We start from the raw sequence: 72,089 nt of genomic DNA, 5'->3' as shown, positions 1-72,089 counted from the left end.
GTCCTTCCCGTCTAAAAAAGTGATACGAGTGTTAAGTACAAGAGATAATTTAATCTTACTCATCACAAACAAGAGCCACAAAGCTCACTTGCTTAGTTGTGCATAGATACTCATCTAAGCTACAAAAGATACAAAGTTTAGAAAACTTTGTTTCAATAGCCATCCAAGGTACACAAGTACCAATGTACACAAAACATACACTGTATTTTTCTGATTTTTCAATTTTTTTTATTTTTTATTTTTATATCAAAAACAAAATAAACAAAACTGAAAATAAACAAAAAACATGTTAAACAAAGCAAAGCATAAAACTAGATGCAAATGCATGAAAGCATGATTCCAAAAACAAATAAGAAATCAAGAAAGAAAGTCCAACATTAGATAGAAAGAATTAAAGCAAAGGACAAATAGATAGACAATTAAGTCTTAGAATCCTTTATCACCCACACAACACGAGTCCTTCGCCATGAAGATGAAAAGGCACATGTCCTAGTATGACTACTAAAAGACAGAGGAATTAAAATTCCCCTAAAATTGAGTCAAAAAGCTCAAAACTTTTAATAACTCACCAAGAATAGGTACAAACCCTTTAGACAAAGGATGAGACCTATTGGACACTTGCTTATGAGGAAACAACTTGAAACAATTAGGACGAGTGTGACCAAATACACCACAATGGTGACAAACATGAGTAGTTTTCGAACTACTATGCTTCCTAGAAGGAGGTCTAACCTTAGAGGTTGACAAAGACCTTAATTTAGGACAATTTGGCCTAATATGACCAACAATATGACAATGATGACAAGTGGGGACAAATTCAAAATTTTTATTCTTCCTAGGAGGAGTTTTACACATAAGTTTAGAAACTTTAGCGTTAACATTAGAATTTTTTCTTTTGTCTATCCTAGCAATATTAGCCTTCAACTCTTCATTATTCCTTTTAAATGGGGGAATATAAAAATCTTTTTCTTTTGAGTTAGGCTCAACAACAAGTTTGGCACTAGTTAATTTTTCAACTTCAATTCTAAATTCAGCTAGTTGCTCTTCCAAACACTTAATTTTATCCACCTAAGATGAAATTTGATTTTTAAAATTCTCATTCAAATTATTGGTTTCATCCAATTTTGCAATCAAATCATCTTTTTCAAGTTTGACCTTTTTAAATTTAGCTTTTAATTTTGTAAAACATTCAAGAGATTTCATACAAAAATTATAAAGCTTGCAATAGGCATCTTGAATATCATCATCATCATTCAACATAAAATCATGCAAATCAAAACAATCAAGAGTTTCCATGACAACAGGGGTTAATGGATCACACAGTAAAAATTAAAACCTAATCAGAGTATGCCTGCTCTGATACCACTTGTTGGGAAATTTAGACCCCGGTTGATAGAATTAACAAGTTTTAAACCCAAATTGTTAATTAGATTTATTATGAATAAAACTTGTTAAAACAAACATCAAATCATGTCACAATCTTGCAGCGGAAAAATAAATAAGATAAGATATGATGACCCAAGAAAACTAATGAAACAAACTAGTTTCATAGTAAAAAACCTGGGGGGAAACCTTCCCGAAAAGCAATTCACTATAGTAAAGAGAAGTTTTAGATCTAGTACAAAACCTTTATCCCTAGACTCTATAATTCCCGTAGATGAACTCACAGCAGAAACCTTCTACCGCTTTAGAACCTCTGAACTCTTCAATATATGAACGCCACCCTTTTTGTTGCACGGATCCCAGTACATAACTCACTCACCAACTTGAGGAAGAAGAATGTTGGCTGCAATGTTCTTCACTTTATCAACAATAAAGATCAGGAAGCACTTGGTTACAAAACTCTAAGATGCAAAGATGCAGTAGCTTCTTTTAGAGATAATAAGGCATCGGTCACCTTTTGCATATGTTCTCCTTGTATTCTCTTATGTGACGGCCTCTGAAATAAGCCTTATATATGTCTAGGGTTATGAGAAAAGAAACCCTACACATTCATGTCAGCACGGGCCGAAAATCAAATCTGAAAATCTGAATTTCGTAATTCTTGATCAATCGAGGAGGTGTCGAGGGGACAGAAATTTGCTCGATCGATCAACCTAGCTATCAAGAGGTGTCGAGATTGCGATAAGAAGCAACTGAAGAGCTCAACAGATAAGCCAGGTGTCGAGCAGCTATCGAGCTTTAAAATTCAGCACTTTCTCACTTGATTCTTGGACAGACTTGCATGGATTTAACGCTTGAACTTGAAATAAGGTTTCTTAAAGTATTAAACACATCCTAAATCTTCCCAAATACAAGTAAAGTATGTTTTGTCAAAGGATTAGCCAATTATATAAAATAGTGACTTATGTTCCTAACAAGTGAATCACATATGTCCTAACAGTCACCAATATACGAATCTTCAAAGGAAATGGCTTGGACATGCTAAAAAGGGAGGAGAAGAAGCAAAAGTCAGTTTTCACAATTATTTCTATAAAAATAAAAATAAAAACCAAAAAAAAAAAAAAATTACACACTTGAGAGAGATGGATGGATAAACCAAGTCCCACTTCTCAAGTGAGTACTTTCAAATCTTAATACTTGAGAGAGATGGATAAAGCAAGTCCCACATCTCAAGTACTTTCTTCCAAAAAAAATTTACACATTTGAGAAAGATGGATAAACCAAGTCCCGCATCTCAAGTGAGTACTTTCAAATCTTAATACTTGAGAGAGATGGATAAACTAAGTCCCGCATCTCAAGTATGTATGTCAAAAGAAAGTCACAACATGCAGAAGAAAATATTGCATATAAAAAAAAATAAATAAATAAAAACTGAGTACAAGAATGTACCTCTCGGAGAGAAAGTTCCATAACCGAGCTTGTGCAAAATTTGACACAGTTGCGATGTTCTTTAGAAACAATGAAAATTTTGAGGCTACAAGAAGAAAAAAGAGTCATGAGCACGGTTTACAAAAAAATATACATGAGGTTATAATAAATAAATAAATAAATAAAGAAGAGATCATGCCTTGCTACCTGACTAAGAAAGAAGGGGAAAAAAAAAAATCTTATGCCTTCTTCAAGAAGTTTTCTTGAGATTCCCGAACTTATGCGCTATGCGAGGAAAATTGTGAATTATGTGCGGCTGGAGCTCCCCTTTTATAGTGCTGGTCAAAGAGAATTTAATTGCTACTAAACTCATCCAGTCAAGACCACTTTGGCTAGGAAACCGATTCCTTCTTGAGGTTATCTTCTCATGGGAAGGGAATTCTTCTTCAGCTTGGACTAGGAAAAATAAACGTGGCTTCTTGCATGTATTATATGGGTGGATTCTTGCATGCATTAGAGCTCTTTTAAGTCTTGATATACCTCGGCCAATGGATTTGAACGTGGCTACTAGTACAGTAGACAACCTCTACTTGGGCCGTGAACCAACAGTGGGATCATTGTGAAAGTATGAAAGGTGCTAAAATTAATTGCATCAAAGCATGAAATTTGTCGAGACTTGGTCACTTTCCACATTTAAAATTGTGGACATAATCAACTCTCGAGGGGGCATTTGTAGGAGGCAAAATTTTAAGCCAATCATAAAATGCCACATCAAAATTTAGTGACAAAATTTAAATTAATATGTTATTAAATTAGATAAATCAAGTGTTGACATGTGTCATTTAAGATGATAGTTATCCTAATTAAATAGAGATAAATATCTTGATGATAATTATTCTAATTAAATAGAGATAAATATCTCAATTAAATTGGAATGATAATAGTTAGTCATTATCTCTATTAAAATAAATAAATAATAATAGAGATAATTATCTACAAGGAAGTCAATCCCAAGTGGGACTTATCCTTTGAAACCACTATAAATAGAGGGCATACCTTCTCTCATTTACGGAAGTTTTTTAGACGTCGAAGCTCTGGAGAAATTCTACCTCAAGAGCACACGAAGAACATTCAAATAAGTTCTTTGAAGTTCTATTGGAATTGAGCTGAAGAAGCCTCCATAAACTTCAACAAACCTCAAATCCTTGAAGCTCAACGGATCAAGCCTCTAAAGCCCCGAAGAACTTCAACCTAAAAGTCTTCACATTCAAAGACTTGAAGAACAATAAATCTCTAATAAACTCAAAGCTAGAGATTTGTTGTGAAAACCGTTCAATCCATCTTCCAACTAAAGTCAAGGAGATTCCTTGTTCGAGTCAAGTTTAATGAAAATAAAATCAAAGAGTATTCTTCTGTAAAATAATTGAAATAGAAATTGTACTCATTATTCATCAATACAAATTATTATTTGCAAACCATATTTCTTTTCAATTGTTTAATTTTCTACAATTGGAAAATTTGTGTTTACACATGGATACCGTTTTATACAACAAACCATCTTTAAACATCATGCCACCAATGTTTTGAAAATAATCTCCGGTCATTGGATCTCTTCCTGCGCTCTACACGAATATGGAGTTCCCTGAGAATATAGAGCACAAGTTATTATGAGGCTGCAACAGAAACATATATTTAACCAAGTATCACTGGATGCATGGTATGAATGATGATGCTATGCAGTATTTCTGATTTAACCAGTTAATATCATACTTTTTGCCCCCACCCCAAGAGCAGGGAGGGTGGGCAGCAGGGAAGGGGAACTTAGGAGAGGAAAAGATCGCCGCAACTCTCCATGACTCAAAAGTTGCCAGACAAGGACCACGTCAGTGTTATGCTAATTTGAAGGCTACATATTTCTGACAATTCGTACAATGTCATTTCCCTTCCATCAATTCAACCCACATTCTTCCCTTTGCCTGTGCTTCCAATGCCTTCAATTTAAAGTTCTAAACAATATGACCATTTTTCCATGTCTTCACGGGTTTCCATGAACCTGATCAAACACTACCCTGGACCCTTGACCATTCCTTTCTTTCATTAGGGGAACTAATTATGTGTTTTAAGTTTCAAAATGTATGCTAGTTGAATCCATTTTTAAGACCATTCTAAGAGTAGAAAGGCTTACAAAAGAAATTTTTATCTTCCATTAGAAATAGTAAACAATCTATTTAATGCAACAAAATTGTAAAAAAGTCTAAACCAAATTGAATGAAAGGACAGCAGACAATGTCAGGTAATATACAAAAAAATATATCATATTCTACAACTGCACCAAATAGTAGAGATAAGATGCCATTTCATTGTATTAAAAGCAATTTACATGGACGGTAATCAGTAGACATGACAGCCAAAAAAAAAAACTGACAATAGTTTATTAACCTGAAATGTGATACCAAAACCTTATTGAAATCCTCCATGCAATGGTTTAAGTATATCAAACAGCCATTAGCATCCCAGCAAGTTCATGTGTCTTCATACCTTTAAAATGAACAGTTCATACAAGTTTCAGGCCATCATTAATTACCAGCTGTTTCTCCTCCCCATGGCAGTTTCGGTTGGACTAGATAAAATTGACCATGATTAATATAGTAGACAAAAGTTTTGCTGAAAAAATAAAGGAGAGTGTAATATAGTTGTGCAACTTAAAAATAACTTACATAAGTTATTCTATACCTTCTGCAGCACTTAGGTCACTTTGACCAGTAGCCTCTTTCATAAAAGAATTTACTGAATTATTTACTGTGCAGCAAGACGCTTAACACGATTTAAGCATAAACTTTGCAGTGACCTACCAGAATCAGAATCGCCAAGCGTAAACTCTTGGATTTGTTCAAAAGTAGCAAGCAGTAAACATGAGGCCACGACTTATAAGAAAATGGCCTTTCCTTAACAAATAAGTAACATAAAACTTGACCCCCCCCCTAAGAACAAAAATCATTATTGTAGCCCAATAGCACATCTCACCATCATATAGCCCCATTTGGTCTATAGCCGCATTTACACATGCAGCCTATTCACCGCGACTATAGGTCCAACAAGTCTATAGCCGCGTTTTTTCCAACACGACTACAGGCTGAGACCCATAGCTGTGTTTTTGAAAACATGCCTATAGACTGAGGCCTATAGTCGCGTTTTTAAAAACACAGCTATAGACCATGTTTTGGGTGCGTTTTAAAAACACCACTGTAGGGTATCTATAGGTCTGAAATGGAAAATTATGAAGTTCATTGCGAAAATTTTGCAAGTTATCAACATGAAATATATCAGTTTGTAAGCCCAAATCTTCAAGTTCATTGCCAAAATATAGGTGATACCAAAAATATATCAGCAAAGGACAAAAAGATCCTATACATCACAAAAAGATCCTATACTATTGCAAGCCGAAAGCAGCACTAATTCTTGAACTTGTTGAGCTACAACAAAAGACCAACCACAAGAATTGGTATTAGTAGAGTAGTTTTCAAAAAAAGAAAAGCACACAATTGGCAAAGCATAATCTAATTGAGTTAATAATCAAACTTATAAGCTCTTTAGTTAGGTAACTGCTTCTCTTTGTAATGTCTCAGAAAAAAGTTTTGTTTTCCCAATTTCATAATTGAAAAGAGATAGATATTGTTGCAACTGGAAAAAAAAAAATACCTAGTACTAAACACAACTATAAAATGTATCTTCAAATGTCAGTTGACTGTTTAGACATGAGATATTGCCTCTTAAATTACTATTTTCAACACACAAGTCATGAGTGCTTCTAGCTTCCTCATTCTTGCAAAGTTCTTATCAATTCCTGCAGTTTCACTTGCCTACTAACTATGGTTTGCTTGTTGTTAAGACCCCCATAACTTGATTAAATGGGTGTAAAAGTGAATTAGAAAAGCTAAAACATTCACAGCCTTGAGTGAGCATGCACCAACTCTAAATGAGGATGTCAAAAACTCTTCCAATTGGGAATCTTTCAATTCAATTATTTCCTACTTGACAGAAAGATATCACTTAATTTCACCCATATGGGTAACATCATCTCAACTTTGCATAGATATGACTAAAGGACAACAATATGTTCTCAAGATGGTTTTTCTACCCCTTTAAGAAATGCCCACAGTTGAATTCAAAATAGTATTCTTAATAGAAACATACCACTTGGAGGGCACCATTTTTTATTCCATCCATGCCAATTGACCATCGAAAATCATCCCTATTTCCTTTTCCTCACTGGTTCCTTGACTGATCTCACCCTGCCTAAAAAGAACACAAGCAAATACCAATATGCAAATCATTTAACTATAAAGAGATGTATATGTAATCGGTATTGAGTTAAAGTATAGTACCATGTCCAGTCCCACAGTCAAGAGGATGTGTCCGTGTCCGTGTCCGTTGTGGCCTTCGCAACCGATCCTCAATGTGTGAAGCCTCTAGTGGGGGGGTAGGTATCTCTATCTAGATGAACTCAGTATGCACAAACTTAGGGGGGACAACACTAGGGGTGGGTTGCCCAGGGGTGGGCATGAATCTCATCTCATCTTACCACATACATCTGTGGAGGCAGTGCCGGTAGTTGGTGGGGGAGACGTACGAGTAGTGGGCAATGGAGATGCAGTAAAGGATGTGGATGGGGATCGAGATATGTCCCCATGGGCAAACGTATTGGATGGACCCGCATCATCATTTGCCATGGAGCCCATGTCATAACCAGTGTCCAAACATATCTCATTTGCTGTCTGACTTGCCTCCCCCATGGTGTAGTCATTCACGGATGTGTGATGCCGACCAAATGTGGGCACAGGTGTGTAACGCTGACTAGATGTGGGATGCCAACTAGATGTATGATGCTGACTAGATTGACGGCCTTCATGCCCTTAACGTCCACCTGCTTGCTGACCACCCCTACAACCAGCTCACTTGTGTTGCCAGTAGCGCATGCATCGTCCAAGGTCAACCAACCGATCTCTTCAACAGCTTTCAAGGCACTAATAGAGTTGGTGTAGATCTTGAACCTTGGTTCGCACTTCGTCATAATCTTCAACTGTGATTCAAACTTTTACAAGTATATAAGAGTAGTGTTAGTAAGTTGAACTAAACTATGCGAAGCGAGGTACATTTATAACAGAACAACCTTTGTAAACTTACCAAAGTGTCCCAGTACGAGGTCTCTTTTGTAATATGGCGTAGAGTGCGGGGAGGAAACCACAACATATACTCATCATTGTAGCTCATCTCCCAATAAAAGGGTGGTGCATCGGCAATTGCGACGTGCGCATCCCATCTAGTAATATGCATGGCATGTACTTCAGCCCAGTTTTTGTCTTGCTTGCCCTAAAGTGTTTTCTTGTGAAGTTCAGTGTAAGTATCGACATCGACCAATATGACTTGCTTCATCCCAAACTGTTGGAGAACACATTCGAGGTGATGGCCTTCAACCACCCAAAATGTATGAGCGACACGATAGACCTCAATATGTGTTAGCCTGTCATACAATATGTGGGCAGGGAACCTAAATAATTTTTGTATGGCTCCCAAACAATCTGCAATGATCCAACAGATGCAAACAACCATATTAACAATATAACTAGAAAAAATGTGTAATGAATGTGAACAATACATGGTAAAAATGTTTAACTCCAAAATAAAAAATGTTTATTCATTCTAAAGCGAATTGTAAGTACAACAACTACATGCCAAAGCGGTTCCCACTTGTAAGGCACAATACCTGATTTAGCCATAGCGAAGCAAGCGACACACAATAGGCACGTAAGACGTGCATTAGATGTTTAGTTGTGCACTTAGCCCCTTTCCATCTAGCAAACAACATTGACATAACCTTCATATTAGTTACTTACATAATTCACATTCAAAAAAGTTAATGCGAAAATGTAAAACGATAACTATCTAAAATCCTACATACCTGATAGCAAGTAGACCTAAGGGCAGTGCTTAGTGTGGATGCCTCATCATGGGACATATGTGTGGAAACCTTGCCCACGCCCACAGCTGCACCAATAAAAGTGCACTGCCAATTTGCTTGGCTGTCTTCTCTGATGCCTTACAGAGGTGTCTATATAGCCAACTTAGTGCTGCACTACCCTAACTATAATTCTTTCCGTTGCTGATTGGATTGAAAATTTGTAGATACATAATTGAGAGTCGTTCGCCAAACTTGTCTATAAGCAGCATACCACCCAAAATCCCCAATATGTAAAACCAAGTACACTGCTGCACAAGCACCTCAGTGGCATTAGCTAGGAAAAGGTTGCTAAACTGCTCCTCGAGCCATTTGGCTCTTACGCTCAGCCTTCCCAATATTGTAGTGTTCTTACCAGCACCAACTTCTCTGTTTGGTGGCCTATGCCCTAGCAATTTGGTGTAGAGGTTGCCCCAATCTTGCATTTGGGCAAATCCCACCACCGGCAAGCCATCTACAGGTACCCCCATTATAACCTCCATGTCTTGTAGCGTGATGGTCATCTCACCATGGGGCAAGTGGAATGAGTGTGTCTCCGGCCGCCATCTCTCCACCAACGCCGTGATCAATGCGTGGTCACGATTTATATTTGGGACCCGAAGCAGCCCCTCTAACCCCGCATCTGCGATATAAGCGGCAATTCGTGGATCTAACCCACTTTCGGCACACTTATAAATCGATGATGACAAGTCAGTACACCTGGCACTTCCTGCAAATAGAGCAGCATTGTATTAATAATAGCATTCATTAAGCGTGCAATAAATATGCTTCAAACTTAAATGCCAATGTTAGGGACAAGTGCATAGTAAGAAAAATCTTTCTACTACACTATGATTTTGGACAAGTGCATACCTCACCTGCCGAAGGAGCATCCCAAAGTGAACTTGAATGATGCACAGGCTGCCTCGTCAACAAAGGTTGGACAAAGGGTCCCGCTCCATGTGGGTCCATATTTGGCATAAATTAAAGGTGATTAATGGCCCATTAAGTCGAATGTAAAGCATAAACGTTCTATTCCTCTCTTTTTTTAAGGAGTATGACACATTCTAATTCGAATTATCTTTTTAAGGAGCATGCCCAAGGCCTAACCTTTTAGATCTTTTTTTTTTTTTTAATATCATCCTAATCAAATTTGAAAGCATATTCATCAAATACCCATAAGAAATTTTATATATATATGGCCTCATAAGCAAATAAAATATATTTGACACTTTTTATGGCCTCATAAGCAAATAAAATATTTACTCATGCCTAAACCACTTGCATTAGATATTAAAATGAACGAATAAAAATATATTTTCTTTTCTCAAGTAATTAATCTCTCAAAACTAGCAAAGCCAGTGTAAGCAAAGCTGACCTCCCTTGATCAATCACAATTCGCAATATATATGAGAGATATTCAAAGCAATCAAGTTCAACAAGTCTACCACACAACTACCAATTTAACAAATAAAGAAACATAATTGAACAGCCCCTTCACAACCCCACCACCACCATTAAAACCAGCCCTACCAGTTTGGTTCAACAAGGATCCCATCAACCACAAGAACAACTAAACTCACTTCAGCATCAATAAAGTTTAGAATTTTTAATGTTAGTGGATGTATCAATCACTATGTATTCTATGCAATTTTTTTCAAAAGAAGATAATAGGAGAGAGAGAAAGAGAGAGAGTTTCACTATAAAACTAATACAACTTAGAGAAAACCCAAGTACCCTCCCCCATCTACAAGATTGGAACCAAGAAACTATTTCTCCTTTATCATTGTTTTTCTCTTTTCATGAAAGTGAGTGTTCTCTGATTCTATACCAAATAAGAGAGTAATTACTATTGGTCCAGTAATAGCATTTGTCTCTATTGATATAGTCCCACATTTGACTCCAAAATTAAGAAATAAAACTCTCTGAAAATAAATAATTTTGGATACATGGTGCAAAATTGGACTTCAATTATAGAATGTAATTGGATTTTCTCTAAGCTTTACCTATATACATATATATATATATATATATAGAGAGAGAGAGAGAGAGAGAGAGAGAGAGATAAGTAATGAACAATTTCTACTGCAGAGATTGTCTAATGCACAAACAATCTATTTATGCATCAAAAGTTGTGAAGAGAAATATTACATGTTACCATAAACTATCACTTCTAGAAGTATCATTAATCAAAGATTAATATGAATTACAATTCAAAATAATGTTGTGTCCCAAATACTAAGCTTCAATCTTTTCCCACCAATTGTTTGTGAGCAGCTTAATCTTAAAATCCACAACTGGAAATGATTAAAAAAATAATTAAAGTTCATCCCACTAATGAATTTCAAAACAATGTGTAATTCTTATCTGATATAGAAGAAAAAAAATGGGGAGTTGTAATTTTTTTTTTTATAGAAACAATTGTAATTGCTTTTAAGAAACAAACAAAGTTTCTACATGTTTGTTATCATCAACAATAACGTACACAAACTTATTAGCATGATTCAGCAATAGCCCAATTACATTTTCCACCCAAAATTAAAATAAAAGGCAAAACCAAAATCAAATTTAGCTATCCCCAAAAAATATAAAATCAAAACAGATAATTTAAACTCCAAGCAACCATATCAATTCCAGCTCTGTTTGTAGGAAAAGGAAAAGGGAAAAGTACTTTTGAGTCTTACATTTACCTTTCCTCCAAATTTGAAATAACCCAAATATATTTAAGCTAAGATATATAAGAATCTTGTTTCTCAAGCCACAAAATAATTTAAAAAAAGAAAAAAGGAAAAGTACTTTTGAGTCTTACTTCTTTGCACTTCTATTGATAGAAACACAATATCAGCTCTATGTTTTTTTTTTTTTTTCCCCCAATATTTCTAATTTTGAATCCATTAAAGTTTCAAATGAAAGACATAACCCTAAAACTAAAAAACTAACCTCAGTGCTATGAGACAGTGAGAGAGCTAAGTAAGAGTTTGTCGACAAGAGTCTTCTGCTGCCGATGGAGTGAGGGTTTGGGGTTTGTATGTGTGGGTGTGAAGGAAAGTGAGACTGTGTTCACACAGAGAGTTGAGTGAGAGGTTGCCGATGAGAGTCTTCTGCCGCCGATGGATTTTCCGCTACCAATGGAGTAAGGGTTTGGGGTTTGTATGTTTGGGTGTGAAGGAGAGTGAAAGTGTGTTCTGGTAAGTGAGAGTGAGAAGTGAAAGTGACAAATGAAGTCATCTTTTGTGTTTTTAGTGCCGTGCAACCCGAGTACCATTTAGAACTCGAATTTATCAAACTTGAGTACTAGAAAAGTGGTAGATTGCTAGTTAGTTCCGAAATAGTGCTAAATTGCTAAAAAATTTGCAAAATGGTGGTATTTGGCCATTTTCACCCACAAAACTAGCTAGATTTTTTTGGTGTTAATGCAAACAGTTCTCCAATCAATTCCATACTTGGACAGGGAACACTTCATGCATGTAGCCCACTTTGTCGTACGTATTAGTGATTTGGTTGGTCATATTCCTATTCATTTTGTGGGTCCCCTTTTTTAGATTGTTCATAGGACCAATGCTAATGTGGGGTATTGGGTCACTAAGAAGGGGTTAGAGTAGACGTTGGGTGAACTAGGACCTGTTCTCCATGGCCTACTGAGGTCGTTATATGAACTGGTTTGTGTGCAAATCACATAGAGCTTCACAAGGCAAAAATGCGATTTTCTCCTAAGCAATAAAATATTATTGTAAGTGTTTTAATGTCATAAAATGACCTTTTACTCTTACGAAATGAGTAAAATAATTATTCATAATATTCACAATGAGAAGAAGACTAAAATATAATATTTAAGGCTTATCTTTTATTGTGTGAACATTTAAAAGAGTTTCTTCACTCGGTTCCTCCATGGTGGTTCCTTGGGAAAGATGTTACAGTGATTCCTCCACTAGTGGTTCCTAAGATGTGGGTTCATGGTTCCTAAAACCATGGGCCTTTAATCTGGGGACCCAAAATGCTAGTTCCCTCCTGGGCCACAAGATTTTTCTCCATGCTTTTTATGCAATGGATTTGTCATTTCCCTTTACCTCTGTAAATTCTGCATAAGAACAACTATACAATATATATATTCTTAAATAATTATTAGTTACATAGGTTAGATATACATTCTAAAGCATACACATATATATAAATGAACTTCATATAAATGAGTTAACTACGAGGTCCTTGGCCCCAATTCTCACAAACTTAGTACTTTTGCACAAGACTTGTGGGATTTGGAACTCAAGTCCAAGTAACTTTGCTTGGAAATTTTCTTCCAAGGCAATCAAGTAAGGAGGATTTTGTGGAAGAGAGTGATATATGATGTGTACGTGTTTTTGTATACGTTTCTTTGGAGGCTAAGTGATATTTTGAAGGATCTCAAGGACACGGGATGAAGTCCTCCTCCTTGGCTCTCTTGTTTTGTTCCTTTTTTCTCTTCTCTCCCTTGCTAAAGCCTTAGAATTCTCAGAACATCCCTCTGAACCCTTGGAACGTCCCTAGTCTACGTGGTAAAATGATGTCCTATGACAGGAATCTGAAGGAGTTCATTGGGCAGAGAGTTAGCTTAGTTTGGCAATTATAACTCAAAAATAATATTTGGCTTTAGCTACAAATGGAAGATGCCTTCCTAGAAAGTCAAAGGAATAGGTGGGATATTCAATGCAATGGATGACAACTTTGATTGAAAAGGACAATTGAGAAGAAGTTGTGGGGAGATGCCATGCACACAGAGGAACTAAGTTTTCCATTGGTTCATGCTTTCCAAGCAAATACATTAACCAAGAGAAAACTACAAGTTCCTCCATTCATCAGAAATCACTTATCTACCAACCAAACCACTTCTCCTTTACTGCCAATTTGAGATCCCATGGGCTTGGACCATGGGTTACAAAGATGATTACTAGATACTTAATGACCTTTTGTTGGGAATCTAAATATACACCTTGGCTTTCCCATATGTTAGCCAAGGTCCTCTTCTCAAGGATTTAAAAGGACACATCAATGTCCTAAGGCCTTGGTGTTGACTTTTCTTGGTTTGGACTTTTTTTTTTTTTTTTTTAATTTCCAAAAATGGCATAGATTCCTCCTTGCAATGGGTGAGCTTGGAAAGCCTCTAACCATCCTCCCTTTTGCTACATGTCCTCTGCCCTGGTTGAGATCCTTCGGTTCCATTGTCAAGTACAAAACCCAAGGACATCACTTGTCCCTTTCACTTATCTCTGCCTCTTGATTTCTATAGGACATCTAACGAATCTTTCCTTCTTTTCCTTCTTTTGAGGATTCATGTGAGTGACTTGTTCCAAAACTATCTTCTAGGTTGCCTACTTCCTTCTCAGGATCTTCTAAGCTGTCTACATCCATCTTAGGATCTTCATGTTTTCTCTTAAAAGACTAGCTTCCTAAAGGATGGAGGACCTACTCATGGCCTAAGCTTGGGTCCTCTTTTTTTTTTACTTTTTTCTTTCTTTCTTTTTCATTCTTTTTGGGCCTTTGGGCCTTAATGGTCCTTCTTAAATTCATGAGCTAGGCTTTCTTTTGTTAAGGCCCATGGTCTTTCCTTGCTTTTCATGGAATGTGCTTCCTTATCACATTTTGGTCCTCAACAAAGTTTTGGCTCAAGAAGAAGGAATCTCTATTTTGAATAACTGATATATATAACCAGAAAAAGGTTAGCAAAGATAGCGTAAATTAAAAATTTTTATCCTAGATTACATTGTGCCTCCTGAATTATAGAAGCGCATGATTAAGCCCTTGTAGATATCTCATTTTATACCCCTTACAACTCGAGCTTCCGTTCTCCAATGACGATATCATTATAAGGGCTTAGTACTTATCTAGGGCCTAGCCAAATGAACTCTTTAGTTGAATGACATTTTACGAAAGGAAAAGGACTTTGCATGAACCTTAAGCATGCATACGCATAATTAAGTCATATATACGCATGCTGAAGCATGCATACACATTAGGATTTAAGAAAGCCATGTAAGGAAAAATTTTAATGAAAAATGTGGTAGATCTAATCTTACATCATCTGGGAAGAGCACTACCCCTCCTCTCTGAACACTACAAAAAAGCCTCATGGCCATTTTCCCAAAAGAGACCGAATCAACTCTAAAAAGTGATTCAAGAGAGGCTTTTACTTCAAAAAGCATTTGATGTAGCGTAGGTGTGTAGAAGCAGAATCTATAACACACAAATACTATAACTCTTCCACTATACCTAAGTTCTACAAGAACACTAGGCTAATAGGCAAAATAATAGAGAAAACCTCTCTAGCAAACTTTTATTCAAAAGCACACACATAACATCAATAACCTCTCCATAAAGAGAATTTATAGGAATAGAATTTCTCCTACCCCTTTTAGGAAAAGAAATAATAAACCTACTTCTATTTGAGAAAGGAAAAACAATTTAATTAGGAAAAGAAAAACAATTAAAATCCCAATTCAACTAGGAAAAGGATTTTAATTCAAAGAACTAGAGTAAATAAATCCTAATAATTCAAATAGGAAAAGGAAAAACAATAAAAACTCTTTGTTCTTCATAACATGATTTGCATCAGCATTCTAAACTAAAGTTTCTTGTCTAGGACCTATTTTGGGTCTAAGCCCTCTAGTTAAACTTAATAACCCTCTAGGTATTTTGTTTTGTAGATTGACCGACGGGAATGGTCAAAATCAAGCTCCAAGAGCTCTTGTGTTTGAGGTAAGGGTCTAACCTAATCTCTTTCATTTCTATGGTTTTATTCCTAATTTTTTACTGATTTAATTATCTCCTATGTAGTTTAGTTTTATTGCTTTTTAGTCTAGAAGCATACTAGGTTAGCTTAGACGTAGATGTTTTTGTGTATTGCCTACTATGTTTCAAGGTAGGGATTCGTATGCATGCTCATGCATGTGTATGCATCTCCATGAACATGCATATGCATGCTTCGGCATTTGCATATATGTTCAACCCAAAAACCTAGAAATGTATATTCTTTGATTTCCTTTCTGTTTTTCTTAGTTTTAATACATATTTAAGTTCTGTTTAGTTGAGTTTGTGTATGTTTAGGTCTAGGGTTAGTAACATAACATATTTTATTTCCTTTTAGTTTGAATTACATGATTAGGGTTTATGCATGTATGAAATATATGAAGATGCATTGATGCATAGGTAAGTGAAGGTAAGTCATGCATAATCACATGAACATACATATGAATGAAACATGATTTGCATAGTGAACATGATGAATGTGGTGATGATCGTGTATGAGAGTACCAATGTTTGTGATGATATGATGATACTGCCTTTATGATGATATGATGTCGCTTCCTTTGTGTTGATATGATGACATGTTTATGATCTTGTGACCTAAGATTAATAAGATGTGATGCATATAATGATAGTAAGAGATGTCATGTATGCTATGCCATGATAGATGAATGCTAAGTTGTATGCTAGATGCATGTTAGGATAGGTCTAGAGTGTGTGCGTTTTTAAGTGTGTGTATAGATAACATATTAGAGGACCTTTTAGTGGAATTAGGATGTGGTACACAATGAGTGAAGGTCAACCCATGAGTCAGGTGGGTTGGGTGTCTAAAACCTTCTCGTCCTCATACCTAAACTCCAAATATGTGCTCTGGTAAGATCAATCATTCCATGAAGGGTGTTAGGTATATGGTTTCTAAACTTAATCTAAGTGGCAAATCCATTTTTTACCCTCTGTATCAGTCCACTCAGCCAAGGCGTACTCCCACCATGGTGATACCCAAATTTTCGAGGGTGCTTGTGCCCACACCCCCTACCCCACCCCCCAAAGTTATAACTCTTTTTTATGTCCCTCCTAGCATCTGTTTTTGTGTTAATTCTGATAGAATTTAGCATTAAAAGACCAATCTACCCATCTCTACAAAACAAACGACTAGGGGATAAATTGGTCTTTTAGTGCTAAATTCTATTAGAATTAACAGCAAAACAAACGGCATGAGATTAAGTATGAAGTATTTTTGGAATTAGGGGGGCATCGATCATACGTTTCAAAAATGTAAGAATACCTTTTTGGTCCCTAAATTTTGGGCCAATTTCCACTTCGATCCCCACAGTTTTTGAGCTCTTATTTTGGTTCCTAAATTTTGCAAATCGTTTTCAATTCAATTCCTACTGTTATCTCACTAACAAAAATAGTCTACATAGTAGATGGAATGCACTACTAGCCGGCATGAAATTGGCCTGGCCATTAAAAATAATATTTTTTTAAAAAAAATTATTAAAATAATTTCTTCAAATTCAAATATTAAAAAAAAAATTCACTTTCCATTTTTTTTTCTTCTTACAAAACAAACACACAATTAAACACGAGCAAACACAAAAAAAAAAAAAAAAAAAAAAAAAAAAAAAAAAATCAAACTCACACACAACACCAAAACAACACAACTGAGTTCAGACTTTTTCATTTTTTAATCCCACACAGCCACACACCTTTTCATTTTTTATTTTCCTATTTCTCTTAGCTTTCTTACATTTCTTTTTCTATTTCGGATTTGGGTGATCGGTTTGATATGGGTTAAAGACAAAGAGGCTGAGATTGGTATTTGGTAGTGGTGGTAGTTGTAAAACACAAATCGGTGGTGATGGTTGGTGGTTGTGAACCAGAAGTAGAGATTGATGGTGGTGAAAATAGTTGGTGGTTGTGAACCAGAAGTAGAGATTGATGGTGGTGAAAATAGTTGGTAGTTGTGAAACTGAAGCAGAGATAAGTGGTGGTAGTTGGTGGTTGCAAAAGGAGGTAGAGATTGTGGTAAGTCATAAACACATGAAAAACTTGTTCCAATAATTTTTAGTCAGGCAGGAAGGGGAAGAAAAAACAAATGAGTCGTACAATATATTAAAATAAGATACCTTCCAATATTGAAGTGCAACTTTCACCGTAGAATATGCTGAGCAAATTAAATTGTCAGAGCATTTGGGATGATACATAAAAGGCCGTCCACGATTTGCATTTTGTTTGATGAAAGGAAGGTTAGTTCTTCGTTCTTACATTTATTCATTTTTTCCCTTTGCTTTCATATTTTTGGAGCACTCTCTTTTTCATAATCCCCATCCCCGTGGGAATGCTGTGGAGTGTGTTACACGGAAAAGTATTGTCATAATGCCATTTTCATATATATTAACAGAATTAAACATAATGCCATTAGTTTTATTTTGGTGAACTTTTTATTTTTTTTTATTGAGAGAATGTGGATATTCATATTTGTCATAATGCCTGTAGATTGCACTTAGATTCTCAAAGTTGGGAGAGGCAGAGGAGCTAGTGTTTGTTACACACATCCTTTAAATGTAACAAGGTGTGTGTAAACTAGTACTTACAGCATTTGAGTTTTGATGCGAATGTTAATTCCAAGGCTCCATTTATTTCGGCATAAAATGTTTTTTTTTTTTTATAAAAATATATTTTAGTGAGAAATAATTTGTTTCAAATCTTTTTCTTAAGAACCAAACTTTTCATTTTTTAGCAACTGGTCACACTGAAAAATCCTAAAAATTGTGGTGGTTGGGGAAAGAAAATGGGGGTGGAAGCCATGACAAATAACCAATGATTACAGCAACAGTGGCCGATGATTAGTAACAAGTCAAGCAACTAGCAATCAATGGCTGAAGACCACGATTAGTTGCCATGATGAGCAAGAAACAACTATCAGGCAAAAGGCAAAAGGCAAAAGTTGAGTGTGGAAGCAACGTTCGATGACTTTTTGCCTTTGTAGATTCCAAGTTCAAATTTTTTGTCATACTTTTTCTGCTCCACTCTATATTCCACCAATAAAAATTTGCCACATATTCACCTAATTAATTAAATAGTAGTTAAAATAAAAATAATAAGTAAAACAAAAGATTTGGACTCGTAGATACCTCAGTTTACAACCAGCATTTAATCTAAACTTCGAGGATAAATTTATCATTTCACAAATTCAAGGGTAAAAAAATCGCTTTGAATCATTACAAGATTGGGAACTCGTCTTAAATATCATCAGAACTTTTTTTAATGATAAAAATGGTATTTCTCACAAGAATATCAGAACATCAAATAGATAAATCATGTGACATCAAATCTTGATAGTTATCAAAAGAGTTATAGCTCAATTGACACTTCTTGTTGTTTCTAACGAAGATGTCCAGAATTCAAATCTTCAATCTCCCAACTATCGAATTATCAGAATAATAATAATAATAAAGAAACATCATGTAAAATAAGATTGAATACACATGATAATGGATAATTAATTGTAATTGGTTCTTAAAAATATTGATTATGATTAATGATATGGAAAAATCTTAAAGATTCAAATCTAAAGAAAGGATGTATTCAAGTGTATGAAAAAAATTCAAAGGTTAGTTGAGAATTTGAATTGATTAAATAGTTTATTATTTTTTCACAAAATGGATAGTTAATTTATAATTAACAAACTTAAATACCCTAGGATCAATTTGACCATAAAATAATGACTCAATATTATTGAGAACCTCATCATTATCTCTTGACAATATAAAATTTTTTTAAAAAAAAATCGAGATAAAATTAGATAAATTTGAAAATAAGGTCAAGAGACAACGTACTGATCAACACTTTGACCAGATGGCCAAGCGCCGATCGACATACATCATAAGGATTTTAATACTTCAAATGCCTAGCTGCAGTTGTTCAATTTTTGCCTGATGTTTCTGTTTTTTATCTTATAATTTTGAATACAGATACGAATTGGTTAACACCAAGAGGAAGACTAATGGGATTTTAAGTCTTACAGAACATCTTCATTAAATAAGGAGGTACTCAATAGTCAAACATTGAAAACAAAAACAACAACAGAGAGAAAATTCTAAGGGTCTGTTTAGTTAGGAGAATGGAAAAGTGAGAGAATAGAAAAAATTTTAGATTCCCTCATTTGTATTTGGTTGGGAGGGTGGAAAAATTGAGAGATAAAAAACTTTTTTATTTAATTGAAAATAAAATTTGTATAAATTTACCATCATATCCCTATTAAATAAAAACAAAAAGTAACACATTATACTTTTAAAAAATTGTGTAAAGATAAACACTTCATTAAAGTAAAATAAAATAAAATAAAAAAATAGCATAAGAAATTAACTCAAAACTAATTTCTTAAAAAAAATAAAAAAGAACAAAACATAAACCAATCAAAATTAATGAGAAAATAAACATGAGCACCCAAAAAAAAAAAAAAAAAGCTACGCATCCACTAAAAATCAAAGGAAAAAAAAAAAAAAAAAACCAACACGTTAGTTAGTAACAAAGAAAGAAAGAAAGAAGAAGGAAGCCAACACGTAACAGAGAAAGAAAAGATCAAAGGAAAAAAAGAATAAAGAAGCCAACACGTTAGAGACTTGGAGGTGAATTCCAACATGAAGGGTATTCTTGGAAGCTCATTTCATGAGCTTCCTCCTCCTAGTTTTCTTCCCATTTTGGAGAGAAAACTTTTTGGTGGGGCCGGAGAGAAAACACCTGGGCCTTATCATTTATTTTCCTTCTTTCCCACTCAACCAAACATATTGCAAAAAAGTTTCTCTCCCTATTTTCTTTCCAAAGTTTTCTATCCACCCTATTTCACTTTCAAACAAACACACCCTAAGAGGAGGGGGGGAGGGGAAGTGACCTTGAGAGTTCATTTTTGTTTTGAAACCACAGCCTAGAGCCACGAAATTTATCCAAGTCCAAACCAAAGAAATTTTCCATCCATTTCTTCCTAAAACCTCATTTCTTCCATCCATTTATCCCTTGAAAAAAATTAATTATTTAGATGGATCCAAAATCACAAGAGCATCATTTATGTAATGTTTGTTGTATTTATTACACCCCAAACTCATACCAAGAATTTAGATACATGACTTGTCATATAAATACAAGATTCAAAATAATGGAATAGAGCGTAATTAAATATCCACAAATAAGAGTCAAACCGTCAAATCTTTCTTATAAAATCCATCAAACTAAAACTTTAATAATAAAGTCTCCAAATACAATCCCAAATAGTTTCACGAATACTAAACTCACTATCTTAAGAAAACATAATAAAATAGTCCATCAACTAACATAGCTCCAAAAGAAATCTTCAATCTATGGCTGCAATGATCTACCACTAAAAAAGATTACACTGCTCTAATCTGAAAGTGTGGAGAAAGGGGGGTGGGCTAAAATCTCAATAAGAGACTAAATAACATGAGGATGTCTTTCAGAATAAAATAATAGTATCACTGACAAAATATAATCTTTACAAAACATTTACAAATAGTTTTAACAATAATATAATATATTCTATAAAACTGTAAAAAAAATAAATAAATAAATAAATACATTTAACTATAACAGTGTAATATGCAAATAAAATAATAATCACTCTAGTTAGCCAAAATACACTAAATAGGTAGAAATAATATATTATATTAATAAACAATTTTTTCACTTATAAAAATCAATAACAATAAAATAGTAATTCGATATGGAAAACATTAGTCAGACAAAGATATAAACTGCTAAACACTTAGTAGGTGATTCCCATGGGAAATAATAACACTAACCTCAAAGAGGAAACACTGGCTCCAAAGAGCAAACAATAGCACTGCACCACACCACAATAACACTACTTCGGCCAAAGACCAACACTTAACCCTGTGTTTGCAAAGGTTGCAAACTGTCTAGCTAACCATTTGAAAACATTCTTACTTCATTACAATATTGTCAATACAAATCATATATCTTATAATGAATACTTTCTCAAAATATAGTTGTGAGTCATTCTTAACATATACAGTTTCAAAATAAAACACAAGAAATAATAAAATTCATGTATAAAGCATTATTGATAATGGTATAAGTTGTTGAAACTTCACTTTTGCATATATATATATATATATATATAAACACGTATTGAGTGACATCATGTTCTGAAGTCTACTTAAGTCTAGTTGCTAAACCAAACTTCACTTCAACAGTCAAAATTAATGTCAACTAGAACCTAAATAAGGACATGACAACTCAATAAGAATGGATACACTAAGGCAACAATGAAAATATAAATTTCACTCTTAAAATTCATATCTCACCACTTATTCTGACAATACAGCTAACTTAGTACACAATTTTTTTATCAAGTACTCTGAAAATCAATACCTAATTACAATTCTAATGAGCTGAATATGTAGTTCATCATGAAGCCAGCCCCACTAACAAGTTGTGTAAACTCCAACAACTAATCACTCAAAAGCTTATCACCTATTTAAGAGTTCATATGTGATATTCAAGCAAACCTATTAAAACACATTAGCATCATAGGTTATTCCCATAGATCTCTGAGAGAGAGATATTCTTGACCACATGACCACATAGATGCAGAACTTTGTTTCTTGTAATCTCACAATCTCTCTCTCTACCTTTCACGCAAGAAACCTTAAGACTACTCTTTAGCTTTACACGTTATTCTATTCTTTTCAATGTAGAGAAACCTTAATTCTCTACTCTTAAGCTTTAATATGCTAAGCACCGACTTCTTCTTTTTTTTCTTTTTTTTCTTTTTTTTTTTCTTTTTTTGATTCATCCTTATAAAGGAGAGACCCAACAGCTTAAATATACTTCCAAGACTTTAATTCCCAACTAAACTCAAATTATGGTTGTTTAGATAGGCTAGAACTCTAAAGCATTCCAATAACACTTCAATTCCTAATCCAAATAGGTTTTAATCTCTTATCATTTTCCCTTAACTGATAAGGAGACTTAAATTTTAATATGAACAATCCACAAAATAACTCTCCACGTTACATCTACTTTTATTTATTTTCTTTGTAGATATCATGATATAAAATTGTGGGAAGGCTGAGGACCGAGGAACCCAATCCGAGGATAAATCTACCAGCCCAAGCAAATAAAGGCAAACAAACTCCTAGGACTATGCCCACCCAAGGAGAATTTAAGAGCCAAATGGCAACCGACACCCCCAAAAAACCCAAGGATAAGGGAGTAGATGCCAAAAGAAAGTTACAAGACATGCAAAGGTGGTGGAAAGAAGTTTCCTAAAGGAGACACCTCCCACCTCCACATTCAATACTATGCACTAACTTAACTAGCTGCATTAATGAGGAAATGACCCCTAAACAGTGACTTCACAGCTCACAGCTCTTTCTACCACCTCCAGAAGGATCCTAATGGGATAAGCATCCAAAGGGTTCACTTAAAATGTACAAATGGATGGCTAAGATGCGAGGGCAAGGGTTATAAAATGAAAGGAACCCCCCAAAAAGAGGGGATGAACAATTTCCAAGAAAAATGATCAAGTGTGAAAACTAAAGAAGACCTTGTAAAAGAAATACAATCTTTGTCTATCAATAAGAAACCTATCCTCGGACCTACCCGAGGATGAATTTTTACTGAATTGTTGTTCTTTCCATGCTTAGTAATTACTCTGGTTCCATTAGACTAAGCCTTGTGATCTTCTTTGTTTGGGCTTAGCTTGAAAGACTGGGCATCACTATTCTAAGTGGGTTTGGGCTTTTCTTTTTAAGTCCTTACAACTAGCGTTGTTTGTGGGGATCATCTGCAATCTTCTTTATCTAGCTATGCCTAACTCTAGAAAAAATAAAGAGTCCATTGACATGCAACGTGTAGACCACTTTTTTAGCCTGGGTCGGAGGAGAGATCAAGAGCATAATCGAACTCCCAATGTCAAGGTGGAAATGGAATATACAGGCCACACCAATAGAAGCCAATCAAGGACTGGAAGTCATATTTCCCATGAGCAGGAGATTGATCACCTACATAAGAAGCTGCGTCGTAGGGTGCATGTTAGTAGAGATAGAATGCCCTTATAAAGCTCAGGATCTAATCCAAAAGAAGACTGCAGCTATAGACCGAGGTCAAGGACTCCTCCTAGTGAATCCTTCACTGCATCTTCACACTTGGATAAGGTGGAAAGGTATAGTAGAAGGAGAAGCAAGAGCTCATCTCCCAAGAACATGGGAAATGACGAGATGAGTACAGCTCTGCGTCAGATTTCCAAATCACCCTTCATGCGCAGAATTGATAGGGCTAAGCTTCCCCATCATTTTGCTCAACCTACCTTCACCATCTATAATGGAAGGACTGATCCTGTAGAGCACATAAGTCACTTCAATTAAAGAATGGCCATACAGTCAAGGAACAAAGCCCTTATGTGCAAAGTGTTCCCTTCCAGCCTTAGGCTTGTTGCTATGAGATGGTTCGACGGGCTAGAAGAGGGCTCGATAAGCTCTTATAAGGAGTTGACTAGAGCCTTTAGAGCAAGGTTCGTGACATGCAGCAGAGTTCCCAGGCCTTTAGATTCCTTATTATACTGATGAGAGAGGGAGAGACCTTGAAAACCTACTCTGATAAGTATTGGGAAACTTTTAATGAAATAGATGGAGATTTCGAGGACGTGGCCATAAGGACCTTCAAGGTGGGACTTCCCATGAACCATGACCTGAGAAAATCGTTGACCATGAAACCCGCTCGAAGTATGTGTTAGCTCATGGATTGTATTGACGAGCACAAACGTGTCGAGGAGGATCAAGTCCAAGGAAAGGAGAAGGCCAAAATCTTCCCCCTAGAAATGAGAGATCCTCGGCCAGACAGATATGGCCATAATTGACCCAGAAGAGATTTTGTTAACCAACCATCAAAAGCTAATGCCCAGGTAGTCAGCTCGGTGTTTAAGGAGTCGGTGTATCAAATCATTGAGAAGATAAAGAATAAGCCTTATTTCAAATGGCCTAATAAGATGGGAGGGGACCCATCCAAGCGCAATTAGAGCCTTTATTGCCAATACCATCAAGATTGGGGACACACCACCGAGAACTGTAGAACCTTGCGTGACCATCTTCAGCAATTGGTCAAAGCAAGGAAGCCAAAGCAGTTCATGCACTAGCCCTCTAGGTAAGGAAGTCAAACTAGTGAAGGATATAAAAAAGAAGCTATTTCTTGGCCATCCTTGGGAACTATTAACATGATCTTTACCACCCCAAGCCAAGATGTAAGTTCTTCATCAGGCATCATGTCTATAACCTTGAAACCGGGCCTTGAGAAGCAAGTTCGAGAACCCAAAAGGGTTAAGGTAGCAATACCGCCAACCTTGGGCTTCTTGGATGAAGATAAAATCAGGACTTTTCAGCCCCATGATAATGCCCTGGTGGTGACCCTCTGCATTGAAGGATATGATGTGAAGAGAGTATTGGTGGACCAAGGAAGCGAGGCTAAAATCATGTACCCAGATTTGTATTAGGGGCTGAATCTGAAGCCGAAGGACCTAAGTACATATGACTCCCCTCTAGTGGGATTTGACGGAAGAATGGTGGTTCCCCGAGGAATGATCAAGCTACCCGTGCAAGCAGGGAACGAAGTGGTTAAGGTGGAATTCATCGTGGTGAAGGCCTAATCTCTATACATGGCTATTTTTGGCAAGACCTTGTCTCCATGCCTTGGGAGCAGTATCTTCCACTCTACATATAAAGGTTAAATATCCCACTGAAGGGCAAGTTGGAGAGATTGTAGGAAGCTAGACGATGGCCAAACAATGCTTGGTAGTTGCTATCAAGCACCAATCACTAAATAAGGTCTCTTCTGCCTTAGAAGAGACCCCATAGCAATTAATTGAGTCCAAGAGTACACGCGAGACCGAACAGAGGGGTCTGCTCTGTGAGGAATTGGAGAAAGTAATCGTTGGAATAGACGAGGATAAATATTTTCAAGTAGGGACTCAACTACCCCCTATTGAAAAAGAGAAGCTTTTAGGTTTCTTAAGGAAAAATGTAGAAATCTTTGCATGGAGTGCATACAAAGTACCCGGAGTAGATCTAGATTTTATATGCCATCATCTAAATGTGAATCCAATAGCTGTTCCCAATAGGCAACCACCTCGGCGTTCTTCTAAGGAGCACGCTGAGGCAGTAAAAGAAAAGGTAGATAAGCTCAAACAGGCTAGAGCAATTAAAGAAGCATTCTATCCCGAGTGGTTGGCCAATACGGTCGTGGTGAAAAAGAAGTTAGGAAAGTGGAGGGTTTGTGTGGATTTTACTGATTTAAACAGGGCCTGCCCTAAAGATCCTTTCCTAATTCGTCAGATTGATCAATTAGTAGATGCGACAGTCGGCCATCCTTGGATGAGCTTTCTAGATGCCTTTTAGGCCTACCACCAGATACCATTGGCACTATCCAACCAAGAAAAACTAGCTTTCCTAACCCCTACTTGGAATTACCATTATTGAGTGATGCCTTTCGACCTAAATAATGCATGGCCAATATATCAAAGAACGGTGACGTGGATGTTTGAGTCTTAGCTAGGGCAGAATATCGAGGTGTATATTGATGACATGGATGTAAAAAGTAAGCATGTTTCAGAGCATTTAAATGACTTGGGAAGCATATTCTTGGTGCTTGGAAAATACAAGTTGCACCTTAATGCCTTAAAATGTTCCTTTGGTGTCAGCTCGAGCAAATTCCTGGGATACATGATTATTCATCGAGGAATAGAAATTAACCCTGATCAGATCAAAGCCACAAATGACTTGCACCCCCCTCGGAACCCCAAAGAGGTATAGAAGTTGACGAGAATGACAGCCACCCTAAATAGATTCATATCTCGATCGGCTAATCGATGTCTTCCAGCTCCTTTACAAGTGAAAAAATTTTGAATGAACCCAGGAATGTAGCGTTGCTTTTCAAGAGCTAAAGCAGTATTTCTCACATCCTCCTATTCTCTCTTGGCCCAAGAAGGAAGAAGTCTTATATGCTTATATAGCAATTACTAACCATGCAGTAGGCCTAGTTCTAGTCAGAACGGACAATCGGGTGCAAAAGCCCGTCTACTGTGTTAGTAAGTCTCTTCAAGAATCAAAAACTCACTTTTTACCCCCTCGAGACGGCATTCCTGGCTATCATAAATGCTACAAGGAAGCTTCCCCATTACTTCCAAGCACATACCGTCGTGGTCCTCACCCAACTCCCTCTGCATGCGCTGCTATGGAGGTCGGACTATACAAGGAGGATAGCCAAATAGGGAACGATGTTATGAGCGGTTGATATCAAATACATGCCCCGTACAGCTATAAAGGGACAAGTATTGGCAGATCTGGTTACGAAGTTTACTAAAGGCACCGAGGAAGAGAAGATTTCAAGCCCTGAAGTCCTGGTAATCTCCATTCCCTGCCCTCCATTAAGGGAAATATATGCTAATGTGGCAGCTAATTAGAAAGGATCTGGTGTGGGAATTGATCTAGTATCCTTCGAGAAGATAACCATGGAAAAGTCTTTAAGATTAGGCTTTCCAACCACAAATAACGAAGCGGAGTATGAAGCCTTGCTGGACAGAATGATGATGGTTAGTAAACTAGCAAGTAAGGCCATACAAGTCAGTCCGAGCTGGATGTACCCACTGGTTTCATTCTTAAGAAATGGAACATTGCCCGAAGAGTGATGCCAAGAAGATCCAAAGAAAAGCTCCACGATATTGGCTCTCCGAGGAGCAGAAACTATATAAACGCTCCTTCTCGGGACCATATTTACTATGTGTTCACCCCAAGGCAGTGGAGCCATTACTAGAAGAGTTGCATGAGGGAATCTATGGTAGTCATAGAGGAGGAAAGTCCATTTCACATAGAGCTCTCACCCAAGGGTATTGGTGGCCTAGCATGCAAAGGACCACTTAGGATTATGTCAGAAAATGTGACCAATGTTAGAGATATGCTCCGAATATCCATCAACTAGGAGGAACCTTGAACCTTCACTCCAACCCTTGGCCATTTGCTCAATGGGGTCTAGATATAGTTGGGCCTTTCCCAAGGGCATTTGGAAACCGAAGATGGCTCATCATTGGAATGGATTACTTCACGAAATGGGTTGAAGCCGAGCCCCTTTCTAACATCAAAGATTCAGATGCGAAGAGGTTTATTTAGAGGAACATCATCACTAGGTTCATAATCCCTCATACGTTGATATTGGACAGCAAACTTCAATTTGACAGTAAGGCATTTCGACGATACTATGGAAAGCTGGGCATTAGAAATAGATACTCAACCCCAGCCTACCCGTAGGGGAACGGGCAAGCTAAGGCTATCAATAAGGTCATAGTTAATGGACTAAAGAAGGGGCTAGATGAAGCAAAGGAAAAATGGGTGGATAAGCTGCCACACGTATTATGGACATACTGTAAAACGCCCCGAAGATCAACGGGGGAGACTCCATTCTCAATGACATATAGGTCTGAAGTAGTCATCCCTCTTGAGACTAGGTTCCAAATGTTAAGGACAAGCTAGTTCAACGCTGACAAAAATTACTAGCTACTTTCGACAATCCTGGACTTGGTCGAGGAAAGAACGGAAGTGGCCATGGTCCAGCTGGCCCATATCAGCAAAAACTCAAACAAGGGTATAACAAAGGAATTAGAACAAGACCAAGAACCCATCATGGGGAAACTTGGGGCCCAATTAGGAAGGACCCTATCGTATCACTTCAATAGTTAAAATAGGGGCTTACACTTGGAGGATTTAGATGAAAAATGATGTGCCTCGTCCATGGAATATAAATAATTTATGTAGGTATTATTATTAATGAAATTTTGGATTCCTTTCAACTTTATGTTGTTATTTTGTGACCGTTCGCTAAGGTTGAACACCTTATATCATGTTAAGTTGAAATTGGTTAAATGTTAAACAGAACCTCGGCCATGTTCAACTCCTTGGGTCATATGCCTTGGGTAAATTAACTCTTATTGGAAATTAGTCAAGTGTTAAACATAACCTTGGCTATGTTCGATTCCTCGGGTCACATGCCTTGGGTAAATTAACTTTTATGAAAATTTGCTAAGTGTTACTCGAGACCTCGGTTAAGTGTTACTCGAGACCTCGCTTATTTATCAATCTTCGGATCATATATTTTAATCAAAGTGGCCTTAAGAATAAAAGGGAGCAAATGCAAACAAAATATGCTAGGGGCTTCGAAGCAAAAAAATAAGTACATGATTAAAGTGAGACAATCATAGAACAGGAAATTCATATCTATTCATTTAAGTTTAGAAATATCTTTACAAAAAAAAGTAGAAAGTAGGGCAGAGGAAGAAGGAAGGCTAACTACTAGAACCAGTCTAAGTCCAAAATTGGCAGAGCTTCTCGGCGGTCTTCTTCTCTTTTCCTTTGTGTTTTCCCTTAGGCTGCTCATCTGCTTCAATCTCCTCTAATTCCACCTCCACCACTTGAATTGTGTCTTTCTTCCACTTCTCAGAGAATGGCTCAGAAGATGGAGATACCGAAGACTAAGATGCCGCGGAAGGAGGTGTCGAGCTGGGCATTGGAGGAGCGAGGCTAGGAGTGAAGCGCAGGGCAAGGGGTAGTAAACGCTAGAAGGCCCCCTCAGCTTCGAATTGGCAACTACCCCTGCAGCGTTCAAAGCCTTCCCTTACACTTTAAGGCAGAAGGCCCGAGCAACATCCCATAGTTGGGCAGTCAGGTTCTGCGCAGTCTTGGTCATGCCAGCATCATAGGCGGCTTGCTTGGCCTTCGCCTTTTCGGCATCTTTGCCTTCTAGCTCCTTCAACTGGAACTAGATCTATTCTTTAGCTAAAGTTAGCTGCTTGTCATTTTTCTTCAATAAAATCCACAACTCCTCAGCCTGCTTCTCTACCCCACCCAGGGCAGCTTACGCGCTCTTGCACCCCCTCTCGGCCTTGGCTAGATGGAAGAGGGAATCTTTGTACTTCTTTTCCACCTAAGCCAAGGCCCTATCTGAAGCTGCCAATTTGTTCTCTACCTATCGTGACTTCGAGAGGGCATGATCAACCCACTTCTCGGCCACAAAAGATGTTTGCACAACCTACAACAAAAGGAAAGAAAACACATTAAGATCTTGACACTAAGGTTTACGTATGAATTAAATGATAATCTCGGGTGTAAGAACTTAACCTTGGCAAGGTCCCTCTTCAACAAAAGGAATACTTCACGCTTCCTCAATCCTTTAACTCCTGCATGTCCCAAGGAAGGAGTAGAACCTACTTAAGGCATTTGGAGATTAACCTAGATCTGCCTTTTGGGCATCTCTCAGGGTAGCCTCAGATGTGAGGGCATCCCCCGTGCTTAACACAAAGGCAGGATTCTAGATGGCAGCTTTAAAGCGCTACTCCCCTTCAATGCTCTTACTAGCCCCCTCAGAAGGGCCTTTCTTCTGCTAAGTGCTTACTGGGAGGTCGGTGGTATTTCTCCCTCCTCAAAGCTTTCCTTCCCAGATTGCCACCCTTGCCTTATTTTCTTCTCGATAGCCTCAGAAGGAGAGGGTAGAGGTGAAGTAGGCGTAGGTAGCCTAGGGACGACCAGCACTGCGGGTGAATTCCCCCCAACATGAGCCGTTAGCAGCGCCAGTAGGTCAAGAGTCTTCTCTTCGAGCACCATCCCTTTGGAAATATCATTGGCTTTTGATTAGTGCTAACTTGTGCAGTGACTTGGGGCTAAAAAATGGACTCCGAGGATTCGCCGATGTCAGCTCGGTAGAACACTTCAAAATCCTTCTCTATATCAATGTAAGAAGGCTTAGAGGTTGGTTCTTCTTGCTTTTTGTCAGATGGGATCGTCTCCTCCTAGGAATAAAGGAGCTTGGCCGCGAGCTGAGCAAATAGCACGGCATCCTGAGGACCTAGAGGTGGAGGCTCAATCAGAAACCCGGGAAAGACCACATCAATTAATGCAAGCCTTGGATCTTTAGTCTTGATCACTTGCTTCAGGGATTGAAAGCACCTGGAAATAGGTTTGAACCCGAGGATCACGTGAACTGCTCGAAGCTGTCCATCTCGATGGAGAAAGATTGCGGACTTCAAAATTTGGTTGAGGTCCTCAAAATTCACCAAGTTGCGATTTGGAGCGGTATAGAACTTGTCTGTAAATAAAAATAAAAAATAAAGAGAAGAGAAACAAGTTAGACAAAAGTAGAAAGTAAAAGAAACTAAAGGAAGAAGAGGGGAGGGGGTATTCTAGTTATTCTAAGTCCTCGAGCACCCCACTTGGTTCCCTATCTTAGGTAGGGCAGTGCAAACCATCGTGCCATTCACCCGAGAGGATGAGGAAATCTTCGTCCATACTCTTATTGGACTCAAGAATACAGGAGATTAATCTAACGGACAGGACCCTACACTTAAAATAGTAACCCATCTCCTTCCTCTTTTGGCAGTTGTAAACCCAATTTACATCGTGATAGGTTAGGTTAGTACCCATTTTTCGGTTTAGCATGTCTACACTACTGAGGACTCTAAAAAGATTGGGAGAACATTGGATGGGGGAAAGCCTAAAATTAATAAGAAAGTACCTTGTTACTCTACCCATGAGAATCTCCATTCCACCCTTGATGAAGGCAATCATGGGGATGACTACCACACCAATAGGCCTACTCACATGCCACTCTCCTAACTCGCAATGTTGCATTTCTACATTTTCGAGGATCCTATATTTGGCCTTAAAGGCAACCATACTCTCGGGAGTATTAACTAGTTTAGCAAACCTATCCATGTAATCCTACTAGGTAAAAATAAGAAGGGGAGGAAAAAAAATTTACAAATGTGGATAAAAGGCCAAACGCACTTACGAGCTCTAAAAGGTGATCTCCTTGGACTGCTACTTCGAAAGAAAATCACAAAATCATGTAAATGGAGAAAATTACCCCCATCCTCCCTTTTATAGGGGTGGGAAATGAGCGGTAAAATTCCCGCTCATTAATCCCAAGGAATCTGGGCTGTTGGATCATATCGCATCGTAAAACGTGGGGGAACAAGTAGCCACCTGATGTAATAACTGCAGCATCGTGAATTCTGAAGCATCAGGAATGCTCACAAGACAGATGAAACAATGTCCGGAACGAATTTTGTATACGACACTGCGGAACCTTCTACTAAAACCTCGATCTCAAAATGTTTCTAGAGAATAAGGTTTTAAGGGGCTATTGTGGGAGGGCCGAGGACCGAGGAACCCAATCCGAGGATAAATCTGCCAACCCAAGCAAATAAAGGCAAACAAACTCCAAGGACTACGCCCACCCAAGGAGAATTTAAGAGCCAAATGGCAACCAGCACCCCCAAAAACCCAAGGATAAGGGAGTAGACGGCAAAGGAAAGGTACAAGACATGGAAAGGTGGAGGAATGAAGTTTCCTAAAGAAGACACCTCCCACATCTGCATTCAATGCTCTACACCAACTTAACTAGCTGCATTAATGAGGAAATGACCCCTGAACAATTACTTCATTGCTCACAGCTCATTCTACCACCTCCAGAAAGATCCTGATGAGACAAACATCCAAAGAGTTCACCTGAAACCTACAAATGGAGGGCTGAGATGCAAAGGAAGGGGCTATAAAAGGAAAGGAACCTCGCAAAAAGAGGGGATCAACAATTTCCAAGAAAAAGGATCAAGTGTGAAAACTAAAGAGGTCCCTATAAAAGAAATATCATCTTTGTCTATCAATAAGAAACCTATCCTCGAACCTACCTGAGGATGAATTTTTACTGAATTGTTGTTCTTTCCATGCTTAGTAATTACTCTGGTTCCATTAGACTTAGGCTTGTGATCTTCTTTGTATTGTAGTTGACTCTAAAGCCCACTTGCTTAACAAATTCATTGTTTTGGGCTTAGCTTGAAAGACTAGGCATCACTATTCTAAGTGGGCTTAGGCTTTTCTTTTTGAATCCTTACAAAAATAACGTCACCTTCTAAATAAATTAAATAATTCACCAACTCCACTCTAGAAACAACTAGTCGCTAACCCGTGCGATGCACGAGAAAGCTATTAATAACTCTCTAATATGAAAAAAAAAAAAAAAAAAAAAAAAATCAATATCATGGTATAAATTATATACCAAACCAATAAAATCTATCACATACAATGAGATATCATGAGATAATATTTAGAAAATATATAACTGATATAAGTACACTCCAATACAATTAATTACACAAATATAGTTGATTCCATACTCATTCAATCAAATATCTTTCATAAATTACATTAATCGTTCTTGATGTCCAAGATGTATCTAAATTCTAACATTGCCAGTAAACAAAGTTGCTAGACCTCAATGGGATTGAAAAGGCAACATAATGCCAATTTGCACAATTTCTGAAATCATTATTTCCACTATTGAGAGAGAGAGAGAGGGGTGGCTGTTGTGTTGCATCTCTTAAGAAGAATCTATCCTGTACATTTTTTTAGATATGTAATCGACAAATAACAAAATAGATGTACCACATTTAGAGTATACACATTTTTGAGATTAAAAGTAAAGGAAAATAAGAAAATGAACCCACCTAAAGTTTTTTGCTCTCCCTCTTGATGTTAACTTTTCCAACAACTTCCAAAATCAAATTTATGTACTCCTCAAAGCCTTGTAAGGCATAAAAATTAATATTTAACCAAATTTACATGTATTTTAAAAATAGGTACCTGGAAACAAACCAAATTTTAAAAACAGGTACATGGAAACAAAACACAATTAGTGAAAACGGAAAATGCTCTAAACCACAAACTATATTTTTGAAACCGGTTTAAATTTCAAATGAGTAATTACAAAAGCATCAGTATGTAGATTTTCAATTTTCCTTTGTTTCTATATGTCTTTAGTACCAACCTGCATCAGTATGTAGCTTTTCAATTTTCCTTTGTTTCAATATGTCTTTAGTACCAACCTTCATGACTCTTTTACAGTTTTTGGCTATATATATAACCAAACTTAGTCATTGATAACATATCATTGATATACGGTTTACTTGTTGCATTATTTAACAAAAAAAAAAAAAAAAATCATTAAAAACAGTGACTATAATAAAACCAGTGGAACTACTAATACTTTTCTTAATAGGAATTGTTAGTCATGTCATCTAGCTAAAACTTCCATTTAAATTATCATCTCCAATCACCCTTTGAAATCTCATGGTTTGCCTTTGCTTCTTGCCAAGTAGGATGGCACAAATTTATTATCCCACCTACATCCATATTAAGACACACAGTAAACAAAAGCAAACATACAAAACACGTAATCTTCCATGTAGTTGTTTAATTTCTCTAAACAAATGTCAAGTTAATGTTAATGTCTCAAATTCAATTAGTAAACACTATGATACACACCTGTTCCAAACTTAAACATGCAACCAATTCTACCAATACATGTAACCCTGCATAACTCATGTTTGTGTCCATAACTCACAACTTTCTTGGCCCAAAAACCCATCCCAACAATTTGCATTAAACAATCACCACCTAGAAAAATTATCTATTATTAGCAAAATTTTCCCATAATTTCTATCTAAAATATGCTTCCACCATTACCATGTATTTCCAAATAAGTTCTCACGCAACTTGTAGGCTTACTAATCAGCAATTAGCTATCTGCACATATCATTGAATACTTTCAACCTAGCAACAATGATAACAAAAATCGTAAGAAATCCTACCTAATTATGCATCTATTTGAGGGAGTACAGATAGACATAGATCTTGTGTGACTTCCATGGAGAACTTCTCTACTAGAGTGCTAGCATTCTTCAAAATGGGTTTCCAAATTCTTAGATGTGTCTGTAACATGAACGTTACTCTAAATAGATGAGTAAACAATGCATCATAAACAATAAACTATACGCAAAGTACATACGATATAGAAAACTAACCATGGCATCGAGATTGACCTCAATCCTAATTCGAATCTGCCACAAACATCACTACCAGTTATTTTTCACAACAAAAGTTTCAAATTGAAAGCTTTAAAGGTCTAATGGAAAAACAAATTTTTTCAATTTTTTTATTTATTATAAAAAAGAAGAAAGCGGTACCAATTTAACAGGATATATCACTACTTGTAATTTGGAATGCAAAAAATATTAAATTATAGTTCACTAACTCATTTATCCTAAAATTTTCAAACACATGCTAACAAATAGATATTGATATAAAATATTCACCTTGTAACATAACCTAATAAGTCTCAAACACACATCTTTAATTGCTTTAAATGAATTTGTCATAGTTGTGCTTAAGCTATGGCTCAAGCAATAAGAGGCAACAAATATCATTCCATAAAAAACTATTCTCTTCTTGTCTAATAATGTTTAGGAGGGTTGTCGCCTTGAATTCAACTAAATTCTCTCAATTCCATCAGTCATAGCACAGACCATGTCGGCATGAAAAGAAACAAAAAATAATCCGAACAACAATAGAGGACTTTCACAGAACAGACATAATTTTTTTATCAAGCATAAATCAACTACACTCAATTTTCATAAAGTACAAAATGTAAATATTTTGTACTCTAAATGACATAATGGATTCTGCACAGTGACCTTGCCTAATCATATCAAAATATGCCCTAAAGATCCAAAAGCCAAGACAGTATTTAAATTTAAAACTTTTACCCTTGACCATAACACGCTTGCCTTATAAATCAATTTGCTTTATTCAAATGAAAATCCCAAGTAAACATAAAGCATAATCTTGTAGTCGTTTGATTTAGAAAGCATTTATTCTATTGCAATGATCATTATAACTTATTTAACAAATTTTAACACCTTTAAATTTAAAGCAACAAAATTAAACAACAATTAATTTGCATTTGTCAAATGACTACACTAAAACATTCAAGATTCAACTACAAAATAGTGATCAAGGATAAACCATCTAAAACTAAGAAACAAAGCAAAAACCATTAAAAAAAACTAAAACACATAGGTCTGCCACCATACCCTAACCCAAATTCCTTTATCAACACAAAATCCTCCAATCTAAGCATGCTCACCATCAAAGATTCCCACACATTTGAGGGAGACTATCAAACCAACACCAAAAAACCCTTTCAATTATACCTCCACCTTTCACTTAACCCAAAATAACAAAACCTAAATAACATTTAACACAAATTTTTGTTGTTAACATCTTCTGTCAGTAGGTCTCCATGGCAATATAAAATCTCTCAATATTAATATGTTGACAAATTGTGGAAAATATATTGACATACACTTAAGTTAGCTTGATCTCATGGCTTCCATCATAAACTATAATAACCACTACTTACTGGGGAAAAAAAAAAAAAAAAAAAAACACCATGGCTTAAAGCCCGGGTTTTTTTTTTAATATTGCTTAAAGATTTTTAAATTTCAAAAGTGGTGTTTCCCCCAACTACCCAACACTATCATTACATCCCATGGGGAATTCCATTAAGTTAAAGACATATTTTTGCAATCCTACCAAGAAAATTAAAATGCTCCCTGTTAGCAGAACAACTAACAACAATAAGAATCCAAGTTTCAACCAACATAAACTTTAGGAAACTTGCATCAAATACCAATAGGTGTATTATTCTAACAAAAAGTCACATATCCAAGTCCAAAAATTTATTATAGCCATCAATAGCAACCCAAAGATAAGAAAAGAGACACACCTATGAAATTGGGCTATAATGAAACAGAATAACATAACAAAGCTATTAACAAAGAGACACACCTATAGCCGTCAGTATTAACAATGAAACAGAATAACAACTCTAAAATCCCAGATGGATTTTCTCGAGGCCAATAATTGAAATTAATAAAACCCACTACGGGCTCCAAACCCATCAATCTAAGCTAATCATTCAAAAGAAACACTCCCAAACGAAACCCTAAATCATATTTAACAACCAAAAACGAAACCCTAAATCATATTTAACAACCCAAATTATAGAACAAAATAAAAAACTTACCGGTAATGTTTGCGGAGAGAATCTAGTCTGATGGTAAAGTCTCAAAATCAAAAACTTTCTGCCACTAAAGGAGTGGGTGGCTGGCACGCGTGGACAATAGTTTAGGGGTTTGAAGGTAGAGAAGGCAAAAAGATTGGAGGCAGGGGAACGTGTATGTAGAGAGAGGCATGGAGGAAATTGTGTGTTTAAAGATGGAGATGGGATTGTGTGAAGAAGAAAAGAGGGAGTTTGATCAGTCTGTGTTACTACGTTTGCGCTTAAGAGGCAGAGTTATTTTTTTTTCGGGTTTTGGTTTTGGGGAGAAGGAAATTTTCGGTTTTTTAGGCTTTGAGCTATTTTTTTGGCTGAAATTTTTAGGTTTTTTTTTTTTTTTAAGTCTTAGAAAAGTTTTTTTTTTTTTTAAATATTGTGTTGACGTGAAAAATTGTGAGAACTTCAAAAGCTTCGGTTATATATATATATATATATATATAGATTAAATTAAATTTTAGTGAGGCGGGTGTTATAGTCTCCTAGTCCATACAGATGAAATTTTTCACTTTCTAAATCATGCATTCTGTCATCATAATCGATCCTTTGACTCGAGTTTTCATTCATCCTTTTCTGTTTCAATTAACAAGGATTTGACTTCTTGAACAAACCAAGGTAAGTCATTAATCAACGGCCTTCAAGACATCAACCGATCAACAACGCATCTTCCTCATCCATTCTACGAAGGAGGTTGTCTGATTTCCAGAACTAAGTATAGATTGGAATGTGGATAAAGATTGAGCCTGAGGATTCTAGCCTTGACAGAGATTCATCACCAAACTCCTGAGTGTGACATAGTGCATGCAAAGTAAGGAACCTGACCTCCCCTCCGTTCTTTTTTTGTTTTGCATGTGTGCTCCCAATGTGAATGAATTTGTGAATTAATGGATTTACTGTTTAGGTATCAATACTAATATAAGTTGCTTGCCAAATTGCATCTCTGAGTTGGCGTCTTTCACCTGGGCGTGACTCAATCCATATTTCTCTCAGCCAAAAAATAAAAATAAAAATTGTATCCCTGATTATCATGAATTAGGTTTGGTTAGTCTAGAGAATTTCACATGATAAATGATTTCATTTGTGACATGATAGATGTGTGGATCAAGTAATATGGATCATCCTTCTTCGCATAGTAGCCATAATTGTTCTTTGGCGAAAATACTATTTTGGTCCCTAAATTTTGAGATTACAATCATTTTGGTCTCTATATTTTGGTAACAGTTAATTTGGTCCCTCACATTCTCAACTTGCAACCAATTTAGTCCTTACCGTTAACTTAGTAATGAAAAATGCTTACGTGGCAAATGGTTTGAATAGTTGGCTAGTATGTCTAAATTTTATTCGCCACATCAACTTTTCTTTGCCAAATTTTTTTTCTTTTAATTTTCTTATAATCTTTTTAACCAAAATTTTTTTTTTTCCCTCAACTCTCTCTCTTTCCCGTTAACTTTATTCTCTAGTTATTCTCAATAAAAAAAAACTTTATTCTCTAGTTTATCTCTCTCTTTCTTCTCTACCTTCATTCTTTTAGTTCTCATTTCTCAACGACCGGCAAAGTCAATCCATGCACCATTGACTCCATCCCCAAGCCTTCTTGGCAACCACTCTTCGATTCACCAAAGATCGTCATCCATCTGGTGCCTCCTATGCAGCCTCTACCGCAACAACTCCATAAGTCTCTTCGGTCCACAACTTTCAAGTTTCAAGCCCTACATCATGGGCTTCCTTAAGAACGAGATCCAGAATAGACAATTTTGGAGAAGAATGAGAAGAGGTTAGGAATCATTGAATTGGGAGTGAAATTAGTGAGTCAGGATTTGGTATATCTAGTTAGAGAAGAAGATTTGAGATTGGAGAGGATTCGTAAGCTTGGGCTAGCTCTAGGAACTGAGTTGTGGCTTCGGCTTGGAATCAACTGGATCTGGGATTGTGTGGTGCTAGTGCTGCACTGTTGGGTTGTGGTGAATCTGAGTTTGTTGGATCGTTGTATGGAGGTGTTGAGTTTGTTGAATCTGGGTTTGGGGATTTGTTTGAATTTGGGGATTTTAGTTTAAACTTAATGGCATAAGATTCACTATGATTGAAAACCAAATTGAAAGTTAGAATCAATGTAATCTGTGTTGATATGCCATTGTTGGACTAGATTACTGTCTGGATACGAAGAAATTGCAAGAAAGAAAAGACAATGAAATTTTGTTTGTTTACCAGGAAATTATAAATGTACAAAAAAAATTGGTAAGATAAAAATAAATTCTGATGGGTTAAAAATTGTAACAAAAATAAAAGCAAAAAAAGGGTAGAGAAAAGACAGGTATTTTTAAAAGCTGATGTGGCCTTTTTTGCTATGTAAGAACTGATGTGGCCAATAAAATTTAGATATGTCAACATATCAATATATATTTTAATATTAAACATGTCAACTATGCAAACCATTTGTCACATAAGTATTTTCCGTTAGTGATTTAATGGTGAGAACCAAATTGGTTGCAAGTTGAAAATATTATGAACCAAATTGATTGCTACCAAAATGTAGGAACCAAATTGAGTGACCTCAAAATACAAGGGCCAAAATAATGTTTTCGCCTTCTTATTTTTAGTACTAAAAGAATTAGTACCAATCCTCTCTCATCCCATAAACCCCTATATTTATTAAGTCAAACATTTTATTGCATTCTCTAAGAAAATTATTTTCGTCCCTATAACTCGTTGAATCTAGTCCTGTGCATAAGTATGGCACCGTGAGACTCTTCTGAGGTTCTACCAGCCCGATTCCCAATTGAACCTTTCTATGTAGATAGAAAGCATTTGATATTCCTCCAGGTTTAACAAACAAGAACTTCAATTGCAACAATGTCCTCAAAAAAGGCACTCGTTGCTAATTACCACTTCTGCACATTGTCCTACTGTATTACGTAACTAATACTTTCTGGTTAAGACAGTTGGCTTTTTATCAACATTCTTGTTGATCTTGTCCTAGGGCCATATGGCTGCCCTTGGTTCCACTTGTTCTATTATCTAGTATAAACCATCCAAGCCCGAAAACCATTATGACAGTTCAGGCCCAATTGTTACTACAGTTTCTGTACCCAAATAATTCACCTTAGTCATCTCCCTGCTTCAATTAAAGAATACTTGCTTGATTGATTGCTCCTATCTTTGGTGGTTGAATAAGAATCATTAGTTACTAACACAGTCATATGCAGAACCGATACTGTCATAGTTTGATACCAAGCATAACTAGTGCGAAAATTATTATTATTATATTTGTAACAGCATTGGGGAAAGTATGCCTCTAGCTTATAAACAATAGCGATGTGATCAGGTTGATCAACATTTCAAATTCAACTACATATATCTAATCATGCACAGGTGGATACACGAACCAGAATTTTGATATTTTTATTAATAAATGAATACAAGAAACAATGCATCTATACTACATTTCACAACATTATACATTTTGTTGAGCACATGCTTCATTTGAGTTTATAGTAACATGTGCATCATTCTGCTTATTAACTGCCAGCCAATTTCATATAGATATAAATAAGAGAAAGCAAGTACCTTTAATAAGTATGCACAAAACATTGACTTCCAATACCAAAAAAAAAGTCCAATATCCTGTCCAGATCTTATCCTTCTCCACCAATCAGAGCCAACCCAAATTACTGCCATCTGTCTGCGCTACCAACAGCCCAACACCTATACAAATAGACTAATAATCAACAATTAGGCACCCTACCTCATTTCCTCATCAATCCGATCCTTAGCTACAGTAGCTTTTCGTGCAGCTCTTCTTTTGGTCTGAATTTGGCGAACATATTCAGCAACCACAACGTGGAACTTTGGAGCAAGCCTTTTGGTTGAAGAGATATTAAGACCCGCCCTTTTCAGGGCTCGGATAAGATGTTTTTCAGCAACTTGCATATGAGTAGGACAGAGAAGAGGAACTGTAGATCTCAGTACAGGCTTACAACAGAGAATAGGCCCTGTCTGTGTGCTGCTTATAGGCAAACATATAATTATCAAAAAACTATTATTAACAGAGTTATGTCGAGGAACAATAAGATAGCCCATTTAGTGTTGGTAAAAGTGAGAGGTGCACTTAAGCACAAAGGCCTCTTGGAACCTAGGCGCAAAGCGCGTACATTTTTAAAAAATAATTTAATAAATTTAAAAATAATTATTAATGAGAAATGCAACAATCAAATTATCATATAAATTGAAATAAATTTTTTTATATAATTCATATAACATTTAGATAAGCCCTGCGTTTGCAATTTTAACACAAAATTGCAAGTCTAAGTCATTTTATTTTTTTTGGATCAACTAGATATGAGTACTTCCATGTCATATCCCTTCTTAAAAATCTTAACAAGATTTATTGATATCAAAAAGAGACACCCTAGTACACAGGGAATGTACAGGGGTCAAATACAGAAATTACAAGAATCAAGAAAATCACAGATAGAAGAGAATGATTGGTTTCGCAAGGCAAACAACCAATCTAAAAAAGTTCTAAAGAAAAATAACTTGAGGCCAAGGATAGATCTCTAACAATCTTCAAAACACCTATTGTTTCTTTCCCTCCAAAGACACCACATTAAACAATGGGGAACAATCATCCACAGATGACCATTTCGATGACGACCAAACCGGCTTTGCCACCAAGCAAGGAGCCCCACAACTGACTTAAGCATAACCCAACTTACTTCAAATAAACCCAAAACCATATATCACAAATCCATAACAACCGGACAATAAGGAAAAGATGGACAACCAATTCTCACCATTACACTTGCACATATAACACCAATCCAATATCCACACCTTTCTTTTTTGCAAATTGTCAATCGTCAAACATTTCCCCAAAGCAACAACCCAAACAAAGAAAGCCACTCAATAAGGGATCTTCTTCTCCCAAATGCTTTTCTAAGGGAAACAACAACCCCTTATTTCTATATGGCTTCTAGCTCATATTATCCTCCCCAAACCCTTTTACTGTAGAGCCATATATAGTATCCATGAAGCTCGACACAGCCTCCAATTCCCAAACATGAAAACCCCTAAAGAAACTCACATCCTAAAAAAGGACCTGATTAGAGAACTTCATAAGCTCAACCACACTTGCCTCCTCATCTCGGCAAAATCTAAATAATTTGGGAAAGCGGACAGCAAGAGGTGTCTCCCCACACCATAGTCTTGCCAAAACTTCACCCTCAACCCATCACTAATATCAAACAAAATTTAAAAAAAAAAAAAAAAAAAAAAAAAAAAAAAAAAAAGAAGCCATCCTCGACTAATATTTTTCCACAAACCAACGCCATATGGGCCAGAAACTGAACCAGTACACCAACCACCCCATATACATCCATATTTCACCTCTATCACATGCCTCCAAAGGGCATCCCTTTCAAGCCACTTCCCAAACAAAGCTTCATTAAAAAGTCTTACTTTCCTTATCCCTAAGCCACCTAGAGAAAGAGGTGCATAGACAGTAACCCATTTAACCAGGTGAAATTTAGGTTCATCCCCTAGACCACCCCATAAGAAATTCTGCTGAAATTTTGCAATTCGGTTAGCCACAAAAGCAGGGATAGGAAATAAAGATAGGAAATAAAGATAGGAAATAAGTAGGTATATTTGATAGAGTGCTTTTAATTAAAGTGACTCTATCTCCCTTGGATAAGAACAAACATTTCCATCCCGCTAATCTCCAATATCGGGTTTCATATTGTCTTATCCTTGAATTTAGCACCCAAAGAAGACCAAAAAATTTCATTAGAAGAGTACCTTGCTTACAGCCAAGAACATTCAGCAATAACCCAATATTATGAACCACTCCCACAAGAACCAATTTAGACTTACCCAAATTTATTTTTAGCCCAAAAACCGCCTCAAACCAAATAAGAATCATATGGAGAATCAGAATATGATCAAGGTCGGCATTACAAAAAATTAGAGTGTCATCAGCAATGAGCAAATGAGACAACACCAAAGATCTTCCATCTAAATTACCCACACGGAAACCTGACATACGACCTTCATGGACAATTTTATCCAACATTCTTCCAAGAGCTTCCATGACCAAGACAAAAAGCAAAGGAGACAAAGGATCACCTTGTCTCAACCCTCTAGAATTCTCAAAAAATCCATAGGGGAAACCATTAATCAAAATAGAGAAACGAACAATAGATAGACAAAAGCAAATCCACTGCCTCCACTTATTAGAGAACCCAATACGCTCTAACAACTTCATAAGAAAACCCCAATTTACATTATTAAAAGCCTTCTCAACATCTAGTTTACAGAATAACCCTGGGAGACCAGTCTTCAACTTATTGTCAAGGCATTCATTAACAATAAGTAAAGGGTTGAGGATTTGTCTATTCAGAACAAAAGCATTCTACGAAGCTAAAATTATATCCCCCATGACCCCTTTTTTTTATAGGTAATAAAGATTTATTGATATCAAAAAAGAGACACCCAAGTATACAGGGAATATACAGGGGTGTACAGATCAAATACAAAAATTACATAAATCAAGTAAATCCAAAATAGAAGAAAAGGGTTGAATTCTCCACATTGAGAACCAATCCAATAAGGTTCTAAAAATTAATAGCTTGAGATCAGGCATAGAATGCTCAATGTCTTCAAAGCACTACTATTCATTTCCTTCTAGACACCACACACCACATCAAACAATGAGGAACAATGATCCATATATATCCATTACGATGGCGACCAAATCGACCTTGCCAGCAAGAGAGAAGCTCAACAACAGACTTTGGCATAACCCAACAAACTCCAAATAAACCAAAAACCATATCCCACAGCTCCATAGCAGCCAGACAATGAAGGAATAGACGGTCAACAATTTCACTATAACACTTGCACATATAACACCAATCCAAAATGCATACCTTTCTTTTCCTTAAATTGTCAATCATCAGACATTTCCCCAAGGCAACAGTCCATACAAAGAAAGCCACTCTAGAATAAATCTTTTGCTTCCAAATGCTCTTCCAAGCGAAAAATTGCTCACTATGGCCAGCTAGAAGATGGTAATACGCACTAACCATAAACCCCATTCTTATTAGGTAACCAACATCTCTTATCCTCCCCAATCCCCCTTACAGGAGTGCCACAAATGGTATCCATGAAGCTCCAAAAAGCTTACAATTCCTGATTATGCACATCCCTACAAAAATGTATATCCCAATGAAGGACTCCATTAGTGTACCTCATTAGATCAGCCACACTTGCCTCTTTGTTTCAACAAATCCTATATAATTCATGATAGCAGTTTGCAAGAGAAGTTCCACACCACGGATCTAGCCAGAACTGCACTTTTGATCCATCTCCAACTTCATACAATATAAACCAAGATAAAGAAGGCCACCCCCATCTAATATTTTTCCACAAACTAACTCCATATGGACCAAAGATTAAGCTAGAACACCAACCACCCCATTCACAACCATACTTCACCTCTATCACTTGTCGCCAAAGAGCATCCCTTTTTTGCCCAAATCTCCACAACCACTTCCCTAATAAAGCTACATTAAAAATTCTTAGGTTCCTAATTCCCAAACCACCTGAAGAAAGTGGAGCAGAAAAAGTAGCCCAATTAACAAGATGAAATTTAGGCTCATCCCCTAGGCCACCACATAAAAAGTTCCATTGAAGTTTTGCAATTCGTTTAGCCACTGCATCAAGAATAGGAAATAAAGGAAGAAAATAAGTAGGTAGATTTAACAGAGTACTTTTAATTAAAGTGACTCTACCTCCCTTGGATAAATATAATTTTTTCCAACCCGCTAATTTCCTTTCCACCTTCTCCAAAATTGAATTCCAAATTGTCTTGTCCTTGAATTTTGCCCCCCAAAGGAAGACTCAAATATTTCATTAGAAGAGACCCCTACTTACAGCCTAGGACAGCCACCAAAAGCTCAATGTTATGAACAACCCCCACAGGCACCAATTCAGACTTACCTAGGTTTATCTTCAAACCCTACACAACCTCAAACCAAATGAGCAACATGCGAAGTATTAGCATTTGATCAAGACTAGCATCACAAAAAATTAGAGTATCATAAGGGAAAATGAGATGAGAAACCACCGAAGATCTTCCTTCTGAATCACCTACACGAAAACTTGACAGGCAACCTTCATGTACAGCCTTACCAACATTCTACCAACAGCTTCCATAACCAACACAAATAACAAAGGGGACAAAGGATCGCCTTGCCACAACCCCCTTGAACTCCCAAAAAAACCATAGGGAGAACCATTAATAGAAAAATGAACAGTTGATAAACAAAACGAAATCCACCACCTCCACTTATTAGAAAAGCCACAGCGCTCAAGCAAGTGTGTAATTCACATGATCAATAGCTTAATCTATGTCCTATTTACATAACCACCCTAGCAGACCAGACTTCAACCTACTATCAAGGCATTCATTAGCAATAAGAATGGAATCAAGAATCTGCCTATTTAGAACAAAAGCATTCTAAGGAGCTAAAATAATATCTCCTAAAACCATTTTTTTTGATAGGTAATCAGAAATTTATTAATAAAGAGAAAAAAGAAAAGTACAAGTTGTTCATGATGATGAACAAGAAGAAAAAAACAAACAACACAGCAAAACAAGAAATTAGGAAACTAAGCTAAGAGAAGACATAAACTCAAAGAGAGAAGAACATTCAGTAAAACCCCAACACCGAGACCACTCCCAAAGACTACGTTGGCATAAAACTTTTAACTCATCCAAAGTCTTCTCATTATCCTCAAAGGAACGACGATTTCGTTCTAACCACACAATCCACATTAAGCACCCTGGAACCAAATTCCAAATGTCTGAATTATGTTTCCCGAGCCACTGATGCCAACAATATAACAAACCCGCCACTGATCCTGGCATAACCCAATGAATACCAAAGGCCTGAAGCATAAAAGTCCAAAGGGAATGAGTAATAGGGCAGTGAAGAAGAAGATGGTCTACTGACTCCCCATCACAACAACACATACAACACCAAGTAGCCAACGGACGACCCCTAAGCATTAGATTGTCCAAAGTGAGGATCCGACCATGAGTAGCTGTCCACAAAAAGAACGCTACTCACCTAGGAATCTTTGGTTTCCAAACACCCTTCCAAGGAAACAAAGAATTCAAAGCACCCCGAATCGCATGGTAATAAGACCGGGTGTCAAAATTTCCATCACCCTTCAACCGCCAACAAAGAGTATCACTCCTATCACCCCGAGGAATGCGAGATTGGATAAGCTGGAGAAAAGACGAATAGCCAAAACTATAGCAAATATTTTATAAACCCCCCCAATAAGACTAATCAGATGAAAATCCTTTACTTCCACGACTGCAGTTATTTTAGGAATGAGAGCAATGAAAGTTGCATTCAAGCTTTTTTCAAATTGATTGTAACATGAAAATGGTGGAACACAAACATGATATCTGATTTGAGAATCCCCCAACAAGCTTGAAAGAATGCCATCAAAAAATTGTCTGGCCCAAGTGATTTGTCCCCATTAAAATCCTTGATGACTTCAAAAATCTCAGTTTCCTCAAAAGGTCTCTCTAACAAATTATCCATTGAAATCCTTGGAAAATCCAACACATCCAAGAAAGGCCGATGATCTTGCTACTTAGTATAAATTCATATAGAATTGTTTAATATAGTCGGCAATCATATCCTGGTTGGAAGTCAAAGCCCCATCAATTATAAGATTTTCAATACAGTTATTTCTTCTATTAGAGTTGGCCATCCTATGAAAAAACCTCATATTGGAGTCCCCCTCTTTTAAGTACAACACTCTAGACTTTTGTCTCCAGCTAATCTCCTCTAACAAAGTGGTCTTCTCAAGTTAAGAGCGAAATGTTGCTTTTTCCAATTTTTCCTCATCTGTTAGAGGTTGATTCTCCTCTTTAACATCTAAAGCATTCAATTTACTCCATAGTTGCTGTTTTTTGGCTGTGACATTGCCAAAATCTGTTTCATTCCACTTCTTTAGATCCGTTTTTAGAGCAATCAACTTCTTGGCAAGTATGTATGTAGACGAGTAGCCAAGACTTTAGCTATAATTTTATAAACCCCCCCAACAAGACCAATCGAGTGAAAGTCCCTGACATCAATTGATGCATTTTTTTTGGGATGAGAGTAATGAGGCTGCATTCAAGCTTTTCTCAAACTGACCCTTAGCATAAAAATGATGAAACACAGCCATAAGATCTAGATTGAGAATCTCCCAACAAGCTTGGAAAAATGCCATGGCAAAGCCATCTAGCCTAGGCGATTTATCACCATTGCAATCCTAAAGGAAACCATATATCTCTGCCTCCTCAAAAGGTCCCTCTAATTAATCAGCTTTATGTCCAGATATCATTGGAAAATCCTACACATCTGAAAATGGTTGATCAACTTGTTGCTCCATGTATAAATCGATGAAAAATTGAGAAATACAATCCGTAATCATATCCTGATCAGAAGACAAACTTCCATCAAGCATAAGACTCTCAATACTGTTATTTCTTCTGTTAGAATTGGCCATCCTGAGGAAAAAAATCTTGTATTGGAATCACCCTCCCTCAGGTACGATACCCAAGACTTTTGTTTCCAACTAATCTCTTCTAATAAAGTGAACTTCTCAATTTTTGTACAAAGATCAACCTGTTCCAATTGTTCATTGGTTGTAAACAGGTGAGTCTCCCCTTTAGCATCTAGAGCATTCAATTTACTCCAAGTCTGTTGCTTCTTAAAAGTGACATTGCCAAACTCCGCTTCATTCCATTTTTTTAAATCCAATTTCAAAGCTACCAACTTCTTGGCCAATATATAACTAGGAGTTCCTTGATATAAATAGGATGCCCACCAGGCCTTCACTTGTCTACAAACCTCTCAGCCCGCAACCACATATTTTCAAAACAAAAAGGAATTCGCCCTCTCCTATGACTCCCACCCTCCAACATAATTGGGAAGTGGTCCGATAAAACTCTAGATAACCTTTTTTGGGAGAACAAAGTGAAATGATCAGCCAAAAGAGAAGAGAAAAGAAACCGATCTATTCTAGAAGCTAAGCTCCAATATCCATAATGCCCTATGACTAATTAGTAATATTAGTTAATAATTTAATCAATGACTATGGGTCTGTTTGGGAACAACTTATTTATCTTTTTGCTAAAAGCGTGCTAAAGTATACTTGTACCTTGAAAAAATGAGAAAAGGCGAGAAAAAATGAGTTTTTAAAAAGCTGAACATAAAAACTTAAAGCTGATGCCAAACTCACCCTATAAGTCTATAAGAATTAGTCTGCTATGTTCAACATCAACCATTAAAGTAACTAAACAATTACTACAAATATATTATATCATACTTTTAATTTCATTAATGAGCTAAGAATATGAGGACATAGCAATATGGTAAGCACCAAGCAGATATCCAAAAGGGAAAAAATAGAATAAGAAAAAGCTGAGTGGGTTACTATTTCAAGGAGAAAAAATCAAGAAAAAATAAAAATAAAAATAGAGAAGACTACGAGGTTGTGGGTTTCAAGACAAGTTACACTCAAATTTTTTTTTTTTTTTTAATTAGTAAGTTACACAAAAAATATGTCAAATCAGTGGTTTATATCAATAAGGTCAAGGTCCTATAGTTTTAATTCAATTTTGGTTTTTTTTTTAATATTTTAAAAAAAAAAAAAGTGCCAAAAAGCGTGCTTTGAGCTTTTTGAAAAAGCGCACTTCTTTGAATGAGCCTCGCTTTTGAGGCAAAAAGCAATGGAGCCTTGGGGCTTCACGCTTTGAGCTTAAGTGCGCTTTTACCAACACTGAGCTTGTTTGTAATATAAATAAATAAACTATTAGTAGAACATATCCTATCTTCACATTCAGTATATAAACTTAGAATATCAAGCATAGTCAAGGAAATCAGAGGTAAAATTCAACAGAAATCAAACAGTTGCAGTATTGTCAGATTTTAAAAAAATAATAATAATAATTAAAGGTCAGAGTGGTTTAATCACTGCCATCATCCTGGACAGTCAATTTGATAATAGGTGGTAACCATCTAGTGCAGCTAAACTAGATTTACTAATTTACATTTTTTTTTTTTTAGAGTTAAACCAGGTGGGTCTTTGGCTCACATCACCCTCCATCCCACGTAACTCTTATAAGAACTCTTATAACTCTTATAAGGGAAGGACAAGTCATTTAGCTTAAAGATCCTTGGCTTCCTAATTTACAATATCTTGCCATTGCGATCCATGGTCTGTAGCTTGAATGATCACAATAAGTGCCATATACAACTAGACAAAGGCTAGGACAAAATCTACACAACATTGGCACTCTAATTTAACTTGGACCAAAAATTCATCTAACCTCACTGCTCCATTTAGTGATATAGCATCAGCAACACATCTCATTTTGAATTTATTAAATGTTTATGCTTCTATTATATGATAAATATTGGGATCTTAAGATTAAATTAATGCTTTTAGAGCACCAAATAAACTCATTTTCAAGGGATTTTAGTAAGCAAATCAATCCAAATTGTAATTTAATGTGATTTTTGTAGTAATTACTTCATATTTGGATTCTACACACCACATCGTGGAGACCAGGTATAGTTTGTGAAAAGGAGAAGAAAGGAAAAGGAAGAAAAGTCTAGGAAATTAGGATTCCTTACAAAACCCAAACAACATGCATGTGCCAGTTAGAACGAATGGGCCCTAGTGGGCCATTCCCAAATCTAATTTGGGAGCAAGTGGCCAAGACCCTTGTTTCTAATTTTTTTGATTGGTAAGTTCCACAAGTACCCAAAGGATTCTAAACTACAACATCAACGTCAAATGAGTTCATTGGTGCTTCTTCTTTTTTTAGATAAATGAGTTCATTAAAGCCCCAAAATCAATAGCCTACCCAAACATCCATCAAAACATAGAAGTATAAACATTCACTTGACCTAAAAGGATTAAATATTTGAAATCCCCAAATTCTAAAAGCCCAACATATTTCTAGAGATTAGGAGTGTTTGGAATGAATTCTTACCTCAAGGAATCAATAGATTGAGCTCTATAATTACTAAGCAAGTGCCATCCTTATTATGTACAAACAAGAAGATAAATGGTGGGCTATAGTCCATTCTATTTGGATTTTTTAAAGGTGAGGGAAGGATTTGAGAGAACTTGATATCTTTTTAAGGTGAGGGTAAATAGAAATGAGAGAATTTGGAGAGAAGCTCATCCCCTGGAGTCCCATCTTTTCAATTTACCCAAATTAGAGGAATTTAAATACCTTGTTTTCTAAATTTTCCTTTTTATTAATTAAAATTTCAATAAGGTCTAGACAAAGCTTTATGACTTACTTATCCCACTCTATTGTCAATTTGTATAATATCTTACCCTCTCCACTCCTTTCTACTCAACAACCAAATAAAAGGAAGAATACCTGCTCTTTTTTCCTCTCTATTAATTTTTTTTTAGCACATTTACACAAAGGAAATAGATCTCATATGATGAAAATGAAAATGAAATCTCCAATAAGCAAAAAGGAGAAGGCAGTAGTAAAAAGAAAGGAGAAAAGGTCACCTCTTGATGCAATAGGAACATGCCTTATAGAGATTCTGCTTAGTATCCGAAAGAATGTGCGCGTGACAATACCTCGTCAACGCCATCGCCTTTGCCTTACACCCTGTCACTTCACATCTCATCTCTTCGACATCCTCTTCATTCCCATTCCTGTTCCTCTCTTGTTCTTCTTCTTCCTCTTCTTCTTCCTCCTCTTCTTCCCCATTGTAGTACGGACTCTTCCCGTACCTCCAGTAATAATCTTTGTACTTCGCTCTCAGTTCCTCCATTAACGCCCAGTAAAACGCTTTGTACAACTTCGTCACCTGCCTCAACCGTTCCGATCGTCTTCGAAGAAGCTCTTCACGACTTAACACATCTGAAGTTGAGAGAGGTGACTCTGGGATTCGGAGAGGAGAGAGAGGTTTTGACGATGATGGCTCGCCCATGCCTGACCTTTTTAGGGTTAGAGAAATGACTCACTCACTCACTCACTGCCTTGATTTTGATTTTGATTTTTGAGGACCAAGAGAAAGAGAAAGAGAGAGATATACAGAAATCGCCCAAACCAAGCTTTACCTTTTTCTTTTCTACTGGTTTGAGCGGCACGTGCAAAACACACGTTAAAATTATAGAGTTTCATTTTCAACAATACTAATATCATTATTCCCATTGGTCCGTTTTTGCACACGTTAAAATAATCAATATATATATATATATATATATATATATATAAAACCAAAACTTTTGAAGCTTTCACAAATTTTCACGTCAACACAATATTAAAATAAATTTTCTTTTTCTAAAACTAAAAATAAAACATAAATGCAAAATAAAACTTTTCTAAAAACAAACCCGATAAACGCCTTGCCTTCTCTTTCTCTAAAATGCAAACCTTAAGCTCCTTTTGCCATCTCCCCCAACGCTCCTCCCCTACCAGCTCCCCCAACGCTCAAACCCACGGCAAACCAATGGAGATCTCCTTCCTCAAACCCACAGCAAAGCATCCAAAGACACCATACCCACAGATTCCTCAATCAAAACCCACCACACCCACCATACGGCCATACCCACAAACCAATAGAGATCTCCTTCCTCAGACCCACGGCAAAGACCACTTCTCCTTCCTCCAAAATGCATGCCCATCAACAAATCACCACATGCAACCTCAATTGTGTTGGTCGGCGATACACCATCACACCCAGCCCAGCCCAGTCGGCGATACACCATCACACCCAACCCAGCCCGTCGAAACTGGTCCACAAAGGTAACTAATATACAAATTTAATTAGGACTCTATAACTATTTTCTTTTTCTTTTTTTCACGGCTGTTCAATTTATAGGTTTCATTCTTAATTTTTGTTCTTCCATTCACTTTTATTTAGATCTAATATTCCTGTTTAATTTATGCTTTTTTATTGCCTTTCTCTTCAGTCTTTTCCTCCATTCAAATCAAGGTCAAAGGTATGGTATTCGTTTGCCTCTATTCTAAATTTCTGAATTTTTTTTAGTATAAGGTTATGGTATTTTTTTTAGTATATTGTCAGTGGTATTTTTTTAGTTTATAATTCTGAATTTTTATTGCTCTCTTTATAATTCTGATTTTCTATTCAGATTATTTTGGATTTAATTTTGTGAATTCTTATCTAGGTTCATGTATGGCTGTCAATCTCTGAATTCTTATTGTAATTTATGCACGATTGGGTGTTGGTTACTTGAGCTTTTAAGTTTATTTTATGTTTCTAATTGTGCTGGGAATGCCCTGTAGATTTTTTGTTTGGGGCAGGGTTGGAGTAGACTATGTGTATCTGTGGTAGTCTTTTTTATATCATTATTGGTTTATTTAAGTTTAATCTAAACTATATATGCAATACCATGGCTCTATTTGGATTTTGAAGTATTATACCAGAAGTATTTGCTATATAAAATCCAAAAATTGCATGTACTGCTCAAACTTATGCTTTAAATTTAATTTTTACTCTTTAGCTTGCTTTACTTTTGTAAATTAAAGGGTTTAGGGGTTTATCTAACAAGCTAAGTCTTGAATCATAAATGATTTTCACAGCAAGTAGGACTTCATTTCTGATTGTAGCTCCTGTTGGATTCATATGTTATTTGTACTGCTCATTTTGCATCTATGTTCATCAAATTTACACTTGCTTTGAAATTCTCCAATCCCAAAACAAAGAGAGAAGGAATGAAAATTCCACTGACATGAGCACCAGCCCAAGCACTATCTTTAACAATTACAACTCTAGCATCCAATTCAATGGCCTTTACAACCAATGTGGCACTTCTCTGCCTTCCAAAGGTGGACCATATCACAAGAAGATTGGCCAAAAAGCTTCACCTACTTTTCTGTACATATCATAATTTTTACTAATTATTTCTTCTTCTTTTTTTTTTTTTCCCTAAAAACTCAAAAGTAAATCTGTATGAAGTGCTTGATCCCCAATTTAAAATTTTCTGATACTGTATCCAACAACAAGTAGTCAACATACTATGGGTATTAGACAAACAGTGTGGGTATGCACACTATGTAATAGATGATGATTATGAGGCAATGTGCCACTTCCATTATAGACTGATATTACGGCTTCCTTCAAATTTATTGCTCATGTAGAAATGAAAGGTTCCCCTGTTACTCTAGAAGATATAACACTTTATTTGATTCGATGATTTTAAAAAATGTTAGTTTAGTGTGGAAGTCAATGAAGCAGGGACTTATGAGACATATGAATAGGCCATCCACAAAATAGCCTTTCTAAGTAATAATTTTTTCACCTTTTTATGATGCGTTTTGCTTGGTTTTGTATTTTGAATTATGTATAATTGGTTGTTGTACATTTGGTTGGAGTCAGTGATATGCTTTTGTTATGAGGAATATTTGTGCATAGTACTTTCAAATGATCATATCGGCAAGTATTCAGCATTCCAAAAAATATAAATTAATGAAACTTTGATTCCACATTTCGTCCGTTAAATTATCTTTCATTTTTTCTTATTTTGGGTTGATGATTTTTTCTTTTGACCAAGATGACGGCTTATAAGTTTTCCTAGCACGATCATACAGACTCATACGGTCAAACTGGGTATTCTGGATGTTCTGACTAACATTCCCGTTGCAGCATATTCCTTCGCCTTCCTTCATCAATATATAGCATCGACTTTTCTTTGTGTTGTAGCTAGGACAAGAATTTCGAACATATGGAAGTCGGAAACCATAAGGAAGGTTTTTTCCATCGAACGAAGGTTTGTCACAATTCACTAGCACTAATATAAATGTCAATAATGTAAATGGTACAATCCATTTATACTCCATATTGGAGACTAGAGAGAGTTGTGTAATGTGTTCCTTCACTTGGAAGAAAAGGAGTGGATGTTAATGTGATTACGAAGAATCAGGAATATTTAGGGATTAGGTTTGCACGACATAATTAGGGGAATGATCGATTCAGTTTTACTTTGAATTAAATTACATATTTTCATTCATTTTTAAGTCATTATACCATCAATCAAAATAAATATATGTAATTTCTTTTGTTCTTTGCTTTCTTTCTTTCTTTCTTTTTTTTCTTTTTTTTTTTTAATATATCTTTCATCCTAATATGTCAATAAGTTTTTAATTTCTATATTACATTGTTCTATTTTTTTTTTTAAGTTCCTCTATTTCAGCACCTGAACATCAATCAAGTTCTATTTCTTGGCTATATCTGTTAGGTATTTGACAAAAGGCCTACAAGAGAACTATTGTACATGTATTGGAATAATAGAATAAATGAACTGACATAAACTATTTGATGATGGCCCATGGTCACTAAGCTGAATCTTGCTGTTCAATGTGTCATTAAGTCATGTATTTCTATTTTATAACTTATATTCATGGGTGCATATTTTTGCTATATGAAAAATGCGGTGTGATGATGGGGTGAACTGACTTGATTGTATTTTTGAAGACTAAGTTTGATTACTGATGTGTGGATTTCTGTTACCTCATTGTTTGATTCTCTGCTGGTAGATGGGTGCTTTGATAAAAATATGTTGGATTGCTTTAATTGGAAATACATACCTACCTTGGTTGACCAACTCAAATCCTAATGAAATTTGTATATTCCTTTTTGTGTGAGTTATTCCTTAAAATCCAAAGTGAAAATGTCCATTTAAGTTAAATTTCTCTCAACCCAACAAAAAATACATTTAATTTGATTAAAAAAATATTTAGCATTTCTAAGAACTTTCCCGTGCATCGCACGGGTTAGCGACTAGTAGAGTTTCATTTTCAACGATACTAATATTATTCCTATTGTTCCGTTTGGATGGCATGGATTTGGATTTAGATTTGAGGGGCCGAAATCCAAATTCTTCTATTTGGATAATTTAAAAAGAATTTGGATATGGCCCAAATCCATCATGGATTTCAAGGGTCCAAATCCGTTGATTTGAAATTCCCTCACAAACCCAAGAATTTAGAAATCCTTCACCCTCGCGCTCTTCTCAATTTTTAATCAGCTCCAGAAACTCTACCATGCTCTCTCTTCCTTGAGAAATTATAGAGTCTTCTAGTAGATCACATCACTTGTCCACTATTCCACTAAAAAGCTTCCACTTGTTTAAAATTGTTGAGTCAGTAATTAATTTATATTTAAAAAAAATTTCTAACTAACAATTTTAAACAAGTGGAAATTTTTTAGTGGAATAGTGGACCACGTCACTTGTACACTGTCTCCTCTTCCTCGCCCAATCTCTCTCTCTCTCTCTCTTTCGCACGACAATACAGGTTTGTCTCTCTCAACTCTTATCTTCCTCTTTTGTGTTTTGGATGTTCAATTGTGAAGAAATGTGATCTGGGTTTCTCTTATTTTGATTGGTGAAGGTTGATTTCTTGTCTAATTTTGGTGGTTTTGTTTGATCATATGGAGAATTGATGGTTAATTTGTGTTTTATTTGGCTGATTTTTTCTAGGTTTTGGTTAGATTTTTCTGAGATTGGTTTTCCTATTTTTCTTGTTGTTGAATAAATATATACTTTACTAGAGGTCATGTAGACACATACCTTTGGTGGAACAGATCACCAAGTTGCCGAATCTTTTTCTTTGCTTGCTTTACAAACTCCTCACGATCTCCTTTGTGGAACACCTCCAAGTCGCAGGAAAGGCTACTAGAGTCTCTCCTAATTTCCACGCTCCAAATTCTAGAGAACAGTAGATGATGTCCCAGAGAGATGGCTTATTTTGAGAGAGCTCTCAAAACTATACGTATGTTCACTCACTGTGTCTAACCTCTATCTTACTGATGTAGAAGTATTTAAATACTAGTAGAGATTCACTTACTATCAGATATATGTGATCCCTAAAAGACCTCATCTTTTAAGTTTCAAATTGCTCCATCACTGATATTGATAACCCGTATCAATATCTATTAAGTTTAAATTACCCTACTACTGATATTGATAACTGATACCAATATCAGTTAGTCTAAATTTAAACTTACTTATCAGATAAGCCATGTGGACGATCCATAGGCCATGGTTTATGGGTTGGATCAAAACCAACCCAATTTCTAACATCTCCCACTCGTCCACACTGGGTACTACAGTCAAAACTGGCTCCTCTCAATTTCTTGTCCAATCCTCTCTTTATACAGATAAATGGAGTGTGCGACCTGACGAGAAGGTGTAGGGTAGGAGTACTATATTAAGTCACCATCTAAACTAACATAGTACATCACTCATAGTATCTCGTCTATGCCCTAGATTATTTGATCACACCTGATCGAGTTTCTTTAATCCCCCATGAGTTCAAAACTCAAAGCAAAACTTGATCCAATACCATATAATATGCTCATGATTATGTTGAAAAACAAATTCCTCATAATCACCCGGGCTATGAGCCATAAAATAAATGGTGTGTTCTAAATAATCTTCCCCAGACACTCATGTCAATTCATTTACACTTGACCGCTTTCCTAGACATGCTCTGCGAGACCGTATATATCATGGCCTTGAGATGACATGCTAAAGTAGCGACATCAAACATTCACTTCATGACATAGTTCTAGGTCGAAAAAGGGCACAGAATGGACCATATAATGGTCGACTAGGGCTCACATAGTGACGAAGTAGGGATCTATCCAATCACTCCCTTAATTGGTCGGCTATAGTACATACAGTATAAGTTGTATGCTACGGTGGAGCTCCCACTCAACTAGGCTTGTCACACTCAAACACCGTATAAATCTTAGTCCAATTGCCACAAAAGCCACCAACCTGAGTTTCTTAGCACAGTTACACATCAAGTTCCTATCCAAGATCTCACATTTGGCTTTATTCAGGCTTCATGAAGTTGTGGATACACTTCAAGTGCGACTCCCATAAGTCTCATCTTAGCCTAGCTAAGGCAACATTCATTATATTATCTTGCACGTTTTTCTAAGCATCAAGATGATCACTTACTTGATTTATAGAAAAAACAAAGTGATCACTATGTCTCATCTTGGTTGCTACTCAAGCGCTAGGGTGATCGTCTATGTAAGTAGACCAATCTAAGCCTGATGACATATTCTCAAATAATGTGTGCTCAGTATGCAATATCAATTACATCACAAAGACGAATCAAAATGAATAACATCATTATTGCATAAAGTATGAATATATATAAATGTCCATAAGGTATCCAAAAAACATATCAAATCCTACAAAGTCCCAAACTCTTAACATGAGCCTGAAAGGCATCTCTAGCAATGACTTTAGTAAGTGGATCAGCCACCATCCTGCTAGTGGAGATATGTTGGAGGATCACCTCTCCTTGTGTAATAGCAAGACAAATGTAGTTATAACGAGTTAGTATGTGTTTGCTTTTGCTATGATACTTAGGATCTTTAGCATGAGACAAGGCTGCCATATTATCACAATACATCTTTACAACTTCATCTGCAAGAGATGTCACCCTTAGGTTTTGGAAAAATCTCTTTAACCAAACAGCTTCTTGTGCTGCTGCTGAACAAGCAACATACTCAGACTCCATTGTGGACAAAGCAATGCAAGACTGTTTCTTACTGCACCAAGAGATAGCTACACCACTAAGTAGAAATGCATAACCTGTAGTGGACTTGCGCTCATCTCTATCACTGGCCCAGTCAGCATTAGAATAACCTCTCAATCTCAAATCTCCACCCTGATAGCAAAGAATGAGATTCAATGTCCCACGAAGGTATCGAAAAATCCTCTTAATTGCTTGCCAATGAACAGGTCCTGGATTACTTTGATAACGACTAACCATACCAACTGCAAAACAGATGTCTAGTCGAGTACACAACATAGTATACATCAGACTTCCAACTGCACTTGCATTGGGAACTCTTGCCATTTTTCTCTTTTCCTTTTCTGATTTAGGGCAATCTTCAAGGCTTAATGTATGTCCCTTCTCAATTGGAGTGTCTATGGGTTTGGAATTATGCATACGGAATCACTCTAAGATCGTCTTTATGTAAGTTTCTTGAGACAAACCAAGAAACTTCTTTGAGCGATCCCTGAAGATCTTAACTCCAAGCACATAATTTTCCTCTCCCATGTCCTTCATTTCAAAAATAGAGGACAACCACCTTTTGGTGGTGACAATCATCTCCATATCATTTCCAGCCAACAAAATGTCGTCCACATACAAAGACAGGATAACTAAACTCTTTCCTGATCGTTTGACATACACATAATGGTCTTCTTCCATCATTTCGAAACCAATCGAAATAGTAGCCTTATGAAATTTGAAATACCATTGTCTAGATGCTTGCTTTAGGCCATAAATGGAACGTTTAAGGCAGCACACTTTGCGCCCTTGTTCCTTGACCTCAAACCCAATAGGTTGATCCATATAGATCTCCTTGTTTAGTTTTCCATTGAGAAATGCAGTCTTTACATCCATTTGGAAGAGTTCCAAATCCAAATGTGCAACAATAGCTAGAATAAGGCGAATAGAGACAAATCTCACCACTGGGGAGAAAGTCTCATCATAGTCTATCCCTTCTTTTTGGGTATAGCCTTTCGCCACGAGACGAGCCTTATATTTGTCAATTGATCCATCTGCCTTGTACTTTATTTTTAAAACCCACTTCTTTCCAATGGCCTTGCACCCAGGCGGAAGGTCAACCAACTCCCAAACTTGATTCTTTGCCATAGAATCCATCTCATCCCTCATAGCAATTATCCATTCATGTGAAGCAGGTGAAGCTAATGCTTCCTCATAGGAAGCAGGCTCATCAAGGTCCAGTGAATCACATATAAAAGATTCCCCTCAATCTCAAAATGATGATAGGGAATAGTTCCACGTTCACTTCTACGTACCTTGGATCCTTGTGTGTCACTATCTAGTGGTTTGCTCCCACTAGGAGCAAAATCACTCCCACTATCTTTGGTGATTTCAGGATGAAGTTGTGATTCTCCACCCTCGCCCAAAGATGGTATGACACCTTCAAGTTCTTGCAGCTCATAAAGCTGAAGATCTTGTTTTGCTTCACTAATGCTTGGAAAATCATCTTCAATGAAGTTGACATCACGAGACTCTATCTCTGTCATTCCACCATCAAAATGTTCACCATACATTATATACCCCTTTGAGCTTTCTGAATATCTTATAAAGATTTTCTTACTTACTTTAGGGCCCAATTTCCCATACTTATGGGAAGTATTGTGAACAAAACCTGCACAACCCCAAGTCCGCAAGTTCTCCAAATTGGGTTTTGCACCAGTCTATAACTCATATGGTGTTGTGGGAATTGACTTAGAAGGCACACGGTTAAGGATGTAGGCAACAGTCAACAATGCATCCCCCTAAAACGAAATTGGTAAGTTAGCTTGCACCATCATCGATCTAACCATCTCTAATAGAGTACGATTCCTTCTCTCTGCAACACCATTTTGTTGTGGAGTACCAGGAATCATTAATTGCCTGCATATCCCTTTTTCCTCACACAGTTCCAGAAACTGTTTAGACAAATATTCACGACCCTTATCAGTTCGAAAAACCATTAGGTTCCTTTCTTTCTGATTCTCAACCTCTGCCACAAAGCACTTAAAGCAATCTAATGCTTCGAAGCGATGGGAGATCAGATAGACATAACTAAAACGTGAATAGTCATCTATAAATGTGAGAAAATAAGAGGCGCCATGGTGTGCCTTAATATTCATAGGTCCACATATGTCCGAATGAACTAATTCCAAAGGATGAGTTGCCCTTGGAGCCTTACCAAAGGCTTCCTACAGGCCTTTCCAGCTAGACAAGGTTCACACATAGGTAGGCTTACATTAGTGATAGACCCCAATAGGCCTTCTCTAGCTAGTCTAGCCAATCTATCTTTTCCTATGTGTCCAAGTCTAGCATGCCACATTACAAAGTCAGAAATATCATCATTATGAGCAATAAAAGAAAAGGAGGAATGATCTAAATCCAACATAAAGAAATTATTAGATAAATAACCATGTCTATACAAGGTTTTATTTAAATAAAAATCCAACTGAGGACCATCAAAACGGAAACTAAATCCAAGTCTAAGCATAGTAAGTACTGAAAATAGATTACATTGGACAACAGGTGCATGAAGCACATCATGAAGAAGTCATGTACGTCCTAGATGCAATTTGAGTTGGTAGGTTCCAACTCCTATGACTTATTCTTGAGCTCCATTACCCAAAATAACGTACTGCATGCCTGTTGGTATATTTTTGTAATCCACACACCCAACTCTATCTCTGGCCATATGTTTGGTTACTCCTGAATCTATAATCCACCCAGGAATAGTATGAGCAACAAAAACATGTGTACAAACATAAGTAATAGCAGAGTTTTTAAGAATGGATACCTTCTTCGGCTTAGTGCACTCACGAGCGAAGTGACCCTTCTTACCACAGTTGTAGCACTTGATCTTTGCCTTATCCTTCTTAGCACGCTTGCCCTGTTGGCGCTTTGCTATCTTGCCCTCTTTAGGCCCAAGGTTACCAGCTCCTTTGGCATTCCTCCCTTGTCCTTTGTGTTTAGGCCTGAATGCCTTCCACTGCCCAGATTGGGCGATAAGGAGGGTGTTTTGGTGCACCCCCATACGCTCTGCCTCAAGCTCGAGATGACGAGAAATATCAGCAAAAATCTTGATATTCTCACTATGTGTCAAAACAAGCTTCATTTGCCTCCAAGTAGGTTCAGGTAGTGAACGTATCACTGTTGTGACCTGTTGTTCATCAGAGAGATTATTTCCAGCAGCCTTTAGGTCACGGATCAATGCAGACATTGTCCTTAGATGTTCAGCTATGCTATGCTTTGAATCCATAACATATTGCTCAAACTTCAAAGTAAGAGCTCGCAACCTAGTTGTTGAAGTCCCTCTGAAGGCAATCTTAAGCTGGTTCCACATCTCTTGGGCATTTGGGTAGTTCTCAAACTCCCCAATAAGATCATTGTGCATGCTACTCAGCATAGTGAAGCGTGCACAACGATCTTTCTTGACCCAAGACTCATAGGCCTCTAAGTCACGGCGATGTTGGGCAGTATTCCCATTTTCAGGTTTCATCATCACATTAGTTAGGGTTTCAAGGACCTCTTGTTCATTAAGCAGATATTGAATTTTTCTATGCCACATATCATAGTTGGTTCCACCTAGTTTCTCTCCCTTAGTTAGATCAGCAACTACATGCTTAGTGGCCATGTTCACTACATTCATTACACAAGTTGACATTAGCACATACATTTTTAAATTTTATTTCCAAAAAAATCCAACTAGACCATAATATTCCTTTCTACATAGTAAGATCAAAAATTTCGCTAAGCTCATAATCATCTCTCACTATGTAAATTGGAATAACACATCTAATTGATTTTTAAATAAAATTTGTGAAGAATAAAACATCACACCATCCACATATCAAATCATAAATATAACATGTGTTCATACATTTTTGTGCACAACACATTGTGCATGGGCTCCACTATAAGCCCTATTGGTAATTTCATACAACATGCTAAGACAAAATTTGAAAATTATAGGTACATGGCTTCCAAAATTAAATTACATAGCCTTAAAATTACATTGCCAAAAACAATGGCCCAAATAATTGCCAAAAAAACATTGACCCAAAAAATTACATATTCAAGTATCCTACTACGAAGATTCTATTTGTAATTGAAAAATTGGAGATGTCACGTTACCAAATAATTTCACAAATTGTCTTATCCATCCACAATAACAATAAATAAAAATATACATGTTGTATAAATTACCAATATAATCTCTAACTATAACGATGAGCCAAAGAGTCTCATAAACCCTTTGGACATATATTCATCACATAATGCATTCATATAATATCAATTCAATCATATCACAATATGTTAAAAAGACATCATAAATTAATTCAAAAATTAAAAACATGCATAATTATACAGAAAATTAGAAAACTAATTTCACAATTTTCTCATGTTATCACAATTATATTTTAACATCACAGTTAAAAAAAATTGCCACTACAACTACACATATGTCACATTAGGAAAAAATGTGGTCTAAACAAAATTAAGAATATATATAGTTTTACTATAAATTAAAAATAAAAAAGTCTACTGTACGAGTTATGATTAACTGTGCAAGTAATATATTAAGTTTTCATATAACTCAATTCCTTTGTAACTATGTTACAAACTCACACAGTATTTGTAAACAATATTACAAACCCACACAGCCACTTGCAAGTGGCTTATCACTTGCACAGTTTCCTTGTTGAAGGAAATAACAACAATATGTGATACACTAACGTGATATGCATATTATCTTTATCAAGGTGTAACTAATACAGTAGCGTGGGCCCTTATATTTGTGTGTATCTGAAACAAGGATAGTGTTCTAGTGTAACTAACACACTAACATCAATGTGGGGCTCCCTTTTTTTTTCTTTTTTTGTTTTGGTGAAAGCAACGTGGGGCTCTAATACTAATGTTGAATAAATATATATTTTACTAGAGGTCATGTAGACACATACCTTTGGTAGAACAAATCACCAAATTGCCGGATCTTTTTCTTTGCTTGCTTTACAAACTCCTCGCGATCTCCTTTGTGGAACACCTCCAAGTCGTAGGAAAGGCTACTAGACTTACTATATGTATGTTCACTCACTGTGTCTAACCTCTATTTGACTGATGTAGGAGTATTTAAATACTAGTAGAGATTCACTTACTATCAGATATATGTAATCCCTAAAAGATCTCATCTTTTAAGTTTCAGATTGCTCCACCACTGATATTGATAACCCATATCAATATCTATTAAGTTTAAATTACCCCACTACTGATATTGATAACTCATACCAATATCAGTTAGTTTAAATTTAAACTTACTTATCAGATAAGCCATGTGGACGATCCATGGGCCATGGTTTATGGGTTGGATCAAAACCAGCCCAATTTCTAACACTTGTTAATATGTTTAAGCTCTGCTATGTGGACTAAGTTGGGTGTTTGATGGATTTGAACTATCTATTATTTTCAATTTTTTTTTTTGTTTGATTAGCTCTGTAAATGACTCTGATTGTGGTTTTATTTATCTCCTCTATGCATTGATTTTTTCTTTGTTATTTCTTGGACTTAGTTGGGGTTTCTTAGGGATTTCCTGGTTTTGTGATTGTTTTAATTCATTATCGTTTAGGACATGTGTGACTATTTTTCATCCAAGAAGTCATTGTATAGCTTTGAGGTGTATTTGTTCTGACTATGTGTCTGGCAACTGCTGCTTGATCCTTTTAGTTTAATATGCTGTTTTTTACTTGGTTTTATCTTTATTTTTAGTTATGCGGATAGATACTGCAAGAGAATAAACTACAGAACCTTCTTTTTATGTTCTGCTGGATTGCTCTCTTAATTCATTACTATTTCAAAAACCATCTTGGCTACGTGCGTGACTATTTTTCATCCAACAAGTCATTGTATAGCTTTGAGGTGTATTTGTTCTGACTATGTGTCTGGCAACTGCTGCTTGATCCTTTTAGTTTAATATGCTGTTATTTACTTAGCATTATCTTTATTTTTAGCTATGCGGATAGATACTGCAAGAGAATAAACTACAGAACCTTCTATTTATGTTCTGCTGGATTGCTCTCTTAATTTATTACTATTTCAAAAACCATCTTAGCTTTATATTAATTTTCCTTTGGATTTTTCCCTTGGCTTTGTTATCTATTTTTGTAGGAGAATGTGTTTTTCCTGTTATGCCCATGTTGTTGAGCTTCCCTTAGCTAGATACTTCCAATCTTCTAGAATTGGGTGGATGATATTAGTTCTATTGTCTTTCAGACTTAAGAACTGTGTGAGATTTCTTAGAGATGAATATGGACTACATAGAAATTTTATGTTTTTCCTTTCATTTCTTCTCGTCTCTTTGTAAAAACTTCTAATTGAGGTTCTCCTTTAAATGCCTTTGATACAAAGTTATGCAGTTAGAACTTAGAAACAGGACATTGCTAAGCGCATAAAATTGCTTCATTCTCCCATAAGAATGGCTGGTGGGTGAGGTCCAGGCTTAAAACCAATTGGGTGGATGTATAACTTACCAATAAATAAATAAAGCTTGTATGTGTGTTTGTAATTTTATATCTGCATACATGTGGTGTTTTATGATTAATTATTTATTTGGAACTATAACTATTTATGGGCCTTTTCACATTTTTATAGTGTGGTGTAGTGGATGATAGAGATGGATTATAAGAGTACCATTTAGAGCAGAAAAGGTAATTAAAGAAGTTGATGAGGCTGAGTGCGGCTAACAACCAATAAAAAAGATCAAGCCTATCCTTGTTGAGGTCATTGTCACTAAGCCATCCACCAGAAGAACTTGAGGTAATTTTGTGCACTAGGGAAATTAGCAAAATGTAAGGGATGGATTGAAGAGAAGCTGGAGGGATGTGGAAGCTTGTTGTGATCCGGGTGTTCATTGCCCTCCCTTGGGCAACTGTGCAAAGTCTCCATGAACTTTCACTTGCATCTTGAATTTTAATGCAGGCCTTGTCATGGAATTTGCAACATCATGACTATCTTAGAGAATATATATTTACACATTAATAAGAACAAGACTTAAATGATGTCTTCTTGTTAGTTCTCTTTGTTTACCAGTTGGTCTCTACTTGTACCTTTTTTATCCTTTTTTCAGTAAACTTGCAATTACCACCTATTGAAAAAATCAATGAACCTGCAAAATTGCTTGTATTCTTTTTTACAAGTTACTGGGCTGCTTACCTTTATTTGTGTTAATTATTTATTATTCATATTTTTAGTTGCAATTAAATGCTTTGTTTAGTGTGAAAGTTTTGAATTCTGAATTTTTGGTTGTTGGAGTATATGGAACATGGCTGAGAATTCTGTCAGAAATATAAAACTGTTGGGATAAGAGAATTACTTTCTATTCACAAGTTGGAGAATCTTCTGAGCTTTTTTTTTTTTGGCTTTTTCATTGGGTTTTTGGGACTGTTTCTAGGTATTTTTCTGGTATGATTTACAGAGGGTAATTTGAGGGTCGTAATGAGGTTTTTCAGTAGAGTTTTGGATAATTTGCAGGGATGCTTTGCTGGTTTTTGAAGGTGTTTAGAGCTAGGTTTGCAGTGGGGTTTTTAGTAAGCTCTTGGCTGGGTTTCACTGACTGTTTGGAATTAATATTCTGGTTTTTGGGATTTGCTATTATAAATTAGTAGAATTCAATTGTTTTGTTTTATTATGTTAAGTCACTGGTTGTCTTCTTCTTCTTTTTTTTTTTCTTTAATAACCTTAGAAAAATGCAAAAGTAGGTGCATATAAAAACATAGCTATTGACAATTGGATTATCAATGGATTTTTCATTACCTCATGTATTTATTAATTGGATTATCAATGGCTTTTTCATTACCTCATGTATTTATTAAAATTGTTACAAAATTATAATGTAGAAGGATTAAGAAAAATAATAATTAAAAAATAATTTTATTGATCTTAAATCCATATTCAAATCCAAATCCAAATTTAGGTGTCCAAACAACAGAATTTCAAATGATGAATTTCAAATCCTTCATTGTTTAAAACACCCAAACAAGGAATTTTTAAATCAATGAATTTCAAATCCAAATCCAAATCTAAAAGTTGCCATCCAAACACAACCTATAAGAATTTTGATTACATGTAGTTATATAACATATGAATATCTATTTTACTATAATAATTTCTTACAACTTATTTACTAAAGGTAATATTCGTTCAATAAAAAGATCCCAAGAATGATAATAAATATCATCTTCCAATAATAAGCAACTGAGTTTTATTAAGATATTGTCATAATATTTGAAATTCCGTAATACGAAGATTTTTATTCATACTTCCCTCTTTATCATCTTACATTTTATGCGTCTAGCTATAATGTTTTGTTTATTTAGCTTTTAATAAACATCATTTTAAGTAAGAATGTATATATATTTCTTAATTTTTTTTTTTAAAGAATAAGATAACAAAAGACATTTGTCATTGAATTATATAAAATTATAAGTTTAGAAAATTAAAACCTAGTAAATCAGTGTTCTTTTGGTAACAAATAGAACACCCTATATTACCATTCCTATTTTCCAAGCATGACTACCACATAAAACTAAAAAAATATTAAAGAAGTTTTTGGGATATTAAAATTTAGTGGGAGTAGTTTAAACATTGCACATTGCTTTAAATGAACTAACTCAAACTTTTTTTTTTTAGTAAAACTATGTCTGTGCATAAAAAAAAAAAAAACAAAAAAAAACAAAACAAAACAAAAATGCAACCTAAGAAAAATGAGCATGAAACAATGAATTTTAGCTTACTAAAATTGACTAACCAAATACGTTTAGGGACATAACAAAATGTCACAACATTTTGTCATTAACTTTATTTTTAGTTATGGTAGTCTCGATCTGATAGTTTATAATTTTATTTTGATCTATAAGAAATTATACCTAAATAGTTGTAAAAATATTGTGATAGCAACAAAATGTTACAACATTTTCTCAATACCTTTATTTTTAGTTAAGATGGATCTAGTCTAATAATTTTTTATTTTATTTTGACCTATAAAGAACTTACACTTTAGAAATTGTGAAACTATTGTAACAACAAAATGTCACATTTTCACAATATCTTTATTTTAACTTTATGGTTGGTCCTGTATGATATTTTATATTCTTGCTTTAGTTTATTTTGATCTATATGCTACTGACACCTTAGCAGCTATGAAAATATCATGCCAACAACAAAACCGTCATCCACTCTCTTCCATCATCCTCGTTAAGTGCAAAGAAATAATAAAAACTGAAATACACAACAACAATGCATATTTGAGTACAATAGCTAAAATGCATTTTGTACAATAGATTCATAAGTTTATATGGATGACTTTTAGGATTAGTTGGGCAAAATTTGGCTATGTCATTTCGCACGAACTGATGTGAATATTTTAAGAAACATACACCTCAGCAGTTGTGAAAATATTATGACAACAACAAAATGTCACATTTTAACAATTCATTTATTTTAATTGTGGTACATCCTAGTATTTTAAGTTGTGGTACAAAATGTCATTTTTTTTTCTCACATTTGATTGTTCCATTGTCACATTAGGCAGTACCAACATCAAATATGACTATACTTCTACCACATTCAGTTGTACCTTTTTTTCTCACATTTGATAGTTTTATCATCACATTGGGCAGTACCAACATCACATGTGATCGAACTTTTATCACATTAAATGATTCCCTTATTTGTTTATCACATTTGACGGTTTCATTGTCATATTAGGCAGTACCTACGTCACACGTGACCAAAATACCCTCGAAACTCTCAAAAATTACTAGGATACCCTTAAAATCAAAAAAATGACTGAAATACCCTCTAAACCTAAAAAATTACCGAAATACTATTAGAACCTAAATTGGCTGAGATGTCCCTAAAACCTAAAAAATGACCAAAATAACCTTGTAACATAAAAGTGAATGAAATACCCTTAGGACCTAAAAAATTACCTTGATGCACTTGAAACCTAATAAAATTACCGAAATACCCTCAAAACCTAAGAAATGACCAAAATACCCCCTTGAAACCCTCTAAAATTATCAGAATACTGTAGATACTTGATTTTGCACCCATAATTTAATTAAGGAAAATGACTGGAATGATCATTCATGTACCCTGAAAATCATGATTGCATTACATGTATAAATTTGTTCTAGCATTACTTGCATTAATTTTTTTCATTGCATGTCATAAAAGTGATCTTGAGAGTCTAACGATCACAACAGTGTGTTCGATTTCCAAATCAGACCATCGGATTGAAAGATATCGCATGATCAATTTTGCAAGGTCAATTAATTTAAATTAATTCTTAAAAGTTCAATTAGTGTATAAAACACTATGAACGTTTAGACCCCCAATTTACAAATTACAAATTCAAGCTTAATGTCAAACAATTAATATGCTGAATATGAACATAAGCTTAATACAGAATTGATAAACAATCTAAACCAAATAAAATCACATCCACAGCAAAAATTAAATGGAAAAGATTAAAGGAAGAGAGATGCAAACACAAGGACAACACACGATGTGTTATCGAAGAGGAAACCGAAACTCTCGGTGTAAAACCTCTCCGCCGCCCTCCAAACGGTAAATAATCCACTAAAGAATGTAGTTAGGAAACATGAACAGCAGAAGACCCTCCTAGCCTAATCTACCCAATGTACCTAAGTCCTCAAAGCTCCTACTCCAACGAGGTTACGCCGAACCTATTTCTTCTTTAACTTCCTGGATTCCGCTTCATGACCATAGCATCAACCAATATGAAATTGGTCCCTTCTTAACTGCTTCCCAAACACCAAATGGCCTTCTCATAGATATGGGTATGGTGAGAAAAGGTTTTGGTAATGTACCTCTCAAGAATTTGACAATGGAGAGGAAGAGAGTAGAGGAATTTGAAGAGTCTCTATGTGCAGATTGTGGATGAATCAATCTTATTTTTCTCTAGGGTTTCTCTCTCAAAATTCTCTCCAGAAGCTCTCTGAATATCGTGGGTATAACGGTCTATATATAGTAGGGTGAGAAGGAATGTGAAAAGTCAGTTTTTCCCAAACAGGGTGGTCTGGCTACTTAACCTCATGACTGGGCTGAGTCGCGAGTTCAAGCCACGAGTTAACGGCCTGGCCAGCCTGGGACTTCTGTCCTCTAGTGCAATAGCTAACATGACTCTTCACCTCCCTTGCATGCTCCACACGTGTGCCAACTTTGGCAACTTGACAGTCGTGAGTCACCCGCGAGTCCAGCCGCAAGTCTTTGCATCCTTGCACAATCTTGAGCATTTCTTCACACTCTCTCACTCACTACCCTTACATGATTCCCACCTAAATACGGGGTTGCTAATTACTAAAATACAAGCAAATTTGACACGGAATAAAGCCAACAAGATGGTTGATAAAATTCAACCTTACAATCTCCCCCTTTGGCTATTTCGTGACAAAACCCTAAAACAAACTCTAGACTTAATATGTGAGTTGGGAACAGTTGAACAAAACTCACTCACACCTAACTCTAGAATCTGATAAGCTCTTGAATTATATGAACAAGAATCTCTTGAAACATAACAACACAGTATCATCATTGTATGTAGAAAAACTTGTAATTGCATATGAGACAAGCACAATGCAATCAAGTAAAATTGGAATGAGAAATAAACCATGGTTTGACCAAACAAGCAATCACTACAAAATAGTGACCACAATGCTCATTCACACTTGGAATGAACATTTGGACATACAAGCCAATAAGATCAATGTAAATCACTTGCATGCCCAGCACTCAACCAATGCACAATACATAAAGTATATGCATCTAGGAACAAAATCCTACAAGGGCACAAGAGTGAGAATACTTAAAGAAAATGCATAACATTTAGCTAGAACTATTAGACAACAAAACATAAAGGCTGCATAAGCATGGTACAAACCATAAAAGCCTACAAAAAAAAAAAAAAAAACTAAAACAAGCTTTGCTTCATAAATTTAAATTTTTTTTCTTCTTCTTGCCTCAAAGATCTGTAGAAAGCTTATAATTCAAAGGAATCATTCCAAATTAATCAAGTCCAAAAGTTAATTCAAAACTCAACTCCATCGCATTATTATTCTCAGTTCATCATTAGCTTCCCGGATAGTTTTATGCTAACAAGTAAATAAGTATGGATCTCTAAAAACTCCAAAAGCTTGCTATTTAAATCACTCCCCACTAATATACAACAAAATATTACCTAGGATCAATAGGTCTTATTAGGCTTGTGATTTATGGCTATGGTGAGGGCTATAAAGAAAATATAAGGTTTTAAGCAAATAGAGCACTCTCACTTCTAAAATATAATTTTTCTCAATCCTTTGAATATCTCAAAATACCTCTCTTCATCAAAAATTTTTTTTTTTTCAAACACTCATATATCTTCTCTTTTCTTCAACCCAGTGTAAGAATAGATCAGTTGGATAACTAGGGATAAAGATAATAAAGAGGTAAGCTTGAAAGGCTCAATCGATTCAAAGAATGCCTAAATCACTTCCCAAGTAATATTCTGTATAAGTCAACAAGTTCTAGAATAAGTAGAGACCATCCAAATTTACAAAATTCACATAAAATTTCTCTAGGTATGCACAATGATTAATGATCATATCAATTTAAACAAGATCAAGTAAAGAATTAACAACTGGACTTAAGCAATGAGAATGATTCCTAAAAATTATAAGAAATTTCAACCATATTCTTATCATAGGAATTTTTTTTTTTTTTTTTTGGAAATATTAAAATAAATCCCTTCCCCCAAACTTAAATTTCACATTGTCCTCAATGGGAAAAAGGAAGAAAAACTAAATAAAAGAATGAGAAAGGAGAAGAGATGCTCCCCTGATTTTTTTTTTTAATTGAATAATTTTCCTTGAGGTGCAGCCGTGTACCCATTGAAGATTTCTTTGGTCTCTTTATTCCTACAAAATGAAAGAAAAACAATAAGGTAAAAGAAAAAAAAATAAAAAAATAAAAGTAAAAAAAAAAACACAAACATAAAAATAAAAAAAACTTGGGTTGCCTCCCAAAAGCACTTTATTTAACGTCTGTAGCTAGATGTGATCCTCTATTTTTGCTTTGTCAACTTCAATTCCCTTAGAGGAAATTCGGTGGCCCAACACTATCCCTTACTCTACCATGAAGTGGTATTTTTCCCAATTCAATACTAAATTTGTCTCCTCGCATCTCTGCAAAACTGAAGATAAGTTAGACAAACAATTATCAAAAGAATATCCAAAGACAAAGAAGTCATCCATGAAGACTTCTAAAAAATTTTCCACCATGTCCAAGAAGATGGACATCATGCATCTTTGAAATATGGCTGCCACATTGCAAAGGCCAAAAGGCATCCGCCTATATGCAAATGTTCCATATGGACAAGTAAAAGTGGTCTTCTCTTGATCTTCAGGCGCGATGGCTATCTGGTTATAACTAGAGTATCCATCTAGAAAATAGTAGTAAGCATGCCCTGCAAGTCTTTCTAGCATTTGATCAGTAAAAGGTAAAGGAAAATGATCTTTCCGAGTTGCATCATTAAGTCTTCTGTAATCTATGCATATTCGCCATCCCGTGACCGTCCTTGTTGGTATAAGTTCATTATTATCATTTTTGATCACGGTTATTCCACCTTTCTTCTTACCCATGCGCTGTCTGAGATAGGATAAATAATTCCGGCATCTAATAGCTTCAGTACTTCTTTACGCACCACTTCTTGCATTGATGGTTTCAATCTTCTCTGGGGTTGGACAATCAGCTTATATTTATCCTCCATTAAAATCGTGTGTGTGCAAATTGAAGGACTAATTCCTTTGATGTCAGAGATGGTCCAACCCAAAGCCTTTTTGTGTTCCCACAAGATTCTCAGCAACTTTTCCTCCTTTACATCACTCAAAGAACTATTAATAATAACTGGAAAAGTAGAGTCTTGGCCTAAGAAAGCGTACCTTAAATTTGATGGAAGCGGTTTGAGCTCAAGTTTAGGTGGTTCTTTTGGTGGAGATGTTGGCTGACGTGATTTTAAGTCTTCCACTTTTGGTTGCATTGAAGGAGGAAAGAGTGATGTATCCTCCAAATATCTTTCACACTCTTTAACCTCTTCATCATTGAATTTTATAGGTGTAGAGTGAGTAAGACATACCTCAAGTGGTAACTTTAGAAAATCAATTGCACAAGTCTCATCGGCCATGATAACGTCTCGGTCACTTATTTGAAAACAAGAATGTGTCTCGGAAGGAAATTTCATAGGCTTAAATACATCAAAAGTGACCTCATCCTCTCCGACCCTTAAATCAAGTTTTCCTTGCTGGACATCAATTAAGGTTCTCCCTGTCACAAGGAAAGGTCGACCCAGTATCAAAGGGATCTCCTCGTCTTCATCCATATTAAGGACAATGAAGTCAGCCGGGAAGATGAACTTGACTAATGCATCCTCAATGACTCCTCTTGGATATTTAATAGATTTATCTGCCAATTATAAAGAGATAGTGGCCGGCTTTACTTCTTCAAGACCCAATTTCCTGAAAACAGAGAGAGGCATTAGATTAATACTTGCCCCTAAATCACATAAAGCTCTGTCAAAATAAGATTTTCCTATAGTGCAAGGGATAGTGAAACTCCCTGGATCTTTCAGCTTAGGCGGCAGCTTCTTTTGTAAGATTGCACTACTCTCCTCTGTCAGCATTACTGTTTCATGCTCCTCCAATTTCCGCTTCTTTGATATAATATCCTTCAAAAATTTAGCATATTTAGGCATTTGTTCCAAAGCTTCAATGAGAGGAATATTAATATGCAATTGCT

At 36.0% G+C, this 72,089-nt stretch overlaps 1 protein-coding gene and 1 long non-coding RNA gene across 2 annotated transcripts; one reads left to right on the top strand and one right to left on the bottom strand.

Moving 5' to 3' along the window:
• Positions 1 to 39,982: 39,982 nt before the first annotated feature.
• Positions 39,983 to 50,785, bottom strand: LOC115991941 (INO80 complex subunit D-like). Its single transcript, XM_031115933.1, has 2 exons — positions 50,213 to 50,785; positions 39,983 to 40,610 (listed from the first exon to the last, which is right to left on the bottom strand). Exons 1-2 carry the CDS (start codon positions 50,638 to 50,640, stop codon positions 40,349 to 40,351), a joined length of 690 nt encoding a protein of 229 aa, XP_030971793.1. The 5' UTR covers positions 50,641 to 50,785; the 3' UTR covers positions 39,983 to 40,348.
• A 404-nt stretch (positions 50,786 to 51,189) lies between these two features.
• Positions 51,190 to 64,335, top strand: LOC115959777. The gene is made up of 3 exons (XR_004084999.1): positions 51,190 to 51,458; positions 51,626 to 51,655; positions 63,888 to 64,335. It is a non-coding gene; the product is annotated as an uncharacterized LOC115959777 (long non-coding RNA).
• Positions 64,336 to 72,089: the final 7,754 nt, after the last annotated feature.

This window comes from Quercus lobata, chromosome 1, assembly GCF_001633185.2.
Source record: "Quercus lobata isolate SW786 chromosome 1, ValleyOak3.0 Primary Assembly, whole genome shotgun sequence".
In the NCBI taxonomy this organism is placed as follows: domain Eukaryota; kingdom Viridiplantae; phylum Streptophyta; class Magnoliopsida; order Fagales; family Fagaceae; genus Quercus; species Quercus lobata.
The sequence above is the reverse complement of the archived record's forward strand: the minus strand, read 5'-3'. Positions and strand labels throughout refer to the sequence as shown.

Coding starts and splice junctions, on each gene's coding strand:
- LOC115991941 (XM_031115933.1), bottom strand. CDS start 50,640: ATGGGCGAGCCATCATCGTCAAAACCTCTCTCTCCTCTCCGAATCCCA. Junction 40,611..50,212: donor TGTTCCTATTGCATCAAGAG/GTGACCTTTTCT, acceptor GCCTATAAGCAG/CACACAGACAGGGCCTATTC.